This window comes from Engystomops pustulosus, chromosome 6 (genome assembly GCF_040894005.1).
Source record: "Engystomops pustulosus chromosome 6, aEngPut4.maternal, whole genome shotgun sequence".
NCBI lineage: Eukaryota > Metazoa > Chordata > Amphibia > Anura > Leptodactylidae > Engystomops > Engystomops pustulosus.
In genome coordinates, this window is record NC_092416.1 from 93,036,681 (window position 1) to 93,108,769 (window position 72,089).

Sequence of the window (72,089 nt, forward strand, 5' to 3'; positions counted from 1 at the left end):
CAAATCTGCTGATGGTTTGTCCAATATGGCCAGTGTAGATGGAAGAGAGAAGAGCAGTGGCTGGGATGCGACTGGGCCCTCTAGTGGAGAAGGGGCCGTGCTGCACTTGAACTTGAAGAAAGTGCAGGGTAGGACATACGTGGATAAGCTCTGGCAGCGCAGGCCTCTCTGCCTGACACTCGCACATTACTGCTGTGCAGGAAGCTTCTTTCCTGTACACAACAAAGAGGCCCCGCCCCCATCCCTGGGCCTTCCCCGGAGCTGCCTGACAGACGCCTGGGGGTCCATGCTGTTCCTGGCAGCAATGGAGGCCTAATGGAGGAAAAGTTTCTGCTCCCTGCTGTGTGATGTGAGACCAGGCAGCTGTCAGGTCAAAGAATCAGTGGAGGAAATCCAGCATCCAGGAGCTGGGAACTGTGGATCCACACTACTGGCATCTAAAGAAGTGAGTAACTGTATTTGTGTGTAAGTGTGTGCCATGTATCTGTAGTACAGCGCATTTCATATGTACAAATGTGTGTAAATGTGCAGTATGTTTATGTACAGTGTGTATGTACAGTATGTATGTACAGTGTGTAGGGACAGTAATGCATACCTCCCAACTTTTGGGCGAGAGAAAGAGGGAAAAAAGCCCCTCCCCTTTTTCTAAACCACACCCATTGCCCCACCCACAAGCATAGTCCATAGTATGATGCCCCTAACTTTGCCCAACCTCCCCCCCATGGACCCGTAAAATGCCTCCCTAATGCAACTCTGCAACATACAAACCCCCTCTTTATTTTTATCCTCCTTTTACATTTGGTTTTGCACTTTTATTTATTACCCCAAACTTACATATAATACTTTCTTTACTCCTACCCCTCCTCACATGTAGTGGTCCCTGTTCTCTATCCTCCTCTTTCTGTGGTCTCCTGTCCTCCAGCCTCCTCCTGTGGTCTCCTGTCCTTCAGCCTCCTCCTGTGGTCTCCTGTCCACCAGCCTCCTCCTCTAGCCTCCTGTCCTCCAGCCTCCTCCTGTAGCCTCCTGTTCTCCAGCCTCCTCCTGTGGTCTCCTGTACTCCAGCCTCCTCCTGTGGTCTCCTGTCCTCCAGCCTCCTCCTCTAGTCTCCTGTACTCCAGCCTCCTTCTATGGCCTCTATCCTCCAGCCTCCTACTCCAGCCTCCTCCTGCCCTCCAGCCCCTCTGTAGTCTATTCTCCTTCTGTTCTCCAGTCTCCTCCTGCTGTCCCCCAGCTTCCGACTTATCCTTGAGCCCACACTGTCCTCTATCCTCCTCCTCCTTCAGCAACCTCCTCCTGTCCCCCAGCCTCCACCTCCAGCATCCTCCTCCTGTTTACCCCCCCCGTCCTCTATCCTTCTCCTGTCCCACAGCCTCCTCCTTTAGCCCCCTGTCCTCCAGCCTCTTCATACTGTGGCATCCTGTCCTCCAGCCTCCTCACCCTGTGGCCTCCTGTCCCCAGCCTCCTCACCCTGTGGCCTCCTGTCCTACAGCCTCCTCCTGTCCTCCAGCCTCCTCATCCTGTGGCCTCCTGTTCTTTCAGCCTCCTGCTCCCGTCCCCCAGCCACCTCCTAAAATCCTCCTCCTGTCCCCCAGCCCCTCTGTCATCTATCCTTCTCCTGTCCCCCAGCCCGCTCCAGCAGCATCCTGTCCTCCAGCCTCCTCCTGTGGCTCCTGTCCTCCAGCCTCCTGCTCCTGTCCTCCAGCCTTCTCCTGCCTGAAGCCTCATCCTCCTGTCACACAGCCTCATCCTCCTGTCCCCCAGCATCCTCCTCCTTTCCTCCAGAATCCTCCTATCCTCCATCCCTCCTCCTCCTGTCCTCCAGCCTCGTCCTATTGTCCCCCAGCATCCTCCAGCCTCAAAACAATTGTCCCCCAGCATCCTCCTCCTTTCCTCCAGAATCCTCCATCCCTCCTCCTCCTGTCCTCCAGCCTCATCCTATTATCCCCCAGCATCCTCCAGCCTCATCCTATTGTCCGCCAGCATCCTCCAGCCTCATCCTATTGTCCCCCAGCATCCTCCAGCCAACCCTGTCCTCTATCCTCCTCTCCTTCAGCCTCATCCTATTGTCCCTCAGCATCCTCCAGCCTCATGCTATTGTCCCCCAGCATCCTCCAGCCTCGTCCTATTGTCCCCCAGCAACCTAAAGCCTCATCCTATTGTCCCCCAGCATCCTCCAGCCAACCCTGCCCTCTATCCTCCTCTCCTTCAGCCTCATCCTATTGTCCCCCAGCATCCTCCAGCCTCATGCTATTGTCCCCCAGCATCCTCCAGCCTCATCCTATTGTCCCCCAGCAACCTAAAGCCTCATCCTATTGTCCCCCAGCATCCTCCAGCCAACCCTGTCCTCTATCCTCCTTTCCTTCAGCCTCCTCCTTTACTCATTTACTCCTCCTTGGCTGCACCAATTTGGGGCATTAGCTGCAATATGTACTCCTGCTGTATGGAGAACGCTCCGTCTGTGACCCCTCTCCATACTCCCCTTGCCTCCTGCTGATGTACTGTTACTCCAGTCAGTGGTAATGGGTTAATAGCTGATCTCCAAAACCAACCCCTTCAGGTTACACACACCTACACATATAAATACACTCTAGTCACACATAGACACATGTACTCCATAATACACTGACATGTTACTCTATGTCATAAGTGGCAGTCACCTATTCAGTCACTTATTGATGTCTCCTGTGGAGCCCTCAGTCAGCAGAGGGTTAAATGTGGGGGAAGAGAGGACACAGCACGGAGCAGGAATAAGAGGAGTCAGAGCACATGGAGTACAGGGCAGATTACTTCTTATTTGTGAGGCAGCTCTCCACCTGCAGCCTTGGTGTCAGGCATCTCTCCCTCTGTCCTCTCTGTGACCCGACTACTTAACAGAGCTGCAGAGGAAACACCTCACACTCTGCCCCATATCAGCTCATCTCCTGCTGCCGTGACCCGGGAGATTGTGTCTCCACTCTCCACACTCCCGGGCAGAGACTGACACTGGGGGCGGAGCCGGCACTGAGGAGGCAGAAGACTCCGCTCTGCGAGTTATAAACAGTACAACCTGCAGCTCCTGCCGCGTGTTCTCCGCTCTGCATTGTGTACACAAGCCAGTTGGTCCGGGACAATGCAGGACTTATCGGGACATTATCTTATCTGTCGGGGGCTGCGGGGCAGGTATGAAAAAAACGGGACTGTCACGTCAAAAGCGGGACGGTTGGGAGCTATGGTAATGTATGTACAGTGTGTATGGCCAGTAATGTATGTACAGTATGTATGTACAGTATATATGTACAGTATTTATGTACAGTGTGTATGGACAGTGGGGCAGATTTATCAAGTGTCTGAAAGTCAGAATATTTCCAGTTGCCCATGGCAACCAATCACAGCTCAGCTTTCATTTTACCAGTGCTCATGAATATTTTAAAGGGAAGCTGTGATTGGTAACGCTAAAATGCGTTGTCCTGTCAATTTCATAAAATTTTCAACATAATCTATCATTCTATCCCTTCTTCATTGTGTGTGTATTACTTTTTTTCTCCAATATTGACTGGGCCATCTCCCAGCTAGGGGTCTGATGCAGCACCGCACACCACATACAAAAATCCCTCTTCAGCCAGTGGAGTACAAGTACACATTTTTAGAAGCCCAGCTCATAAGTCTCTTTATTCTGGTTCTCTTTTTTCCTTGTCTAATTCAGCAGTAAGGTTCATCCATTTTACTTTAAATGTTATCCACGTTATACACTAGGTATATTATATTGTTTATGTTGTGTAAATTATATGCAGTTTGTATGAGGTCCACTCTGTTGTTGTACAAGACGTATTTTATAAGAAGCTGTCTTTACCATGCAAAAAACTTCCATGTGCCATGTATGCCAACATTTTCGGAAATACGTTGGGACTAGAGATGAGCGAGCGTTCGAGTATTAAGGTACTCGAAACGGCTCGTTGCTCGGACGAGTATTTCCCCTGCTCGAGATCGAGCATTTAATTAAAAAAACACAGTGAAGAATAGGATAAAAACAGTGAACACAGGATTATTTAAGTGAAAAACACAGTGAAGAACACAGTGAAGAATAGATTACAGATGTTCGGCACATCTGCTTACTTGTCGGGAGATACGCGCGGAACGGTGCGAACAAAATACTATGTGAAGAACAATATATATGTGTGAAGAACACATTAAAGAACACGGGGAGCAGCACAGAGACACTGGGGAGCAGCAGCACAGAGACACCGGGGAGCAGCAGCACGGAGACACCAGGGAGCAGCAGCACGGAGACACCGGGGAACAGCAGCACAGAGACATCGGGGGAACAGCAGCACGGAGACACCGGGGAGCAGCAGCACGGAGACACCGGGGAACAGCAGCACAGAGACATCGGGGGAACAGCAGCACGGAGACACCGGGGAGCAGCACGGAGACATCGTGCAGCACGGAGACATCGGGGCAGGGGCAGATCGGAGACACTGGGGCAGCACGGAGACACTGGGGCAGCATGGAGACTCTGGGGCAGCACGGACACATCGGGCAGCATGGACACATAGGGCAGCACGGACACATCGGGGCAGGGGCAGAACGGAGACACCGGGGCAGCACGGAGACACTGGGGAGCAGCAGCACATAGACACCGGGGAGCAGCAGCACGGAGACACCGGGGAGCAGCAGCACGGAGACACCGGGGAGCAGCAGCACGGAGACACCGGGGAGCAGCAGCACGGAGACACCGGGGAGCAGCAGCACAGATCCCGGGACAGCGTATCTCCCGACAAGTAAGCAGATGTGCCGAACATCTGCAATCTATTCTTCACTGTGTTTTTCACTGAGTTTTTCACTTAAATGATCCTGTGGTAACTGTTTTTATTCTATTCTTCACTGTTCTTCACATCTGCTAACTTGTCAGGAGATAATATACGCACAGAACAGTGAAGAATAGATTGCAGATGTTTGCATACATCTGCTAACTTATGAGAAGACATTCTTTTTCAATTAAATAACACATTTTATTCCCAAACCATGGTCCCTTTGAAAAATGCTCGAGTCTCCCATTGACTTCAATGGGGCTCATTATTTGAGACGAGCACTCGAGCATCAGGAAAAGTTTGTCTCGAATAACGAGCACTCGAGCATTTTAGTGCTCGCTCATCTCTAGTTGGGACACAATATAAATAACAGGTGGCACTGAGGCAAAGCTTTCCTTATCTCGCCCTAGAAATCAGATTTGCATGTATGGCCTTTAAATCTCCATACACCAGAAAGGAAAAATCTTGTGTGTTGACTTTTTGCAAGACAAGCTGTAGTTTCTACTGGAGCCGTTTGGTGTTTTATCATGTTTTATTTTTTTTTTTAATTCACACCAAAAAGTCAATGTGGCATCAATGAAGAGATCATTATTTAAAAAATATGTGAGACTTCAGAATAGAAATTAAGAAAAAGCTGAGTTTCATGCCTCTATTAAAAAAAGATGAAAAGCAGAACTAGGGAGGTAAACAGTTTATTAAGTTCTCAAGACAGAGTTGGGAATTGCACTATGCTCAAAAAGGAAAATGTCTATAACATTATGCAGACACAATCAGCTGAGAGGGGTTCTAGTTCTGCAGAGATTCTAACTTCTCCAGAGATTACTTAGAGAACTTGTCTTTTAGCTGCTGAATACCTTCAGTGAAAATTGACCTATTGAGAGAATAAAATTATGTTGTTAATTTCTGCATCATGGTACTATGGAAATTCATATCAGTTTGAGTTTATCTCTATACTAGCTAGATTTCTAACAGGGGGTTGACCTAGACAAACAATAAAGTACATTAACTTTCCTCTCTTCTGCACCCCACAAGTGAAGACACAATTTTAAAAGATACAGTATGTGTCTGTATCTTATTTGGTGCAATAAAGTTTATTTTACTTCTTTGCTTTGAGCTAAAAGCCTTCTTATACTGCCCTTCCTATGTCTCCTCCCCCAATAAAGACAGAACTGGTAAAAAGAACGTTGACAGATTCAGGTGCCGGAAGTTGGAGAAGAGCAGCCTGGACATGGAGCTCTCCTCCAAGAACAGGATGCTCAACATGCTCACCAGTGACTTGACCAACCTGACTGTCTAAGTAGCCAAGCATAAAGAATGCAATATGGTAATTACCCTTGGGTGCTCCTATATGTGTATAAACCATGTGATGTACATAGGAGCACCTGAGGGAAATTAGTTTATTAAGACAATTTTTGCTGAAATAGGAAAGTGTGAAGCCTTATGAAGATATGATCCTGCATGATTATGAAAATGTTGACCTGTTTTTAGTTTAAAACATACAGAACCCAATGGTTGAATTCCTTTAAGTTACCTGTTTTTGACAGGACAGTTTTTCTTGTATATGCACTTGCCAAGATATGAGTGAGGTTAACATTTATGACCACAAAGATGTAGACCTTTTGTAGCCTATTGCTGTCCCATAAAGTAACAAGTCATGTTCATACCTGGCCTTTGTAGCAAATGCACTGTCATGGATCTCTTTAATCGCAGACTTAGCCTTTTCTCCCACTTTGACAGCTACATATTTTACAGATTCTCCAAATTTCTTGAACTTTTCTTTTATGCTGGGCTCATCAGAGTCTGCGGAGGCAGGTTCTGTAATGTTGGAAGAAACAAATAGTTATGAAGAGCAAAATTGCAAAAATAAAAACTTGAATTTTCCTGTCATTGTAATCCCTTTTAATAATTTCAGAAATAAATAGTGCACCTTTATAACTCTAAACCTGATATACAAATGTGTCTAGAGCAGTGATGGGCAACCTTTTGAGCTTGGTGTGTCAAAATTCGCCAAAAAAACGAGCATAACTCGGGTGCTGTGTCACCTTTAGGAAAAACCTAATTTTGTAATAACATGTCCAGCAGCGGCCTCCCCTTATTAATAACATGTCCAGCAGTGGCCTCCCCTTATTAATAACATGTCCAGCAGCGGCCTCCCCTTATTAATAACATGTCCAGCAGCGGCCTCCCCTTATTAATAACATGTCCAGCAGCGGCCTCCCCTTATTAACCCCTTCCCGACGCGCGCCGTACTAGTACGGCGCGCGCCGGGTCCCGGTGCATGGGGAGGGCTCGCGGGCCGAGCCCTCTCCATAGCCGGTAAGTCTTTGCTGCATATTGCAGCAAAGGCTTACCGGTAACAACCGCGATCGGTGCTAGCACCGATCGCGGGTGTTTTCTCCGTGATCGCCGCCGGCAATGCTGCCGGCGGCTTCAAAGAGATGGCGCTGCATGGGCGCCGCCATCTTGTTGTGGATCGCTGCTCCCCGATGACGTCACGGGGAGCTGCGATCCGTCGCCATGGTAGCCTCGGGTGTTCCGAACACCCGAGGCTACTTCCTTTTAACCCATGCATTACAATGTGCTAATTGCACATTGTAATGCATGGGGAGTAAAATCCACATATACTGCCATACTGTAGTATGGTAGTATATGATAGGATCGATCAGACTACCTAGGGTTAGAGTACCCTAGGGAGTCTGAAAAATAGTAAAAGTAAAAATAAAAAAAAGTTTAAAAAAAAAAAATTATAATAAAAAACCTAAAAATTCAAATCACCCCCCTTTCCCTAGAACTGATATAAAAATAAATAAACAGTAAAAATCATAAACACATTAGGTATCGCCGCGTCCGAAAATGCCCGATCTATCAAAATATGATAATGTTTTTTCACTATGTTTAACCCCGTAACGGAAAATAGCGTCCAAAGTCGAAAATGGCATTTTTTTGCCATTTTGAAAAATATAAAAAAATTAATAAAAAGTGATCAAAAGGTCGCACAGTCCCAAAAATTATAGTAATGAAAACGGCATCAAAATTCGCAAAAAATGACACTATCCACAGCTCCGTACACCAAAGTATGAAAAAGTTATTGGCCCCAGAAGATGGCAAAATAAAAAAAAATATTTTGTACAGGAGGTTTTAATTTTTTTAAATGTATGAAAACATTATAAAACCTATACAAATTTGGTATCCACGTGATCGTACCGACCCAAAGAATAAAGTAGACATGTCATTTGGGACGCAGAGTGAAAGCTGTAAAATCCAAGCCCACAAGAAAACGCGGCGCCGGACAGGTAAGCAGGGGGCAGAAACACGGGGGCGGGACATTAACACAGGGGCAGCACATTACACAGGGACATTAACACAGGGGGAGCACATTACACAGGGACAGAAACACAAGGACGGGGGCGGGACATTAACATAGGGGTAGCACATTACACTGGGGCAGCACATTAAACAGGGAGGGGGGCGGACAGCGGGCGCTGGGCGGCCGCGTGTCAGCAAAAATGACTACGCGTGTCAGTGCTGACACGCGTGTCATAGGTTCGCCATCACTGGTCTAGAGAGTTTCTCACAGCTGAACATAGATGGACTGATTGTTCTAATTCGCTACAGATGAAGCAATTGTGGTTTCTGCGTAAAAAACAGCCAATAATGTCTTAACCAAAAGTGAGTCATGTGACTCATTACAAGATCTCAGGTGTGAATGGGCAGGAAGTGTGTTAAATCTAAGGATTTGAGGAACCGAGAAAAAAAATTGGATGGCTTAAAAGGGTATTCTCATCTGCTGGAGTGATTTCACAAAGAAACAAAAGGTTTTTGTATATGAAATGTCTGGAAGTTACTGCCTATCCTACAGCCGTCTTGTGGTAATGATCGCTGAATCCAGGTGGTCAGGCAGGACTCAATAGTGCATGTCTGGCCATTGCTGCCGAAATGTGAGGTGGTCGTATCCAAGAAAGCTAAGGACAACATGACTGCACTTCTGAGAATTATCTTCTTTTAATAACATCCAATTGAAGAAATGTTTACATATGGCAAATTAATTAAATTAAATGTAAATGCCCAGATGGGAATACCCCTTTAAGCTATTAAAGATTGTCAACACCCTGAAACTGACCTGCAGCAAGGTATCCAAGACTATACAGCGGTTTATCACGACCAGTTTCACTCAGTAGAGGTTATACGACAATCATAACAATGTGCGATTTGCACAGTGTAATAAATGATGTGGTAAATCCCAATATGCTGCCATACTGTAGTATGGCAGTATATAGTAAGATCAATCAGACAACCTAGGGCAGTGATGGCGAACCTTTTGAAGACAAAGTGCCCAAGCTACAACCAAAATCTACTTGTATGTCACAAACTACCAACATGACAATTTAAGCAATAACTTATTGATCCCTGCTGTATCACAGCTTTTAATCATATTGGTGTCCTGAGTTCACAATACAATAGAAATATGGAGAAATTTGGATTGTAGCTTCCCTCCAGGGTCCCCTGAAGAGAAAGAATCAAGGGAACCAGAGCAGGAGCTCCAATGACAATCCATCTCTTTCCAGCCCTTCCCGCTCCTCCTGTAGTTCTGGCAGCCAAGGATGTTGCTTTAAAATAGTGCTGAGCATGGCAAGTCCTGGGCTGTATTGGATCACAGGAGAATGCCTAGCTGGCAAACTCTGTGTTGGGGTGAATGCCTGGGTGCCCACAGAAAGGGCTCCGAGTTACACCTCTGGCATCCATGTCATAGGTTCGCCACCACTGACCTAGGGTTAAAGTACCTAGGGAGTCTGAAAAATAGTAAAAAAAAATTAAAACCGCTAAAAATCACCCCCCTTCCCTAGAACCGGATATAAATATAAATAAACTGTAAAATTCATAAACATGTTAGGTAAAAAGTTGCAAAAAATTACATCACATACAGCCCCGTACACCAAAATATGAAAAACTTATTAGCACCAGAAGATGGCAAAACGAATATTTTTTTTTTCGTACAGGAGGTTTTAAGTTTTGTAAATGTATGAAAACATTGTGATCAAACCAACCCAAAGAGTAAGGGGTGCACAGTGAAAGCCGTAAAATCCAAACCCACAAGAAAATGGTGCAAATGTATTTTTTCACCAATTTCACTGCATTTGGATTTTTTTTCCATCTTCCCAGTACACTGCATGGAATACTAAATGAAGTATGTTCACTATGAATTGCAATTTGTTATGCAGAAAACAAGCCCTCATATAGCTCTTTACATGGAAAAATGAAAAAGTTATAGATTTTTGAAGGTGGGGAGTAAAAAAAATGGAAACATAAAAATTAAAAAGGGCCTCGGCATTAAGGGATTAACAGAATATTTTATTTACAGTTATCCGGAGTATGGGAGCTAAGTTCTCCCCAACCAGGGCCAATTTGGGCATGGCATGGTGGGGGGAATCTTTCTTTTATTAGATCAATAATACATTCAGGGACAGACTGTTGTGGTATGGCAGATACATTTATTGTCTGTTCTTGGACTTGAGTTTATACGGGAAAATGGCGTCTTTAAGCCCTTGCGGACATTGGATATAATTGTACAGCACGGGCGGCAGTGATGACCTGCAACAAAATGTATGCGGGATGCACTACAAGAAATTTTTCAAAAGAGATTTTTGGAACATTTAAAAGATATAGAGTACCATAAAAAGTAAGTCCAAACAAATGTGAGAAATGGGAATGTCTAATGCAGCTTGACATGCAGCTGGAAACGCTTGCTATTGAAAGAATCCATAGAGGTGATGACAGATATAGGTTAATCAGGGATCCTAAGGATTTTTGGATTTTTATTTTGCGAACCAGGGAGTTTGTCCTGCCTCAACTGTATATACATAGCGGGTATGTTCCTTTTCTCTATTTTCTTTGGTATGTGGAGTTAAAGTTATAGATATATATATTGGAGACATTCCATACAGATTGTGATCAGAAATGAGCGGCCACAAACTTAAGATTTGGCGTCCTCCTTTTGTCAGCTCCGCTTAACCCAAACGTACGGTTTGATGGGCATAGCAGCAAATAAGAAAGTCTTATGCCCCTAGAAACTAGGCATGGCCAGGGATGAATGTACACTCTGTGCTGCCTGAAGTGAGCTGTAGAACAGCAGCCCCTCTGCCATATCCAGGAGTAATATATCAGAATATTTTTGTTTTTGTAAGTGGGTTTTTCATACAGTGGGACTTATTTACTAAGGGTCCACGGTTTGTACTTTCGTCGGATTTTCAAAGTGTTCTGGATTTGCGCCGCTGTGACAGGTAATTATCTGGGGATTGTATCACATGCGATCGGATTGTTGTGCAGCTGCACCGGCTTTCATGCAAAAGAAATTGGGGGGGTGTTCCGTCAGACAATCCGACTGATTTGGACTGAGCGGGGGATTTAAGATTCAAATTGTGTCCCAAGACAATGCACTTACATACACCAGAAAAAGAGGGTGAACTCCAGCAGGGAAGCGACAGCTGCAGGATATCGGGCGCACAATCTTCATGAATCGCATTCGGGTCGGACAATGCACTTTCAGGGATCCCAACAGGACAGATAAGTAAATGTGGCCCAGTGTCTCATTACTGTATCTGCGCCCCTGATGCTTCCCGGTGCGTTCTCTGACAAGGATGAAGTCGACTCTTCAAGATCTTGTGTCCATTTTCCTGCATGTGTCGCTTCCCCGCTGAGGTCTGCCGGAGTTCACCTTCTTCTTCCTGGTTTATGTGAGTGCATGTTTATGTGAGTGCATGTCTTGCAACACAATTTGAATTGTAAATCCTGCGCTTAGTCCGAATCAGTCGGGTTGTCTGTTGTCCACACCTCTATCCGATCGCGTGCGGCAAAAACCCCACTTAAATGCGGTGCAAAAATAACACGACGAAATTGTGCGGTGCGGACCCTTAGTTAATTTTGTGCCCCTTTGGTTGTACAATGTGCAGCATAATATGTATACAATAGTGCACATCCTCCATTCTTTAGTGTGAATGGGGGCCCCTGACACTGTCGGCACCACATGGCAGCTTCTGCTGTAGTTACACCCCGGTGTACAGGAATTGTACCTATAGCAGCTGCTATGGGATCCACAGTGTCATGGGGCCCGTCATCCAACCTGACACTAAAGCATGGAGGATATAAACCATATGTACTCGAGTTTAAGCCTAGTTTTTCAGCACAAAAAATGTGCTGAAAACCCAAACTCGGCTTATACTCGAGTAAAAAAATGTAGGTTTTACCAGGTTTTTGTGGTAAAATTAGGGGCCTCGGCTTATACTCGAGTATATACGGTATATATAACTGTGGTCTAAATATTATATATATATATATATATATACTGGGAGCGGTATATATAACTGGAGGGCTGTATTTTACTGGGGGTGTATATATAACTGGGGGCTATATATTACTGGACAGCTGTATTTATAACCGGGATTGTATGTATATCTTTATATATTACTGGGGAGCTGTAAATATTAATGGGGGGTGTATATATAACTGGGGGGTGTATTTATTACTGTGGCGCTGTAAATATTACTGGAGGTTGTATATTACTGGGGTCCGTATATATTAATTACTGGTTGGGCTTAATATATTATTAATTGCTGTGGTCTGCATATATTAATTACTGGGGGGCTGTACTTATTAATTATCTGGGGGCTGCATATATCTTAACAACTGGGTGATGTACATTTATTAATTACTGGGGGCTGTATGTTTATTAATTACTGGGGGCTGCATATATTAATTAGTGGGGCTGCATATTAATCACTGGGGGTTGCATATATTAATTACTGGGGCTGCATATATTCATTACTGGGGGGATGTACACTTATTAATTACTGAGGGAAATGTGTTTATTAATTACTGGGGACTGCATATCTTAATTACTGGGGCACTGTAGACATCTATGGGGACCCTGATCCAGCCACAAATTATGCGGTCAGATCATGGTCCCCTCTACGTTTTTGTGCATGAGGCCTAAGGGGGGAACCTGCTTATTACATGGATTACTAAGGGGGGGCCCTACCTATTACATGGATGATAAATGCTTACCCTGTCTGGGCTACATTCTGTGGGGAGCCCCCACCAATCTTAATCCGCATGAAAGGGGGCCGCATTCAGAAGTTTGCTATGGGGCTCTCCTTCACCCCTGGGACCCTTGTATTTATAAAGTAGTGTGAACTTATTTGTGCGATTTAAACATGCAATGAGTGTCTTTGCTTGTACATGTACACATGGGTATACACATATTTTTAATATGTTTATATATCTTGTAATGTTTTTAAACCTTTAACGTCCTTGAAAGTAAATGAATGTCCAGATCAGGGTGCATTTCCCATGCCTGATTGTGCATTTATGTCATGCAATGCTGTCACTGGGACAACTGTCAATGATGACAGCGGTGCAGGAGCCCTGGTGCATGTGTCACCAGGGACTCCCATGTAAAAGCTGGGATCATGGTTATCGCGGTTTAACCCTTTAGGCGCCGAGGTCAAACATGACCGCGGCTCCTACAGGGCTTCTATGTCTGCCCGTCATAATGGGGGTTCTGATCGTCGCTTTGGAACCCCCAGGGTACAGAGAAGGGGTCCAGTCTGCAGCAGCACAGTTACAGATCTTGCTGGAGACAGAATCTGTCATTGTGTGTGTCAGCCCATGAATCTGCATAGGCTGATGCTGTAATACATTGGCATACATCAATATGGCAGTGTGCTACTTCGAACAAACAATCAAATGATCGCTTGTTCAAGTCCCAGAGTAGGACAGTAAAAAAAAGAAAAAAAAAAGAAAAAAAAATCAATAACAAGTAATAGGTCCCCAAAATGCCCCATAAATTGCCAATTCACTGCATATAAAAGAAGTGAAAATCACCACATTATCAATATATATAATATATTGCCACATCCATGGAAAAATAAAATCATTACAAAACCCATACAGTGAACACTGAAAAAATAATAAAAAGCAAGACAAAAATTTGGATTTTTCCATATTCACCCAAACAAAAAACTAAATTAAAAGTTATCACAAAGTCCCATTTACACCACAATGATTTAAAAAAAGCCCTAATACAGCTCAATCAACAAAAAAATCTAAATGTTACACCTGCTATACAGTGTATAAAACAAAAAATAAGTTAACTCCTTGCCAACCATGGATGAAAATGCTCGTCCGAGTAAGTGGGTAGTTCCCGCATCTGGACATATGATAGTCAAAATCCCTGCTGCAGGCGGCACAGTTTAATAAGGCCTCAATAGGGCTTCCTCACCTGCCCCACCACAATCACCACCCCCTTTGGGAGCGGTGATAGTCTCCATGGCAGTCCCAGGGTCTGATGAAGGACCTCCGGACTGTCTTCAGATTGAATAATCCTGTTGCATCTGCATAGGTTGACTACTCTAATTCACAGCCATATGTCAGTATTGCAGTGTATTAGTTTGAACAAGCAATTGGATGATCGCTTTTGTAGAATGGGACAGCAAAACAATGTACAAAAAGTAATATCACTTTTTACAAATAAAAGAATAAAATTTAAAAAATAATAAAAAGTCCCCATATGTTATAAAAATTTCACATATAATAAAAAAAGGGAAAATCACCATACAATCCGCACATATATGGTATTGCTCCATCCGTAACAACCATTTCAATAAAATAAAATCATTGCTGAACCCGTGCGGTGAATACGGTATCAAAAATAATAAAGAAAAATTAGGATTTTTGCGCATCTAACCAAAAAGAAAATGCAATAAAAAGTGATCAAACTGTCACATTTACACCATAATGATTTCAATATAAAATGAAACTCATTCCGCAAAAAAATTGCCCTAATACAGGCAGTCCCCGGGTTACATACAAGATAGGTTTGTTCTTAAGTTGAGTTTGTATGCAAGTTGGAACTGTATTATTGTAACTCCAGTCAAAATTTTTTTGGTCTCTGTGACAATTGGATTTAAAAAATGTTGGGGTGTCATAGGAACCAGGATTAACAATAAATCTTAATTGCACACACCTTTGATAACTGTTCAGGGCCGCATCTGCCATGAGGCGAGATGAAAATCTCGCCTCAGGCGGCAGATTGCGGGTCCCTGTACAGGGCGGCGAAATTTAAGACACAGGCGCGATTTATATGCGGAGCGACGCAGCGCCTTTCCGGCAGCTGCGTCCCTCCGTTCTGATCAGTGACACAGGCGTCATGACGTCGCGACGCCTGTGTCACTGTGCGGAGCCGCAGCTCACAGGAGAGCCGCGTGAAGAACGGAGCCGCGCGCCGAGGGAGCAGCTGCCTGCAGGTGAGTAGGATTTTATTATTTTTCATGCACTTTCATTCATTCTAATCTGGCTGATAAGGGGGAGTGGGGGCCATAATTGTCATATACTGTGTGTGGGGGTGTATACGTTATACGTGGCCATACTTGTTTTATACTGGGGGGGGGCTGTATACATTATATGGGGCCATAATTGTCATATACTGGGGGGTGCTGTATGCATTATATGTGGCCATACTTGTTTTATACTGTGTGGGGGGTATATATTGTGGGGGGGGGGCTGTATACATTATATGGGGCCATAATTGTCATATACTGGGGGTGATGTATGCATTATATGTGGCCATACTTGTTTTATACTGTGTGGGGGTACATATTATATGGGGGCATAATTGTCATATACTGGGGGGTGCTGTTTACATTATATGTGGCCATAATTGTTTTATACTGTGTGTGGGGGGGTTGATATATTATATTGGGCCATAATTATTTTATACTGTGTGTGTGTGTGGGGGGGGGGGGTGTTTGATATATTATATGGGGCCATAATTGTTTTATACTGTGGGGCGGGGGGGGGGGGTTATATGGGATACAGTATATTACTAAGCTGGGGGGATGTATATGGGATACAGTATATTACTAAGCTGGGGGGGGGCTGTATATGGGGTACAGTATATTACTAAGCTGGGAGGCTGTATATGGGATACAGTATATTACTAAGCTGGGGGGGCTGTATATGGGGTACAGTATATTACTAAGCTGGGGGGCTGTATATGGGGTACAGTATATTACTAAGCTGGAGGCTGTATATGGGATACAGTATATTACTAAGCTGGGGAGCTGTATATGGGGTACAGTATATTACTAAGCTGGGGGGCTGTATATGGGGTACAGTATATTACTAAGCTGGGGGGATGTATATGGGATACAGTATATTACTAAGCTGGGGGGCTGTATATGGGGTACAGTATATTACTAAGCTGGGGGATCTATATGGGATACAGTATATTACTAAGCTGGAGGGCTGTATATGGGATACAGTATATTACTAAGCTGGGGGGCTGTATATCGGGTACAGTATATTACTAAGCTGGGGGGCTGTATATGGGATACAGTATATTACTAAGCTGGGGGGCTGTATATGGGATACAGTATATTACTAAGCTGGGGGGCTGTATATGGGGTACAGTATATTACTAAGCTGGGAGGCTGTATATGGGGTACAGTATATTACTAAGCTGGGGGGCTGTATATGGGGTACAGTATATTACTAAGCTGGGGGATGTATATGGGATACAGTATATTAGTAAGCTGGGGGGATGTATATGGGGTACAGTATATTACTAAGCTGGGGGATGTATATGGGATACAGTATATTACTAAGCTGGGGGGATGTATATGGGATACAGTATATTACTAAGAAGGGAGGGCTGTATATGGGATACAGTATATTACTAAGCTGGGGGGCTGTATATGGGATACAGTATATTACTAAGCTGGGGGGATGTATATGGGATACAGTATATTACTAAGCTGGGGGGGCTGTATATGGGATACAGTATATTACTAAGCTGGGAGGGCTGTATATGGGATACAGTATATTACTAAGCTGGGAGGGCTGTATATGGGATACAGTATATTACTAAGCTGGGGAGATGTATATGGGATACAGTATATTACTAAGCTGGGGGGATGTATATGGGATACAGTATATTACTAAGCTGGGGGCTGTATATGGGATACAGTATATTACTAAGCTGGGGGACTGTATATGGGATACAGTATATCACTAAGCTGGGGGGCTGTATATGGGATACAGTATATTACTAAGCTGGGGGGCTGTATATGGGATACAGTATATTACTAAGCTGGGGGGGCTGTATATGGGATACAGTATATTACTAAGCTGGGGGATGTATATGGAATACAGTATATTACTAAGCTGGAGGGGCTGTATATGGGATACAGTATATTACTAAGCTGGAGGATGTATATGGGATACAGTATATTACTAAGCTGGGGGGATGTATATGGGATACAGTATATTACTAAGCTGGGGGGCTGTATATGGGATACAGTATATTACTAAGCTGGGGGCTGTATATGGGATACAGTATATTACTAAGCTGGGGAGCTGTATATGGGATACAGTATATCACTAAGCTGGGGGTCTGTATATGGGATACAGTATATTACTAAGCTGGGAGGGGGCTGTATATGGGAGACAGTATATTACTAAGCTGGAGGGCTGTATATGGGGTACAGTATATTACTAAGCTGGGGGGGGTGTATATGGGATACAGTATATTACTAAGTTGGGAGGCTGTATATGGGGTACAGTATATTACTAAGCTGGGGGGATGTATATGGGATACAGTATATTACTAAGCTGGGGGGCTGTATATGGGATACAGTATATTACTAAGCTGGGGGGCTGTATATGGAGTACAGTATATTACTAAGCTGGGGGGCTGTATATGGAGTACAGTATATTACTAAGCTGGAGGGCTGTATATGGGGTACAGTATATTACTAAGCTGGGGGGGGCTGTATATGGGATACAGTATATTACTAAGCTGGGAGGCTGTATATGGGGTACAGTATATTACTAAGCTGGGGGGATGTATATGGGATACAGTATATTACTAAGCTGGGGGCTGTATATAGGATACAGTATATTACTAAGCTGGGGGGCTGTATATGGGGTACAGTATATTACTAAGCTGGGAGGCTGTATATGGGATACAGTATATTACTAAGCTGGGGGGGGGCTGTATATGGGATACAGTATATTACTAAGCTGGGAGGCTGTATATGGGGTACAGTATATTACTAAGCTGGGGGGCTGTATATGGGATACAGTATATTACTAAGCTGGAGGCTGTATATGGGATACAGTATATTACTAAGCTGGGGGGATGTATATGGGATACAATATATTACTAAGCTGGGGGGTTGTATATGGGATACAGTATATTACTAAGCTGGGGGGATGTATATGGGATACAGTATATTACTAAGCTGGGGGGCTTTATATGGGATACAGTATATTACTTAGCTGGGGGGCTGTATATGGGATACAGTATATTACTAAGCTGGGGGATGTATATGGAGTACAGTATATCACTAAGCTGGGGGCCTGTATATGGGATACAGTATATTACTAAGCTGGGGGGCTGTATATGGGATACAGTATATTACTAAGCTGGGGGGCTGTATGTGGAGTACAGTATATTACTAAGCTGGGGGGCTGTATATGGAGTACAGTATATTACTAAGCTGGAGGGCTGTATATGGGGTACAGTATATTACTAAGCTGGGGGGGGGGGCTGTATATGGGATACAGTATATTACTAAGCTGGGAGGCTGTATATGGGGTACAGTATATTACTAAGCTGGTGGGATGTATATGGGATACAGTATATTACTAAGCTGGGGGCTGTATATAGGATACAGTATATTACTAAGCTGGGGGGCTGTATATGGGGTACAGTATATTACTAAGCTGGGAGGCTGTATATGGGATACAGTATATTACTAAGCTGGGGGGGGCTGTATATGGGATACAGTATATTACTAAGCTGGGAGGCTGTATATGGGGTACAGTATATTACTAAGCTGGGGGGCTGTATATGGGATACAGTATATTACTAAGCTGGAGGCTGTATATGGGATACAGTATATTACTAAGCTGGGGGGATGTATATGGGATACAATATATTACTAAGCTGGGGGGTTGTATATGGGATACAGTATATTACTAAGCTGGGGGGATGTATATGGGATACAGTATATTACTAAGCTGGGGGGCTGTATATGGGATACAGTATATTACTTAGCTGGGGGGCTGTATATGGGATACAGTATATTACTAAGCTGGGGGATGTATATGGAGTACAGTATATCACTAAGCTGGGGGCCTGTATATGGGGTACAGTATATTACTAAGCTGGGGGGCTGTATATGGGATACAGTATATTACTAAGCTGGGAGGGCTGTATATGGGATACAGTATATTACTAAGCTGGGAGGGCTGTATATGGGATACAGTATATTACTAAGCTGGGAGGGCTGTATATGGGATACAGTATATTACTAAGCTGGAAGGCTGTATATGGGGTACAGTATATTACTAAGAAGGGAGGGCTGTATATGGGATACAGTATATTACTAAGCTGGGGGGGCTGTATATGGGATACAGTATATTACTAAGCTGGGGGCAGTATATGGGGTACAGTATATTACTGAGCGGGGGAACTGTATATGCGATACTGTATATTACTAAGCTGGGGGCTGAATATGGGATACTGTATATTACTGAGCGGGGAACTGTATATGCGATACTGTATATTACTAAGCTGGGGGTCTGTATATTAGGGGATGCTATATATTTACATTAATCAGGGTAGCACTGAATATAAAATCACATGTAACATAATAACAGGGTGGGATATATTAGTTATAGGATACCATAGATTACTTTGCATCATGTAGACTAAATGTGGGGGGGGGGGTCTGTATTAATAAATTGGGGGTGTTGTATATTGATTGGTGCTGGACCTGCTATAATTCCAGTAGAATATATATAATGAAGGGATGTTTTATATATGGGGAGAGTGCGGTCAGTTGTGTTGTGAGAGGTATATACTTCATACTGTAAGTGACTGTGGTATTTTTAGGGACGCCGGGGGGAGATGCTGCACGGAGCTGAAGATATCTGGCTGTGAATTCAGCCGTGATACGTCATGGATTGGAGAACCCGGAATAAAGTCCTCCTGATGGAAGAGATTGTCATCTATAAGGTACTAGATGCCACTAATGCCTCCCAGATCCTGTAGCCAGTCACACAGTGTCAGGGAGCTGCCTGTGGGGATGTTAATTGTTAGTAAAGTTTTCAGCATTTACTTAACAGGGAGCGGGGGGGGGGGGGGGGGGGCAGCATTTTAATATTCGCCTCAGGCAGCAAATATGCTAGAATCGGCCCTGACTGTTATAGTAGTTTATTGTAGCCTAGGACTAAAGTACAGCAAATTACTAAAATCCAGAGGTCCGTTTGTAACTAGGGGTCATATGTAAGTCAGGTGTTCTTAAGTAGGGGACCGCCTGTACAGTTCAATCAACAAAAACTTAGAAGATAGTGATGCAAAAGCAAGTGATTTATTCCTCTAAATATGTTTTTATTTAGCAAAATTATTTATACATAAAAAAGATATATAAATGGGATGTGGCCATAATTGTACTGACCCATAGAACATAAATAACATGAAATTATGCTATACGGTGTATAAAACAAAAAATAAAAGTAAAAAATTTGAATTTTTTGCATTCCCGCCAAAAAAATTGATAAAATGTAATCAATGGGGTATGGCCACCCCAAAATAGTGTTACAATATTCCTTGAGGTATGTAATTTTCAAATGGGGTCACTTTTTAGGGGTTTCTCTTGTTCTTCTATGTTATAGGCTCAGCAACTGCCACTTAGCACCTAAAATTTGTTTCAGCAAAATTTATCCTCCAAAAGTGTGATAACGCTCTTCTGCGCTCGATTATGGGCCCATGGGCAAGTGATTTACATCCACACATGGGGTATTACCATACCCGAGAGAAACTTCACATGAATGAACTCCTGCATAAATATGTAAATTTTAGTGCTAAATATTGTCCAAATTTGAAAAAAATTCTGTATAGAACCTCCATTTTGTTTTATTTCATGTTTGATGCGTGTTTTTTTTAACAAGGGTAACAATAGCTGTTTTGAATATTTTGAGGGGTGCAATTAAAAAATTTGGTATTTTTGGGGGGAGTTTTTAATAAATACAATTTTTAAAACATTTAATAAATATGAATAGGCCTCTACAATAATTGAATCTCAAATTTTCGTGAAAATCTGAAAACATTCTGATTTGTTCGCCTCCTTATATCCTAATAAAATAAAATAACATTAAAAACATTATGTCAATATAAAGCAGGCATATGGTTAATGTTAGTTAGTTCAACCTCCCAAATTGGTTGCTAACTGTATGATGAGCGCATCATTTAGAAATCAATACATCGCACATTTTTTTCAAAATTTTCACCAAATTTGACATTTTTCATAAATAAGTGCATAACATTTCAACCAAAATGTACCACTATGGTGAAGTGAAAAAATAATCTCAAAATGTAAATTTATAATCTCATAGTGGCGGATTTTAAAAATCAGATCCTTAAGATGAAAAAGAGCTTGGTCCTGAAGGGGTTAACCGTAGAGCTTTCCACACTAAAAGACAAACAGGGATTTGCACACAATTTAGAAGGTAATTCAGTAGGGCTATTATTTCCAACTCAGGATATCAGGTGAAGTAAATAAGACAGTGCTGGTATTAGTAAGAGGGGGAGACCATTTAGTGACTCACCATCATAAAGAATGAAGGTTAGCATTTGAAAAGTGTTATTTTTTGCTGATGTATGTATCATATGAGTAGCTTTTACTGGATTTTTATTTGTGAAAATTTACTGAATTGCGCCAAAACGTTGGCATTAGCAAGATTCTTTTATTGAAGGAGGAAAAAGATGCAAAAAAGGTGCAAATTGAAAGCTAGGAATGGAAAAGTGAATTGAGAGATTTAAAGGAGACCTACTGTGAGGAATCTACTATCAGTAGAAGATCTGAGGATAGATTACTCCTGCCTTCCTCTACCCTAATCTGTAATTTAATAATCCTGGAACCTAACCTAAATTGTTAACCCCTTAACGACCTGGCCCTTTTTTTTTTCATTTCCATTTTTCACTCCCCACCTTCAAAAATCTATAACTTTTTTATTTTTACACGTAAGGAGCTCTGTGACAGCTTTCCTGCGTAACAAATTAAACTTCATAGTGATGGTATTGAATATTCCATGCCGTGTACTGGGAAGCAGCAAAAAAAAATCCAAATGCAGTGAAAATGGTAAAATACACATTTGAGTCCTCATCTTGTGGGCTTGGATTTTACGGCTTTTACTGTGCGACCCAAATGACATGTCTACTTCATTCTTTAGGTTGGTGCAATCATGGGGATACCAAATTTGTATAGGTTTTATAATGCTTTTATACATTTACAAAAATTAAAACATCCTGTACAAAAAAAAACAAATTTTTTTGATTTTGCCATTTTTGGCACTAATAATTTTTGATGAGGTTTTCAATGCTATAATTGATAGGATATCAATCTATATTTTGATAGATCGTTCATTTTAGGACGTGGGGACACCTAATGTGTTTATGATTTTTTACTCTTTATTTATATTTATATCAGCTCTAGGGAAAGGGGAAGAAGTGCCGTCAATTGTCACCCATGTGCCGCCATCTTTTTAAATCCGCCAGCAGCTTAGCCAGGGGCTATCATGGGGATAACACCCATGAGCCCTCTCCATGTACCTGCACCCAAAGGCGCACATCATTAAGGTGTTAAAAAACTTTATTTTAGTAGTATGGAAGTTAACTGCAGAGGTTACTTCGACATGTACTAGCCTTAGCTCCCAGTGGCTAACCAGGCTAGGTAAACTCTGAAGTTAATTGAGATATTACTAAAATAAAGTTGTACACACGCTATAAAGTGTCAGTGTCGCTCCTGCATGAAGTCATAACATTTGCACAGGTAGAGCACAGAAGCGCCTCTGCCTGCACTGCCAGAAAGATGCTGTGAGCAATGAGCGATACACAAACAAAAGAAGATTTGGGGTGAGCATCGGTGGTAAGTATTAAGTTTATAATTTTTAAGGGGTCTGCTGCAGGGCATTTTTTTGTAGGGGGCCTGCATTGGGCAAATCATTACTGTGCGAGGCCTGTATGGGGCACATCATACCTGGGGGAGGGCTGCATGTGGCATATCATTACTGGGGGAGGGTTGCATGTGGCATATCATTACTGTAGAGAGTTGCATGGAGCATATCATTACTGGGGAGGGCTGCATGGAGCATATCATTCCTGGGGAAGGGCTGTATGGGGCTTATCCTCCCTGGGGGAGGGCTGCATGGGGCAAATAATTCTTGCAGATGGCTGCATGGGGCATATTATTACTTGGGGAGGCTGCATGGGGCATATCATTAATCAGGGATGGCTGTATGGGGCATATCATTACTGGGGGAGGGATGCATGTGGCATAATATTACTGGGTGAGGGCTGCATGGGGCATATCATTACTCAGGGGAGGCTGCATGGGGCATATCATTGCTGGGGGAGGGTTGTTTGGGCATAAAATTGCTGGAAGAGGCTGCATGGGGCATATCATTACTGAGCTGGTAGAGGTTGCATGGGGCATTTCATTACTGGGCATGGGGTATTTCATGAGTAATGTAAGACTGCTAGGCATTTTTTTAGTGAGGAAAGGCTGTTGGTAGAGATGAGCGAACATACTCGTCCGAGCTTGATGCTCGTTCGAGCATTAGCGTACTCGAAACTGCTCGTTGCTCAGACGAATACTTCGCCCGCTCAAGAAAATGGCATCTCCCGCCGTTTTGCTTTTTGGCAGCCAGAAACAGAGCCAATCACAAGCCAGGAGACTCTGCACTCCACCCAGCATGACGTGGTACCCTTACACGTCGATAGCAGTGGTTGGCTGGCCAGATCAGGTGACCCTGGAATAGACTAGCCCCTGCCCGCTCTGCTCGGATCATTCTGTGTCTGGATGCCGCTAGGGAGAGAGCTGCTGCTGGTCAGGGAAAGCGTTAGGGTGTTCTATTAGAATAGTGTTAGGCAGGAGTGATTCTACAAGAACCCAACAGCCCTTCTTAGGGCTACAATAACGTTATACATTTTTTTTTATTTGCTTGTGGCTGGGCTTGCTGGCACTAGTAGTGCAGCTAGTACCATATTGTGAGGAATTTGCAGGGGGACTTGCTACCGTTGTGTTTAGCTCTTAGTGACACGCATATCTACCTCAAACACCGAAGTGGGACAATTTATTAGGGGTTTGATTAGAATTAGGCAGAGTCTGCTGATTTATTTTTTTTTACCTTTATTTCATTTTATAGCTCAAACTCATCTTGCAAAGCAGTGTGCTTTCATTGTAGGCTACAAAATAGCCATAGGAGAACCCCAACGGCTTACTTAGGCCTACAATAGCGTTATATTTTCCTTTTTTTTGTTTGCTTGTGGCTGGGCTTGCTGGCATTAGTAGTGCAGCTAGTACCATATTGTGAGGAATTTGCTGGGAGACCTGCGACCGTTGTGTTTAGCTCTTAGTGACACACATATCCACCTCAAACACCAAAGTGGGACAATTTATTAGGGGTTTGATTAGAATTAGGCAGAGTCTGCTGATTTTTTTTTTTTTACCTTTATTTCATTTTATAGCTCAAACTCATCTTGCAAAGCAGTGTGCTTTCATTGTAGGCTACAAAATAGCCATAGGAAAACCCCAACGGCTTACTTAGGCCTACAATAGCGTTATATTTTCCTTTTTTTTGTTTGCTTGTGGCTGGGCTTGCTGCCACTAGTAGTGAAGCTAGTACCATATTGTGAGGAATTTGCTGGGAGACCTGCGACCGTTGTGTTTAGCTCTTAGTGACACGCATATCCACCTCAAACACCAAAGTGGGACAATTTATTAGGGGTTTGATTAGAATTAGGCAGAGTCTGCTGATTTATTTTTTTTTTACCTTTATTTCATTTTATAGCTCAAACTCATCTTGCAAAGCAGAGTGCTTTCAGTGTAGGCTACAAAATAGCCAGAGGAGAACCCCAACGGCTTACTTAGGCCTACAATAGCGTTATATTTTCCTTTTTTTTGTTTGCTTGTGGCTGGGCTTGCTGGCATTAGTAGTGCAGCTAGTACCATATTGTGAGGAATTTGCTGGGAGACCTGCGACCGTTGTGTTTAGCTCTTAGTGACACGCATATCCACCTCAAACACCAAAGTGGGACAATTTATTAGGGGTTTGATTAGAATTAGGCAGAGTCTGCTGATTTATTTTTTTTTTACCTTTATTTCATTTTATAGCTCAAAGTCATCAGACACAGCACAAAATCCAGTTGTGTGCTGTCAGTGTAGGTTAGAAACTAGCCATAGCAATAGGATAGCATCGTTTTGTTAAAAAAAATAAAAATAAAAAAAAATACCGTATTTTCCGGACTATAAGGCGCACTTAAAAGCCTTGGATTTCCGTGGAAATCCAAAGTGCGCCTTATAGTCCGGTGCGCCCTATGTATGGCGCTGGGCAGCGGACCATACTTACATAGGTCCCCGCTACCGGAGACCGGAGACAGCAGATCTCCTGCGGGAACTGCAGACCACGCGGCACGAACAACTTCTGCCGCGTGGTCTGCAGTTCCCGCTGGAGATCTGCTGGCTCCGGTAGCGGGGACCTATGTAAGTATGGTCCGCTGCCCTCCTCCACCTCCCCCTCACCTTCCCCGCTCACCTTTCCCGCGTTCCCCGTCGCGTCTCGGCCTCGCGTCCCATCGCGTCCCGGCGTCGCGTCCCGTCGCGTTCTGTCGGATCTCCGCTCCGCCCCCGGACCCCGCGCCTTATAGTCCGATGCGCCTTATATATGGAATTATTACATATATAAGGCGCATCGGACTAATGCGCCTTATAGTCCGGTGCGCCTTATAGGGCGAAAAATACGGTAAACACACAAAAAAAAAAATAATCAAAAGTTTACACTTTAATTTGGAAAATGTTTAACCCGAGGGCTAGGGGTAGAGGACGAGGGCGTGGACGTGGGCGTCCAACTACTGCAGGGGTCAGAGGCCGTGGTCCTGGGCAGGGTGAGACACCACCTGCTGATGAGGGAGCAGGGGAACGCCGCAGAGCTACACTCCCTAGGTTCATCATGTCTCAAGTTACTGGGACTCGTGGTAGAGCACTGTTGAGGCCGGAACAGTGCGAAGAGGTGATGTCGTGGATTGCGGACAATGCTTCTAGCCATTTGTCCACCAGTCAGTCTTCCACGCAGTCCACCCATGTCACCGAAATCAGCACTCCTCCAGCTCCTCCACCTCAGCCTCCTTCCCCCCAGTCTGCCCCCTCCCAGCAAAATTTGGCATTTGAACCGGCATACTCTGAGGAACTGTTTTCTGGACCCTTCCCACAGTCACAAACCACTTGTCCGGTTGCTGCTGAGCAATTTTCCGATGCCCAGGTTTTCCACCAGTCGCAGTCTGTGGGTGATGATGACATTATTGACGTAGTGGAAGAAGTGTGTAAATAGGTGTCAGACGATGAGGAGACACGGTTGTCAGACAGTGGTGAAGTTGTTGTCAGGGCAGGAAGTCCGAGGGGGGAGCAGACTGAGGGATCGGAGGATGATGAGGTGACAGACCCAAGCTGGGTTGATAGGCCGGGTGAACACAGTGCTTCTGAGACAGAGGCGAGTCCTATAGCAGAACAGGTTAGAAGAGGTAGTGGTGGGGCCAGACGGAGAGGCAGGGCCAGAGCTGGTGCATCAGCGCCAAATGTTGCCCGTAGTCAAGCTCCCGTGGCGAGGGCTAGATTTTCAGAAGTCTGGAGGTTCTTTAAAGAAACACCGGATGACCGGTGTGCAACCTTTGCCAAACCAGGATCAGCAGGGGTTCCACCACTACTAGCTTAACTACCACCAGTATGCACAGGCATATGAATGCTAAACACCCCACTCAATGGCACCAAGCCCGTTCACCTCCGGCCGGGCACACCACTGCTCCTTCCCCTGTGTCATCTGCTAGTCAGCCCCCTGCCCAGGACCACGGCCCAAACACCTCCCGTGCGAAAAAACCCCATCTTCGCCTCCACGATCCTCCACAGCATCCACCAGCGTTCAGCTCTCCATACCCCAGACGCTGGAGTGCAAAATGAAGTATAGCGCAACCCACCCACACGCCCAAGCCCTCAACGTCCACATCTCCAAGTTGCTTAGCCTGGAGATGCTGCCCTATAGGCTGGTAGAGACCGAGGCTTTTCGAAACCTCATGGCGGCGGCCGCCCCTCGGTATTCGGTCCCCAGCCGCCACTACTTTTCCCGATGTGCCGTCCCAGCCCTGCACAAGCACGTGTTAGAGAACATCATCCGTGCCCGTGACCAACGCCGTTTCTGACAAGGTCCACCTGACCACGGACACGTGGACGAGTGCTGCCGGGCAGGGCCACTATATATCGCTGACGGCACATTGGGTTAACTTGGTGGAGGCTGGGACCGAGTCTGACCCAGGGGCTGCTCATATACTGCTGACGCTGAGGATTGCGGGGCCTACCTCGGTCCAGGTCCCAAAGGCCTACTATGCCTCCTCATCCTCCCACCCCTCCTCCACCTCCTCCTCCTCCGAATTACCATCCGTGGGCATGGCGCCATCAGTCGGTAGCTCAATGCACAGCAGCAGTGCCATCGCTAAGCGACAGCAGGCGGTGCTCAAACTGCTGAGCCTAGGCGATAAAAGGCACACTGCCCAAGAGCTATTACAGGGCATCACGGCGCAGACTGATCTGTGGCTGGCACCGCTGAACCTGAAGCCAGGCATGGTTGTGTGTGACAACGGCCGTAACCTGGTGGCGGCTCTGCAACTCGGCAGACTGACACATGTGCCATGCCTGGCCCATGTGTTAAATCTCATAGTTCAGCGTTTCCTCAAGACATACCCCAATCTGTCTGATTTGCTCACGAAGGTGCGCATTTCAGGAAGTCCAGCACAGATGCTGCCACTCTCAGGGCAGCGCAGCGCCGCCTCCAACTGCCCGCTCACCGACTGTTGTGCGACGTGCCCACGAGGTGGAATTCAACATTAACCATGATATCCAGAGTTTACCAGCAGTGCAGAGCGATTGTAGACTGCCAGATGTCAACTTCCACCAGAACTGGTAGTCAGGTCAGTCAGCTTCCTCAAGTCTACAATGAGGAGTGGACGTGGATGTCTGATATCTGTCAGGTGCTGAGTAACTTTGAGGAGTCAACACAGATGGTCAGTGGCGATGCCGCCATCATCAGCTGCACCATCCCGCTGCTTGGCCTGTTGAAAAACTCTCTGGTCAGCATGAAGTCGGAAGCTTTGCTCTCGTCACAAGAGACGGGGGAAGAAGATTCCTTGGTTGATAGCCAAAGCACCCTTAGGTCTGTTTCTCAGCGCATATCGGAGGAGGTGGAGGAGGATGAGGAGGAAGAGGAGGAGAATGTTGGCGAGACAGAAGAGGGGACCATTGTTCAGTCCTTCACTGTTCAGCGTGTATGGGCAGAAGAAGAGGAGTTGGAGGAGGAAATGGGCAGTCAGGCCAGTGAGGGGAGTGAATTCTTGCGCGTTGGGACTCTGGCACATATGGCAGATTTCATGCTAGGCTGCCTATCCCGTGACCCTCGCGTTCAAAGAATTTATTCCAGCACCGATTACTGGGTATTCACTCTCCTGGAGGAAAGGAGTGTGAGAATGCATGAATACCAGCAGGCCCTGGTGCACAAGCTGAAACAGTATTTCCCTTCTGACAGCGCTAGCGGCAGAGGGTGTACTTCTGCGTGACAAGTAGCGAGGGAGAGTAGGCGAGCAGGCAGCTTTTCCAGCACTGGCAGGGGTACGCTTTACAAGGCCTTTGCCAGTTTTATGTCACCCCAGCAAGACACTGTCACCTCTCCCCAGTCTCGGCAGAGTAGGGCTGATCTTTACAGAAAGATGGTGAGGGAGTATGTAGCTGACCATACCATCGTCCTAAATGATCACACAGCTCCCTACAACTACTGGGTTTCAAAGCTGGACATGTGGCACAAACTGGCGCTGTACACCTTGGAGGTTCTTGCCTGCCCTGCCGCTAGCGTGTTGTCCGAGCGGGTTTTCAGTGCAGCTGGTGGCATCATCACCGATAAGCGTACACGCCTGTCGACTGACAGCGCTGACAGGCTGATGCTTATCAAGATGAATAAAGCCTGGATTTCTCCGGATTTTCATTCTCCACCAGGTGAAAGAAGCTCAACCTGAATAATGTATGCACTCCTCCTCCTCATTGTCATCCTTCTCCTCCTCTTTGTACACTAAAGCATAGGAAACTGGCTATTTTTTGCCAGGGCCAACTGGCTCTAGCTATAGTACTCTATGTATTTAATTTTTCTGGAGGGCCACCTACCCGGTCCTCTGTTTTAAGCAATTTTTGGGAGTGCCACATACAGGCACTCAATCTATTTAATTTTTCTGGAAGACCACCTACCTGCTCCTCTGGTTTGAAAACTTTTTTGGACTGCCACATACAGGCACTATCCAAATTAAATTGTCTCCATAGCAGCCTCCACATGTCGTCTTTTTAGCTGGCTCCACACGTTGTCTCCATTGCTACCTCCACACGTCATCGCCATAGCTGCCTCCAAAAGTCGTCCATATAGCTGCCTCCATACATGGTCTCCTTATCAAACGAACTGTGTCAGGCAGAATTTTGGGTTGTTTTCATGGATTCCACATCAAACTTGTTAACTTTGTCGCCACCCTGCTGTGTAATCCACAAAATATACTGGCAAACTTTTATCATTTACCAATATTATTTCAGCGCTTCTTGCGCATCTGTTTACATTCCCCTCACCCGCCATATCCCAAACTTATAAGAACGCTACTACACTTGATCTTATACAAAAGGTTCTTAGAAGTGCTGTTTGGGGAGTAGCCTAGAGACATGGGCTTGGATTGGCGAAAGCTCGCCTGGCAGCGGAGCGCCAGCTCCATCTCAAGATCCAACTAACATAGTTTTAACTGCAGCACCTTTAATCTACTACTAGTTCACTGCCTCCATACATCGTCCCCTTATCAAACGAGCTGTGTCGGGCAGAATTTTGGGTTGTTTTCATGGCTTCCACATCAAACTTGTTAACTTTGTCGCCACCCTGCTGTGTAATCCACAAAATATACTGGCAAACTTTTATCATTTACCAATATTATTTCAGCGCTTCTTGCGCATCTGTTTACATTCCCCTCACCCGCCATATCCTAAACTTATAAGAACGCTACTACACTTGATCTTATACAAAAGGTTCTTAGAAGTGCTGTTTGGGTAGTAGCCTAGAGACAGGGGCTTGGATTGGCGAAAGCTCGCCTGGCAGCGGAGCGCCAGATCCATCTCAAGATCCAACTAACATAGTTTTAACTGCAGCACCTTTAATCTACTACTAGTTCACTGCCTCCATACATCGTCCCCTTATCAAACGAGCTGTGTCAGGCAGAATTTTCAGGTGTTTCACCAGATACATAGTGGAACTCGGCCCATCTGTCGCCGCCATGCTGGAGACCTGAAGTTGCAATCTTAGCAGCGCAATATGGATGCCCCATACTGTCGCTCTTAATCATGGAACCATTTCCGTAAAAACAATTAAAAATAGAACCACTATGCTATTCCATTATTCCTAGGTGAAATATTCAAACGACCCGGCCTGATTTGAAAATTATAATTTTTTCAAAGTAAACGCTTCTGGCCCCCAGGCCCATTTTGGGTGGGGAGGAGCCGAGAGACAGGGGCTTGGACAGGTGAAAGCTCGCCTGGCAGTGGACCGCCAGCTCCATCCCAAGATTAGGCAGCCTCAGAGGCATCCATGCATGCTGCCCCTGCTGTTTCCTGTCCATTTTGCCTCCACGATCCTCCACAGCGTCCACCAATGTCTCATTTCAACTCTCTATACCCCAGACGCTGGAGCATGAGAGGATATGCAGCACATCATCCCCTTATCAAACGAGCTGTGTCAGGCAGAATTTTCAGGTGTTTCACCAGATACATAGTGGAACTCGGCCCATCTGTCGCCGCCATGCTGGAGACCTGAAGTTGCAATCATAGCAGCGCAATATGAATGCCCCATACTGTCGCTCTTAATCATGGAAGTCGTCTCCATGGCTGTCTCCACATGTCGCCCGCTTATCAAAAGAGCTGTGTCAGGCTCATTTTTCGGGTGTTTCACCAGATACGTTATGGAACTTGGTCACTATGTTGCCACCATGCTGTGTTATCGACTAAATATACCGTCAACCTTTTGTTCACATAGGAAATCATTTCACCTCCTTTGGTGAAACCTGAGTCCATTTAGGGTATGTCGCCATGAGACTCTCTAGCCTGCCACTGCTGCCGCTGATTCTGCATGCCGTCCCCTATAGTGTCAGGGTCAATTATTGGATGTTTTAGATGCTATCTAGCCTCATTCGGTCACTCTGTCATGGCCATGCTGTTGCCCATAATTTTGGCATAATGGTGCGATTAAGCAGCCTCAGAGGCATCCATGCATGCTGCCCCTGCTGTTTCCTGTCCATTTCCGTGGTGTTTTCATCCTTTTCTGAGGTTCCCAGGTATTTGGCCAAGCTTCCCTGTGCATAGCCTTGGTCCCCTTGAAAAATGCTCGAGTCTCCCATTGACTTCAATGGGGCTCGTTATTCGAGACGAGCACTCGAGCATCGGGAAAAGTTTCTCGAATAACGAGTACCCAAGCATTTTAGTGCTCGCTCATCTCTAGCTGCTGGGCATTTCATTACTCTAGGAGGCCGTGACTATTGCATTTCCCAACTTAAGCTTATACTTGAGCCAATAAGTTTGTTTTATGGTAAAATTAGGTGCCTCGACTTATACTTGGGTCAGGTTATACTTGAGTATACACAGTAACTTGATAAATGACCCCCAGTATGTCCTAAGCTCATATGCCCCCTCTAGTGGCAGCTACATGCACTGATGTTTTCTGGGGCTCTGTATCAGGTAAACAGAGCTAATATTGTTTCTGAACTAGGATAGGAAAATGCCACATAAAATACCTGCATACAGCCTAAAAGTTAAAAATGCAAATCCATTGTAAAGGTATTGACTACTGTGACAAACAGGGCCGGATTAAAGGAGGGGCTCCTGGGGCTCGAGCCCCGGGGCCCCCACCACTTTCACTTTTTAAGGGGCCCCCACCAGTTTCCGACAGTCAGTCGATCACTACATGCTGCTGCTAAAACAGTGCATCAGCAATCTCCCCCAGCGATGGCAGCTGTGCCTTCAGTGGCCCGTGGCTGCCTGAAGAGCGAGGAAGAGCATCATGGGATCACTGGAAGGGAAGGTGAGGGTAAGTATGAAGTTTATTATTTTGTGGCCATTTTCTACAGGGGACTGGCAGCTAAATTCTACAGGGGGCTTTTGGGTGTATACTACAGGGAGCTGGTGGCTGTATTCTTTAGGGGACTGGTGGCTGTATTCTACAGGGGGCTGCAGGCTATAAACTACAGATTCTGGCAGGCTATATACTAAAGAGTCTAGCAGGCTTTATACTTCCAAAAACATTGTTGGAAGGGCCCCCACCAGTTTGTGCCCAGGGGCCCCCACCACCCTTAATCCGGCCCTGGTGACAAAATATATTCAAATGTAATACTTATTGATCTAATAGTGCTTTTTGCACAAAAATAAGTTATTGTAACATACCTGTCAACACAGACAGAACAATAAGGACAACAGACAATGCAAGTAGCAGCTTCATCTTCACCACAGACGGAGACAACACCTGATAAAGAAACAGGGAGTTATATGGTTTAATGTGGTTAAACCTGAAAGTGATATTAGTTATGGCAGAATGTATTCCTAGTGATAGGGTTTTGTCACCAGTGTCTCTGTCTCATTCTTTTTAGAGTTATAATTTTAACACCACTGGCAGCATTCTACATATAATATAATATGTATCTGTTAATGCATGCTATATGTTAAATTCATCGTAAAATGTTTCCAGATATATGGGTATATCATTACTGAATATTCATTCTACAGATAATGGGTAATGTTACTGATCGCAGCATACTGGGGCGCCATGGTAAACTCATTTCAAAGATTTGATATTGGCTGTTTATCTTGTCTATTCCTTGAACTATGACCACCTTTCACTATGATATCAAATTCTGCTTGGAGTAGCATATGGCCAGAGTTGAGGACATGAGGACCAACATGAGGACCATGTATTAACACCCCCACCCAATGTACTGTAGGTGACGTTTACATTTAATACCAGCTGTTCACAGTTTGACAACACCTGAAGAGCCTTAGGAGCTTTAAAGAGGTCAAGCCCTTATATTTACTGGTCTTCATGATACTGCATGTTCGTGTTTTCCATCTGGTTTTTGAAACTACAAAATTCCAGGTAATGTTTGTGTGTTCTGTAGAAGTTGTGACATGTATGTTGGCCATCAGTCTATTTACAGAAAAAAACAACTCATCAAAGTAGTGTTTATTTGCAAGCATTATCTGTAAACTTCTCTTATCTGCGAACCAAACTACAAAGAGTGACCTTTTAGATTTCTCAACTTGTAAACAAAGCAGCTCCCTGAAAGATAAAGAATGCCTTACAAATCGGGAGTTGTGCAGATGTTTAAGGAGGTTTTCCAGAGAAAAAATAGTCACAGGAGGTATAGTCTGCTAAAACTCTTTAACTGGAAGTACCATTATGGTATTTGAAAGGCCCTATGCATATTAGACAATCAAAATCAAATTTTACTAAAATCTTGAAACTTTTGCCAAGTTTATAAACGAGTAAATATTGTTAAGGGCCTTTCTAGGTTGTTCCCGCTATCATTTCAGTGTTGAAGGAGATGGCTTTCAAATCTCTTGTTCTGAGACCCAGCATTCTGAGACCTTTAACATTTTTTTGTGCATCTTCGTCATTGTAGAAGGATGGATGACTTGTGGAGCGGCGCCTTATAGGTAAAGGTGTACAGTAGAACCACTGTAGGAGGGTAAATGAATGCAGGTATCTGACAAGTGATAAAGTACATCACTCCACAAGTCATATATCCTACTACAATGACGAAGATGTCCAAGAAAATGGTAAAGGTGCTATTTGGCCCCAAACGTCACTTTAATAAAATGACTTTGAAATTACAACAATCCTAAAAGTAATCTATTTTTACTGTGAGTGGAGAAGAGGGTTGGAACCCAAAACCCGGGCATCAATATTTACTGAGGTGCACCTCCACACATTGCGGACAACCACATAATCTCTATGGTGGTCAGTGGACTCCCTGCATATGTTAAGAAGAGAAGCATCAGATCTATTAGGTGTGGTGTCAATTTATTCTTTGTAGTTTATAGAATGACAACAAACAAAGCAATAATCACTTAGGTATGAAATCAGCCCCAGTTTAAGTATGTGATCTAAGGAAATTAGATTGTGGGTCTCATTGTGAACAGGTACGGATATCAACCCCAAGTGATGAAAACCCTTATACAGTGCTATGGAACATATAATATGACAGTGATTAATCTCTAATATAATAAATTTGGCCACGCTCAGCAGATTGTGTTATTCCACATGAGATTTTCATTCACATTAATGCATACATTTTATGAAATTAAGAATGTTTAACATTTTTGAGCAGTGTAAGTCATTTTCATTAAATTGGAGAAAAAGCTGATGTGTAAGACCCCATTAGTTATCACAATTCAACTAACAAGAGACTAAACAAATGTTATACAATGTAATAAAGACAGATACTGTTATCAGTTGTATTGTTATCTATATTCAGTAATAAATCAGTTGCATACTACATAACATCAACATATTTAGACATTGCCCATCCATTAATGACCCTATCTGCTGGAGGCACACTTACCTAGAGGCAGATAAAAAAGCTTCTGATCCTGTGATTATAGGCAGACATCCTCTTATGTGCCCAGGCCCCTCCTTACAGGAGTTCCCACCTCCTGTTCACATGAAGTGTGAGGAGAACAAATTGTCTCTTAACAGAGTGACAAGTCATTGGGGACATAAAGTCTCCCATGTCAATTCAGAAATGATTGTGTTTGATGCTAATGCGGTTAAGAACCATTAGTTAGTTTACTGACTGTTAAAACTTTGGCTTACTTAGCTAGTACAGATCCAGATTTGGAGTTATAAGCTAGTAGCCAACTGTTGGAAACTAGTATTCTAGGGAAAGTATATAATAATAAGTTAGCATAAGATCCTGATTAAGATTTGCCCAATCTCTTTGCTACACATTCTCCAGAAATCTGCATTTCACATATCAAAATGCCAGGTATGGCAAGCCTAAAGAGATATTAGGATCACACAATGTGGATTTTACCTAATTATGTCACATATTAATTGATCTTTTTACATGGATTGATACATATTATTCCTGAATAAAAACAAAGGTGTATAACTGCAATGTGTTATAAGAACATGGCTGTATTAATATGTAAAGAAAATGAAAAACTTCAATAAAAATTGAGTTAAAAAATGTCTATTTTATTGAGGTTATCAGCAGTGCTCCAATCTTTTGGATAATATCTATCTCGCTCTAGTTATTCTAGGGCAATGACTTTTTTATGTTTTTTTCAGAGGGTAACCCTGGGGCAAAGAGGGATTTCATAACTTGTTGTTTTCACACTTATTTTTGCTGAGTATTAGGTGAATTATATGAGCTATAAATAATTATTCCTCATTTTCTTCTCATTCTGGTTTCTATCTTGGTGAGATTTACCCAAGTTTTCCTTCGAGTTGGAAATTATGCTCCTATTGCACACATTGATATCAATCCAGTTGTATATTTTGTTAACGCCTGTCGAGACATAGGATAACTGTAGATTCATATTCTCTCTTTTCCACCCAAATATATTTCCTCAGGGTATCTTCCCTTTTCTGCATAACAGAAATATATATCTGTTAGTTGGACTTGAAGGTGATATTTATTACGGATTAATGTATATCTACCACCAAGATGAAGCATTGTAAACAAAGCACATTTACATGCTAGTGTGTGCTTCCTCTGGCAGAATCCACTTTTCTTTTCGCTTTTATATTACCTTGTTTTCATGAAAAAAAACCCACTTTTTTAAATTATGCAATTAGCTTTAGGGGCTCCAGGCTCCATAAATATCAATTTGCATATTTTTTGCATATTTTTTATACCATTTCTCATAAAAACAAGGGCTTTAGAAGCTAAAAGAAGTGCAAATATTGCCATAGGGTGCACACGCCAGCATGTAAATGTGCTCAGTTTACAATGCTTCATCGCGGTAGAAGATTTTCTTTAAATTACATCTACCACCAGGATGAAGGATTATAATCAAGCACACTGACATACCGGTGTGTTACCCCTCTGGCAGGACCAACTCTTCTTCTGGCTTCTTATGTCCTGGTTTAAAAAAAAAACTTTTAAAATTATGCTAATGAGTCATAGGTGTTAACTCACAGACTCATTTGCTTAATTTTTAAAGCCTTTTTTTCTTAAAGAATTATCAGTGGGGGCCTAATTTCATATATCATAAAGTACCATAGAAAAGGCCAAAAAATTACACCATCCCTATCAAAGTCAAAATACAAATTGGTGAGGGCTATAAAATATAACTTTTAATATAAAATTTAAAAGATGCTGACAAACCTATCACACATAATAAGACAAAACATGCTGACCACGGTCTAGTTATTGGTACGTCTAGGGGGTACAATGACCATCACAATATGATGCAAACACAAACAGCATAAGGTATATAGACTCAGATTGTTGTAGGATGAGTATAGACAACCTGTAGAGAGAAAATATCCAAATGCAAACACATACAGCATCAAATATATAGACTCAAGATGGGGAAATACAATGAGAGAGAAAAAATTGAAAAGATCTCACCCATCCCGTGGTAGGACAAGACGAGGGGGGTGGATGAAGGGTCACAGGCACATCATGGTCAGGAAAGGATGAATGAACTGCCCCTAGTTAGCCCTCTACTCCACTCGCCCTATACACCCAAATATAGCTCCTGTCCTGACAAGGACAGTCCCAGGTTATCCCTAGTTTATAGAATAGCCCTGGTAGGCCCTATGGGTACTAGAATCCAACAGCGTTCCCGACGCGTTTCCAGTGCCACAAACAGTGGAACTTTCTTCAGGGGAAAGAAATTTTAGTTCATAGTCCTGCTGCAAGGAAACTGACAATGGTCAGCAATCATGGATAAGCAATGGCCCAGTCCATTCCTGTAGGCTACAGGAATGGACTGGGCCATTGCTTATCCATGATTGCTGACCATTGTCAGTTTCCTTGCAGCAGGACTATGAACTAAAATTTCTTTCCCCTGAAGAAAGTTCCACTGTTTGTGGCACTGGAAACGCGTCGGGAACGCTGTTGGATTCTAGTACACATAGGGCCTACCAGGGCTATTCTATAAACTAGGGATAACCTGGGACTGTCCTTGTCAGGACAGGAGCTATATTTGGGTGTATAGGGCGAGTGGAGTAGAGGGCTAACTAGGGGCAGTTCATTCATCCTTTCCTGACCATGATGTGCCTGTGACCCTTCATCCACCCCCCTCGTCTTGTCCTACCACGGGATGGGTGAGATCTTTTCAATTTTTTCTCTCTCATTGTATTTCCCCATCTTGAGTCTATAGATTTGATGCTGTATGTGTTTGCATTTGGATATTTTCTCTCTACAGGTTGTCTATACTCATCCTACAACAATCTGAGTCTATATACCTTATGCTGTTTGTGTTTGCATCATATTGTGATGGTCATTGTACCCCCTAGACGTACCAATAACTAGACCGTGGTCAGCATGTTTTGTCTTATTATGTGTGATAGGTTTGTCAGCATCTTTTAAATTTTATATTAAAAGTTATATTTTATAGCCCTCACCAATTTGTATTTTGACTTTTTTTCTTAAAAACAAGAGCATAATAAGCTTAAAGAAGAACAGATCCTGCCAGATGGGGCACACACCAGTATGTCAGTGTGCTTAGCTTACAGTCCTTCATCCTGGTGGTAGATGTCCTTTAATGCTAGATAGCTACTTATGAAGTTATGTTTCTGAATAAACTTTATCCTGTCTCTGAACTCCTATAGGTACATGTTGACTATAAATTATCTCTCCTGATACATGCATTGTAGGAGTATCTGGAAGCCCTGAAATAAATTTGTCATTTGTTCATGAAGAGATCCGGTGATGTGTATCTAGTGTAGACTTCACTAACCCTCACATCCTTTACAGCCACTAAATAGTGCCAGAAAATTTAAGGTGGTGAATGGGTAAAAATATTGTTTACATGAGACCAAAACAAATGGTTAAGTCTAATGTGTTAATTGTATTAGTCTTATACCCTGTTGTTTTTGGTGCTCCTGATCAATTGGCATAAATAGTGAAAGTCACAGCTGTATCTACTGAAAAATGCCCCAACTGACCCCCACCAGGTAAACCCCTAGTAAACCCCAATCATCCCAATCCAGAAAAGGACTTCTATCACATAAACCCTATTTAAGATCAAACAATTGATCTTCTGTAGAGGTGTCAGCATAAATTGTACACATCAATGGCTAGAATGTGTGAAGTGTAAGGTGTGAGCATCACTACTACCAGTCTGTGTGGCTTTAGTAAAGCTGCCTATAGATGCAATCTTCTTTTTATGCCAGAATGGGGGGATAAAGATGGGAATACTGAGCATCAGACTTTTATCTCCCATGGCATATATCAACACAAGCCTGTGCAGTCTTTCATCTGCCATGCAAATCGGCAAATTTTGTAATTTAAAGGGGGTTTAGAGTTTTGGCGATGAACCTTAGAGGCCAAAATATTTCTCTTCACTACAGAAAGAGAGCAGTACTATAGGCACCACATTCTAGCTGAATGTCAGCAGCAAATTTAGCATTGGGGCTAAGCAACTTTAAATCACACCTCTGCATGTTGCTATATAAGGACATATCTCAAACAATGTAATCCAAGACCATTGATGTAGAGAGGGGAAGCTATTTTGTAAGGTGAAAATAATACAGCTGGACAATCCCTCTAAAGAAAACCTGTGCTATAAATTATGACTTTAAAAGAATATTTTTTTATGTTGAGAACTCTCTGCTTTTCTATCTTCTTGTTGCTGTCTTTAGAAGTCTGCTAAGAATTATAGAACCTGGGACTAGTATTTTGTTTCCTCTCCTGCTCAATATGGTGACTCATATTTATCCATATTATGAATGACTTCATAATATAATATTATACAAATAGATGGGAACCTGGAAGTATATGCAATTTTATTTCCAACTCTCTGGGTTCTGCCTTCATAACCCTAGGTATATGGCTCAGCTAGTTTAATACTCACATCTTTGTGCAGTCTTGTTGAAGGATAAATTATTGTGCTGCCCTACTGGGGACAGCTGCAATTATATGTAAGAGGATTAAAAGATTAGTCATTTGAGATATTCTCATGAAAGGCGTTCAGATATTTAAAAAAGTTTGGTAAGCATTAATGGGGAAAGGTTACCAACAATGTACTGATACAAGGAGTTGTGGGAAATAACACAGATACGTTAGAAAAATAAGATAAAGTGAATCAGACGATTAAAGCAAAGGTTGTAAGGAATACTGCAGTACAGTGCAAAGTGAAATGGACATCATAGGGTGTGGTAGGATATAGTCCCCCGAAACTACACAGGGCTCATATAACACATAAGAGCAGGCTATTAGATATAGCAATTGGTTTGACATCGGCTTTTACCTTCCATGTGTATTATGCAGAAACTGCACTGCTGGTTTTTTATAGTTCTTATTTCTACAAATAACTCCTTGGTGGTGACTTTTAATGACCATATATCTAATAAATATGTAATAAATTGTTTATTAAATAACAGTCCCCAGGTTTTTAACACTATAGGTTTGTCCTTAAGTTGAATTTGTATTTAAGTTGGAAGAGGTATATTTTGTAAGTTTAACTCCAGATAAAATTACTTTATAGCCCCTGTTTTATGGCAACTATATTTTCACCATTTTGGGTTGACAAGGATTAGCAATAAAGCTTCATTGGGACACCTTTAATAACTCTTAGTTGATTTTTGCAACCTGGGACTAAAGTTCACTAAATTACCAGCATTCAGGAGACCCGAATTTAGCACTCAAAAATGACTGCAAAATGGAGGTAGTAATGGGTAGGGGGCTGAAAAATGGTTGTAATAACAAGGAAGTTGACAAAAAGGGACTAAAAAAAGTACTTAAAATAATAAAATAATATAAAAAAATAAGCAAAGTATAAAACGATTAAAAATGTATTTAAATAAAATAGAATGATGCTAATGTAATTGAGGTTAAAGTTGCTCAGAATCACTTTTTACCATAGCTTTCAAAGAAGCAGTTGGAAAACCACACACCCATCCTCTCACCGTGGTTAGAATCCAATTAATGAAATATTTCATTGAACTCTGCATCCATTCTCAAGTTGGATGCATGCCTGGTTCATCTTAATAAGGACTCATGCACACGAACGTATGCCTGCCGTGCCATAGCCCGGCAGGCACACGTCAGTGCGCGGAAAAGGAGGAGGGGGTGAACACTGCTCGCCCCGCCCCTCTCCATAGAAAATACTAGCCACATGGCCATAGTTACGGCCAAAGATAGTCAGGCTCAAGCAAGCCAGTGCGCAATAGCTGTCTATGGGGGACGTATTTATGGCCCCTGACGGTCATGGCATGAGCCCTAAATGTGGGATGTCCGCATTGACTGTTGACAGGCGGATCCTCTTGTCCCAGAAATGCTAAACATGCATTATGACTGCCTACATGGCAGAGGGCAGGATAGCAACACCAAGGCATAGGGGGCATACTCTGACTATGTGTCCTATTTCCCCACCCGGAAATTAAACAGGGTGGACCCGTACTTCAGTACTTTAGAAAATTGAACAGGAATTAAACATTGAAGCCATGCTAACTCTCCCAAGGTGTTGCTGGTTCAGTTGTGAGGGGTACTTTGGGAATAATGGCATTGCGCACTGCACATGTAATTTCATCCACAACCTGTTGGCACAGGGTGTGATGGCCAGCCGAGAAAAGTAGTGGCAACTGGGAATGACAGATCTTGCTATAGGATTTTTATAACTGTCTCCACCAGCTGGATTGGTAGCATTTAAAGGACCAACAATTTGGAAATGCCTTATTCAGAACATGGCCCATGTGTGATATGGCCCAAACTTCCTCTTTCTCTCCATTATTTGGGGTATTGAAAGTTGAATGCATGTTTTGGACAGGCTTGGTCATGGTGATAGTGGTGCATCACATCCACACTTTGCAGGGAGCCAGGTGGTCTTGTCACTCGAATGCGGTGGTACAGGCTAGTAAATCCAAAACAGCAGAGGGAGCCTCAGGTATTTTCATACTTATATATGTATACAGAATTTAAATATGCTATATACACTTTAACATATTAATCTGCAGCTCCTAGTTTTAGTAGTGAGCTGATGCATATTTATCTGAAAGCATCAATGTTTAGAAAATAAACATTGAGTATTTTTTAATTATGAATTATGAATAACATTAATTATTTTTAACCTCATAATGTCAAAAGGTGTTATTGTACGTCCTGTTGCGTAGGGGGGAGTATGAAGCGGGCTGACGGGCTTTGACCCTCTTCATACTCACCGGGTGTCAACCCTTTGATCGCTGCCGGCATCTTGGCTCGTATCATTGCCCCCCGTGATGTCATCGGGGAGCAGCAATGCATTGCCATGACAGCCTCGGGTCACAAAAAGATCAGAGGCTATCAAGTTTTAGGCTATTACAATGTGCGATATGCACATTGTAATAGATGGCGTGCAAAATACCCATATACTGCCAAACTATAGTATGGCAGTATATGGTAGGAGCAATCAGACAACCTAGGGTTAAAGTACCCTAGGGGGTCTAAAAATAGTAAAAATAAAAATAAAGTAAAAAAAAAGGTATTATTAATTATTATAAAATAAAACTAAAAATTCACCTCCCTTTACTTAGAAGTCATATAAATAAACAGGAAAAATCATAAACACTTTAGGTATCAAAATATAATAACGTTTTTTCACAGTGTTTAACTCTGTAATGGAAAATAGCACTCAAAGTGGCAAATGGCACTTTTTTGCCATTTTGAAAAATATAACAAATTCAATAAAAAGTGATCAAAAGGTCGCACAGTCCTAAAAATGGTAGCATTTAAAACTTCATCAAAAGTCAAAGTAAAAAAAAAATGACATCACCCACAGCTATGCAAACCAAAGTATTAAAAAGTTATTAGCGCCAAAAAATGGCAAAATTATGAAATTTTTTTTGTGCAGGAGGTTTTCATTGTAAATGTATGAAAACATTATAAAACCTATACAAATTTGTTATGTCTGTGAATGTACTGATCCAAAGAATGAAGTAGACATGTCATTTGGGGCGCACAGTGAAAGACGTAAAATCCAAGCCCACAAGAAATGAGTTTTTTCATCATTTTCACTATATTCAGAATTTCTTTCCTGCTTCCCAGTACACGGCATGGAATAATAAATACTGTCAATATAAAAACAAGCCCATACACAGCTCTTTACATGGAAAAAAAAAGTTATAGAAGGTGGGGAGTGATAAATGAAAAGGTGAAAACGAAAAAGGGCTTGGTCTTTAAGGGGTTAAAGATCTGTGAACAATCATTGTTTGAGGGGTTTTTGATTTGAGTGGGTTCTACTGATGATGGAATATTGACATGGAAATGGGTAAGAAATAGAGATGAGCGAACACTAAAATGCTCGGGTACTCGTTATTCGAGACAAACTTTTCCCGATGCTCGAGTGCTCGTCTCGAATAACGAACCCCATTGAAGTCAATGGGAGACTCGAGCATTTTTCAAGGGGACCAAGGCTCTGCACAGGGAAGCTTGGCCAAACACCTGGGAACCTCAGAAAAGGATGGAAACACCACGGAAATGGACAGGAAACAGCAGGGGCAGCATGCATGGATGCCTCTGAGGCTGCTTAATCGCACCATTATGCCAAAATTATGGGCAACAGCATGGCCATGACAGAGTGACAGAATGAAGCTAGATAGCATGTAAAACATCCAATAATTGACCCTGACACTATAGGGGACGGCATGCAGAGGCAGAGGCAGCGGCAGCAGGCTAGAGAGTGGCATGGCGACATACCCTAATTGGACTCAGGCTTCAAACCAATGGGTGTCAGAGAGGAACCAAAGGAGGTGAGCAAGAAGCGCTCAAATAATATCGGTACATGATAAAAGTTTGCCAGTATATTTTGTGGATTACACAGCAGGGTGGCGACAAAGTTAACATGGAAGCCATGAAAACAACCCAAAATTCTGCCTGACACAGCTCGTTTGATAAGGGGACCATGTATGCTTACAGTTCATGCCAGTCGCTGCACTGGCTGCCAGTCTCCTTTCGAATACAGTTTAAAATAATAATAACCCTCATCCATAAAGCTCTGTATAATGCTGCACCCCCCTACCTCTCCTCTCTTATCTCAGTCTATCGCCCAACCCGTGCTCTTAGATCCGCCAGTGATCTTAGATTAACCTCTACCCTAGTGCGGACCTCCCACTCGCGTCTCCAAGACTTCTCTAGAGCTGCACCAATTCTATGGAATGCTCTGCCCCGGACTATCAGACTAATACCTAACCTCCAAAGTTTCAAACGTGCTCTTAAAACCCATTTCTTTAGGCAAGCCTATAACACTCATTAACTGCATGAAGTTTTAACTCTTCTACTAACCCGTCCTGTGTCGTCCTCCCATCTGTTATCCAGCAACCAACAGGCACCAGACTTCTCTGCAGTCCCATTCACCCTGGACCTGGTATATAAGATGACGGCTGAGTGGTTCAAGCGACAGCAATTCCATTTATTATATTTTTTTCTATTCCCTAAGAAGAATGGCTTGACCATTAAATATTCTTTTACCTCGTGTTACCCCATCATCTTCATAAACCGTAAGCTCTGGCGAGCAGGGACCTCACTCCTGTTGTTCCATACAAATGTTGTGCTCTGTTACATTACATTTGTATTTGTTTCCTATAATTTGTAAAGCGCTACAGAATATGATGACGCTATATAAATAAAGATTATTATTATTATTATTATGGAGGCAGTGAACTAGTAGTAGATTAAAGGTGCTGCAACTATGTTAGTTGGATCTTGGGATGGAGCTGGCGCTCTGCAGCCAGGCGAGCTTTTGCCAATCCAAGCCCCTGTCTCTAGGCTACTCCCCAAACAGCACTTCTAAGAACCTTTTGTATAAGATCAAGTGTAGTAGCGTTCTTATAAGTTTAGGATATGGCGGGTGAGGGGAATGTAAACAGATGCGCAAGAAGCGCTGAAATAATATCCCTAAATGGTAAAAGTTTGCAAGTATATTTTGTGGATTACACAGCAGGGTGGCGACAAAGTTAACAACTTTGATGTGGAATGCCCTGTAATAGCTCTTGGGCGGTGTGCCTTTTATCGCCTAGGCTCAGCAGTTTCAGCACCGCCTGCTGTCGCTTAGCGACGGCACTGCTGCTGTGCCTAGAGCTACCGACTGATGGCGCCATGCCCACGGATGGTAATTCGGAGGAGGAGGAGGTGGAGGAGGGGTGGGAGGAGGTATAGTAGGCCTTTGAGACCTGGACCGAGGTAGGCCCCGCAATTCTCTGCGTCGGCAGTATATGACCAGCCCCAGGGTCAGACTCGGTCCCAGCCTGCACCAAGTTAAGTGTAGTAGCGTTCTTATAAGTTTGGGATATGGCGGGTGAGGGGAATGTAAACAGATGCGCAAGAAGCGCATGATGCGCATGGAGCTGGCGCTCCGCTGCCAGGCGAGCTTTCGCCAATTCAAGCCCCTGTCTCTAGGCTACTCCCCAAACAGCACTTCTAAGAACCTTTTGTATAAGATCAAGTGTAGTAGCGTTCTTATAAGTTTAGGATATGCCGGGTGAGGGGAATGTAAACAGATGCGCAAGAAGCGCTGAAATAATATCCCTAAATGGTAAAAGTTTGCCAGTATATTTTGTGGATAACACAGCAGGGTGGCGACAAAGTTAACAACTTTGATGTGGAATCCATGAAAACAACCCAAATTTCTGCCTGACACACCTCGTTTGATAAAGGGACGATGTATGGAGGCAGCTATATGGACGACTTTTGGAGGTAGCAATGGAGACAACGTGTGGAGGCTGCTATGGAGACAATTTAATTTGGATAGTGCCTGTATGTGGCAGTCCCAAACATTTTTCAAACCAGAGGAGCAGGTAGGTGGCCCTGCAGTAAAATGGAATAGATTGAGTGCCTGTATGTGGCAGTCCCAAAAATGTTTCAAACCAGAGGAGCAGGTAGGTGGCCCTGCAGTAAAATGGAATAGATTGAGTGCCTGTATGTGGCAGTCCCAAAAATTTTTCAAACCAGAGGAGCAGGTAGGTGGCCCTCCAGTAAAATGGAATAGATTGAGTGCCTGTATGTGGCAGTCCCAAAAATGTTTCAAACCAGAGGAGCAGGTAGGTGGCCCTGCAGTAAAATGGAATAGATTGAGTGCCTGTATGTGGCAGTCCCAAAAATTTTTCAAACCAGAGGAGCAGGTAGGTGGCCCTCCAGTAAAATGGAATAGATTGAGTGCCTGTATGTGGCAGTCCCAAAAATGTTTCAAACCAGAGGAGCAGGTAGGTGGCCCTGCAGTAAAATGGAATAGATTGAGTGCCTGTATGTGGCAGTCCCAAAAATGTTTCAAACCAGAGGAGCAGGTAGGTGGCCCTCCAGTAAAATGGAATAGATTGAGTACCTGTATGTGGCAGTCCCAAAAATGTTTCAAACCAGAGGAGCAGGTAGGTGGCCCTGCAGTAAAATGGAATAGATTGAGTGCCTGTCTGTGGCAGTCCCAAAAATTTTTCAAACCAGAGGAGCAGGTAGGTGGCCCTCCAGTAAAATGGAATAGATTGAGTGCCTGTATGTGGCAGTCCCAAAAATGTTTCAAACCAGAGGAGCAGGTAGGTGGCCCTGCAGTAAAATGGAATAGATTGAGTGCCTGTATGTGGCAGTCCCAAACATTTTTCAAACCAGAGGAGCAGGTAGGTGGCCCTCCAGTAAAATGGAATAGATTGAGTGCCTGTATGTGGCAGTCCCAAAAATGTTTCAAACCAGAGGAGCAGGTAGGTGGCCCTGCAGTAAAATGGAATAGATTGAGTGCCTGTATGTGGCACTCACAAAAATTGTTTCAAACAGAGGACCGGGTAGGTGGCCCTCCAGAAAAATTAAATGCATGAAGTACTATAGCAAGAGCCAGTGGGCCCTGTCAAAAAATAGCCATTTTCCTCTGCTTTACTGTACAAAGAGGAGGAGAAGGAGGAAAATGAGGAGGAGGAGGAGTGGATCAATTATTCAGGTTGAGCTTCCTTCACCTGGTGGAGATTGGAAATTCTGAGAAATCCAGCCTTTATTCATTTTAATAAGCGTCAGCCTGTCAGCGCTGTCAGTCGACAGGCGTGTACGCTTATCGGTGATGATGCCACCAGCTGCACTGAAAACCCGCTCGGACAAGACGCTAGCGGCAGGGCAGGCAAGAACCTCCAAGGCGTACAGCGCCAGTTCGTGCCACATGTCCAGCTTTGAAACCCAGTAGTTGTAGGGAGCTGTGTGATCATTTAGGACGATGGTATGGTCAGCTACGTACTTCCTCACCATCTTTCTGTAAAGATCAGCCCTACTCTGCCGAGACTGGGGACAGGTGACAGTGTCTTGCTGGGGTGACATAAAGCTGGCAAAAGCCTTGTAAAGCGTACCCTTGCCAGTGCTGGACAAGCTGCCTGCTCGCCTACTCTCCCTCGCTACTTGTCCCGCAGAACTACGCACTCTGCCGCTAGCGCTGTCAGAAGGGAAATACTGTTTCAGCTTGTGCACCAGGGCCTGCTGGTATTCATGCATTCTCACACTCCTTTCCTCTGCAGGGATGAGAGTGGAAAGATTTTGCTTGTACCGTGGGTCCAGGAGAGTGAACACCCAGTAATCGGTGCTGGAATAAATTCTTTGAACGCGAGGGTCACGGGATAGGCAGCCTAGCATGAAATCTGCCATATGCGCCAGAGTACCAACGCGTAAGAATTCACTCCCCTCACTGGCCTGACTGTCCATTTCCTCCTCCTCCAACTCCTCCAACTCCTCTTCTTCTGCCCATACACGCTGAACAGTAAAGGACTCAACAATGGTCCCCTCTTGTGTCTCGCCAACATTCTCCTCCTCTTCCTCCTCATCCTCCTCCACCTCCACCTCCTCCGATATGCGCTGAGAAACAGACCTGAGGGTGCTTTGGCTATCAACAAGGGAATATTCTTCCCCTGTCTCTTGTGACGAGCGCAAAGCTTCCGACTTCATGCTGACCAGAGAGTTTTTCAACAGGCCAAGCAGCGGGATGGTGAGGCTGATGATGGCGGCATCGCCACTGACCATCTGTGTTGACTCCTCAAAGTTACTCAGCACCTGACAGATATCAGACATCCACGTCCACTCCTCATTGTAGACTTGAGGAAGCTGACTGACCTGACTACCAGTTCTGGTGGAAGTTGACATCTGGCAGTCTACAATCGCTCTGCGCTGCTGGTAAACTCTGGATAACATGGTCAGTGTTGAATTCCACCTCGTGGGCACGTCGCACAACAGTCGGTGAGCGGGCAGTTGGAGGCGGCGCTGCGCTGCCCTGAGAGTGGCAGCATCTGGGCTGGACTTCCTGAAATGCGCACAGATGCGGCGCACCTTCGTGAGCAAATCAGACAGATTGGGGTATGTCTTGAGGAAACGCTGAACTATCAGATTTAACACATGGGCCAGGCATGGCACATGTGTCAGTTTGCCGAGTTGCAGAGCCGCCACCAGGTTACGGCCGTTGTCACACACAACCATTCCCGGCTTGAGGTTCAGCGGTGCCAGCCACAGATCAGTCTGCGCCGTGATGCCCTGTAATAGCTCTTGGGCGGTGTGCCTTTTGTCGCCTAGGCTCAGCAGTTTGAGCACCGCCTGCTGTCGCTTAGCGACGGCACTGCTGCTGTGCCTAGAGCTACCGACTGATGGCGCCGTGCCCACGGATGGTAGTTCGGAGGAGGAGGTGGAGGAGGGGTGGGAGGAGGAGGAGGCATAGTAGGCCTGAAACACCTGGACCGAGGTAGGCCCCGCAATCCTCGGCGTCGGCAGTATATGAGCAGCCCCAGGGTCAGACTCGGTCCCAGCCTCCACCAAGTTAACCCAATGTGCCGTCAGAGATATATAGTGGCCCTGCCCGGCAGCACTCGTCCACGTGTCCGTGGTCAGGTGGACCTTGTCAGAAACGGCGTTGGTCAGGGCACGGATTATGTTGTCTGACACGTGCTGGTGCAGGGCTGGGACGGCACATCGGGAAAAGTAGTGGCGGCTGGGGACCGAATACCGAGGGGCGGCCGCCGCCATGAGGCTGCGAAAGGCCTCGGTCTCTACTAGCCTATAGGGCAGCATCTCCAGGCTTAGCAATCTGGAAATGTGCACATTAAGGGCTTGGGCGTGCGGGTGGGTTGCACTATATTTGCGTTTCCGCTCCAGCGTCTGGGGTATGGAGAGCTGAACGCTGGTGGATGCTGTGGAGGATCGTGGAGGCGACGATGGGGTTTTTGTGGCAGGGTCCTGGGCAGGGGGCTGACTAGCAGCTGACACAGGGGAAGGAGCAGTGGTGTGCACGGCCGGAGGTGAACGGGCTTGTTGCCACTGAGTGGGGTGTTTAGCATTCATATGCCTGCGCATACTGGTGGTAGTTAAGCTAGTAGTGGTGGAACCCCTGCTGAGCCTGGTTTGGCAAATGTTGCACACCACAGTCCGTCGGTCATCCGGTGTTTCCTTAAAGAACCTCCAGACTTCTGAAGATCTAGCCCTCGCCGCAAGAGCCCTCGCCACGGGAGCTTCACTAGTTGACACATTTGGCGCTGATGCACCAGCTCTGGCCCTGCCTCTCCGTCTGGCCCCACCACTGCCTCTTCCAACCTGTTCTGGTCGAGGACTCTCCTCCGTCTCAGAAGCACTGTGTTCACCCGGCCTCTCAACCCAGCTTGGGTCTGTCACCTCATCATCCTCCGATCCCTCAGTCTGCTCCCCCCTCGGACTTCCTGCCCTGACAACAACTTCCCCACTGTCTGACAACCGTGTCTCCTCATCGTCGGACACCTCTTTACACACTTCCACTACGTCAAGAAGGTCATCATCACCCACAGACTGTGACTGGTGGAAAACCTGGGCATCGGAAAATTGCTCAGCAGCAACCGGACAAGTGGTTTGTGACTGTGGGAAGGGTCCAGAAAACAGTTCCTCAGAGTATGCCGGTTCAAATGCCAAATTTTCCTGGGAGGGGGCAGACTGGGGGGGAGGAGGCTGAGGTGCAGGAGCTGGAGGAGTGGCGATTTCGGTGACATGGGTGGACTGCGTGGAAGACTGACTGGCGGTGGACAAATTGCTCGAAGCATTGTCAGCAATCCACGACATCACCTGTTCGCACTGTTCTGGCCTCAACAGTGCTCTACCACGAGTCCCAGTAACTTCAGACATGAACCTAGGGAGTGTAGCTCTGCGGCGTTCCCCTGCTCCCTCATCAGCGGGTGGTGTCTCACTCCGCCCAGGACCACGGCCTCTGACCCCTGCAGTAGTTGGACGCCCACGTCCCCGCCCTCGTCCTCTACCCCTAGCCCTCGGGTTAAACATTTTTAAAATGAGAGTTATAACTTTATTTTTTTTTTAACTTTTTTTTGTTTTTTTTTGTGTTTTTTGTTTTTTTTTGTGTTTTTTGTTTTTTTTTGAGTTTTTAAAACCAAACAATGCTATCCTATTGCTATGGCTATTTTCTAGCCAAGTATCAAAGCACACTACTATGCCAGATGAGATGACACTGAGTTAGTGCCTAATTGAAATCCAACCCCTACTAAATTTTCCCACTTCGGTCTATGCTATGGATATGTGCGTCACTAAGCGCAGAACACAGCGGTCGCAAGTCTCACTACAAATTGCTCAGAATTGGCTAGTACATGCACTGCAGAAAGTACAGCCACCAGCAGATCAACCAGAAATCAAATATATAGAACGCTACTGTAGGCGTAAGTAAGCTCTTTGTATTCTCCTATGGCTATTTTCTAGCCAAGTATCAAAGCACACTACTATGCCAGATGAGATGACACTGAGTTAGTGCCTAATTGAAATCCAACCCCTACTAAATTTTCCCACTTCGGTCTTTGCTATGGATATGTGCGTCACTAAGCGCAGAACACAGCGGTCGCAAGTCTCACTACAAATTGCTCAGAATTGGCTAGTACATGCACTGCAGAAAGTACAGCCACCAGCAGATCAACCAGAAATCAAATATATAGAACGCTACTGTATGCGTAAGTAAGCTCTTTGTATTCTCCTATGGCTATTTTCTAGCCAAGTATCAAAGCACACTACTATGCCAGATGAGATGACACTGAGTTAGTGCCTAATTGAAATCCAACCCCTACTAAATTTTCCCACTTCGGTCTTTGCTATGGATATGTGCGTCACTAAGCGCAGAACACAGCGGTCGCAAGTCTCACTACAAATTGCTCAGAATTGGCTAGTACATGCACTGCAGAAAGTACAGCCACCAGCAGATCAACCAGAAATCAAATATATAGAACGCTACTGTATGCGTAAGTAAGCTCTTTGTATTCTCCTATGGCTATTTTCTAGCCAAGTATCAAAGCACACTACTATGCCAGATGAGATGACACTGAGTTAGTGCCTAATTGAAATCCAACCCCTACTAAATTTTCCCACTTCGGTCTTTGCTATGGATATGTGCGTCACTAAGCGCAGAACACAGCGGTCGCAAGTCTCACTACAAATTGCTCAGAATTGGCTAGTACATGCACTGCAGAAAGTACAGCCACCAGCAGATCAACCAGAAATCAAATATATAGAACGCTACTGTATGCGTAAGTAAGCTCTTTGTATTCTCCTATGGCTATTTTCTAGCCAAGTATCAAAGCACACTACTATGCCAGATGAGATGACACTGAGTTAGTGCCTAATTGAAATCCAACCCCTACTAAATTTTCCCACTTCGGTCTTTGCTATGGATATGTGCGTCACTAAGCGCAGAACACAGCGGTCGCAAGTCTCACTACAAATTGCTCAGAATTGGCTAGTACATGCACTGCAGAAAGTACAGCCACCAGCAGATCAACCAGAAATCAAATATATAGAACGCTACTGTATGCGTAAGTAAGCTCTTTGTATTCTCCTATGGCTATTTTCTAGCCAAGTATCAAAGCACACTACTATGCCAGATGAGATGACACTGAGTTAGTGCCTAATTGAAATCCAACCCCTACTAAATTTTCCCACTTCGGTCTTTGCTATGGATATGTGCGTCACTAAGCGCAGAACACAGCGGTCGCAAGTCTCACTACAAATTGCTCAGAATTGGCTAGTACATGCACTGCAGAAAGTACAGCCACCAGCAGATCAACCAGAAATCAAATATATAGAACGCTACTGTATGCGTAAGTAAGCTCTTTGTATTCTCCTATGGCTATTTTCTAGCCAAGTATCAAAGCACACTACTATGCCAGATGAGATGACACTGAGTTAGTGCCTAATTGAAATCCAACCCCTACTAAATTTTCCCACTTCGGTCTTTGCTATGGATATGTGCGTCACTAAGCGCAGAACACAGCGGTCGCAAGTCTCACTACAAATTGCTCAGAATTGGCTAGTACATGCACTGCAGAAAGTACAGCCACCAGCAGATCAACCAGAAATCAAATATATAGAACGCTACTGTATGCGTAAGTAAGCTCTTTGTATTCTCCTATGGCTATTTTCTAGCCAAGTATCAAAGCACACTACTATGCCAGATGAGATGACACTGAGTTAGTGCCTAATTGAAATCCAACCCCTACTAAATTTTCCCACTTCGGTCTTTGCTATGGATATGTGCGTCACTAAGCGCAGAACACAGCGGTCGCAAGTCTCACTACAAATTGCTCAGAATTGGCTAGTACATGCACTGCAGAAAGTACAGCCACCAGCAGATCAACCAGAAATCAAATATATAGAACGCTACTGTATGCGTAAGTAAGCTCTTTGTATTCTCCTATGGCTATTTTCTAGCCAAGTATCAAAGCACACTACTATGCCAGATGAGATGACACTGAGTTAGTGCCTAATTGAAATCCAACCCCTACTAAATTTTCCCACTTCGGTCTTTGCTATGGATATGTGCGTCACTAAGCGCAGAACACAGCGGTCGCAAGTCTCACTACAAATTGCTCAGAATTGGCTAGTACATGCACTGCAGAAAGTACAGCCACCAGCAGATCAACCAGAAATCAAATATATAGAACGCTACTGTATGCGTAAGTAAGCTCTTTGTATTCTCCTATGGCTATTTTCTAGCCAAGTATCAAAGCACACTACTATGCCAGATGAGATGACACTGAGTTAGTGCCTAATTGAAATCCAACCCCTACTAAATTTTCCCACTTCGGTCTTTGCTATGGATATGTGCGTCACTAAGCGCAGAACACAGCGGTCGCAAGTCTCACTACAAATTGCTCAAAATTGGCTAGTACATGCACTGCAGAAAGTACAGCCACCACAGATCAACCAGAAATCAAATATATAGAACGCTACTGTATGCGTAAGTAAGCTCTTTGTATTCTCCTATGGCTATTTTCTAGCCAAGTATCAAAGCACACTACTATGCCAGATGAGATGACACTGAGTTAGTGCCTAATTGAAATCCAACCCCTACTAAATTTTCCCACTTCGGTCTTTGCTATGGATATGTGCGTCACTAAGCGCAGAACACAGCGGTCGCAAGTCTCACTACAAATTGCTCAGAATTGGCTAGTACATGCACTGCAGAAAGTACAGCCACCAGCAGATCAACCAGAAATCAAATATATAGAACGCTACTGTATGCGTAAGTAAGCTCTTTGTATTCTCCTATGGCTATTTTCTAGCCAAGTATCAAAGCACACTACTATGCCAGATGAGATGACACTGAGTTAGTGCCTAATTGAAATCCAACCCCTACTAAATTTTCCCACTTCGGTCTTTGCTATGGATATGTGTGCCACTAAGAGCTAAACACAACGGTAGCAAGTCCCCCTGCTAATTCCTCACAAAATGGTACTAGATGCAAATTAAAATAAAAAAAGTAGAACGTTATTGTAGCCCTAAGAAGGGCTGTTGGGTTCTTTGAGAATCACTCCTGCCTAACAGTAAGCTAATAGAACACCCTAACGCTTTCCCTGACCAGCAGCAGCTCTCTCCCTAGCGGCATCCAGACACAGAATGATCCGAGCAGCGCGGGCAGCGGCTAGTCTATCCCAGGGTCACCTGATCTGGCCAGCCAACCACTGCTATCGACGTGTAAGGGTACCACGTCATGCTGGGTGGAGTGCAGAGTCTCCTGGCTTGTGATTGGCTCTGTTTCTGGCCGCCAAAAAGCAAAACGGCGGGAGCTGCCATTTTCTCGAGCGGGCGAAGTATTCGTCCGAGCAACGAGCAGTTTCGAGTACCCTAATGCTCGACCGAGCATCAAGCTCGGACGAGCATGTTCGCTCATCTCTAGTAAGAAAGCTTTTCTGAGCATGTGATTTGGGTTGTGATTATAATCTACATTGTGGTTTAATATTTAAAGCATAAATACTATGCAGGAAAACTGTACATATGGAATGTAAATATGTTAAATGAACCAGAATATGTTTTATATTTTAAATTCCTCTAGGGAGCCTTCTATTGATTTGACAGCTGTGCACACCCTTGATGTATTTTCTCACCCTCTTGAGGTAGTTTAACTATAGATATAATAATTGGAATAGCCCTGTCTTGCAGAATTGGTCATCATTTACGTCGTAAGCTTTCTAAAAGTCTATAGGAGCATAACATAATGGGGGGATTTAGCAAGGCTTACACTGGTGTACGAACCTTAAATAAATCATAAGTTTGCAGGGAGAGGCAAGGAGTGGGCCATCCAAGGCACAGGTTGTCGTGCAATTCTACGCCAGGCAGAATCCCAGCTCGTGCCTTCTTAACATTGAAGCATTTTTTATTATGTAACCATATACAAATTATCCTAAGAGACAAAAGTCAGGGGCGTAACTTGAGGGGGTGCAGAGGTTGCAAGAGGCTTAAAGTTAAAGTCTGATCTTATGTACCGTACATACTCAAGTATAAGCCAAGTTTTTCAACACAAAAAATGTGCTGAAAAAAAACAAAATTGGCTTATTGACTTGAGTCTATAAAAAAACAAAGTCAATACTCACCTTTATGATGCCCCCCGCAGGTCTTCTTCCTTCTTCCAGCGGCAGTTCCGTGAGCGCAGGTGGTGCACAGACTATGACGTCAGCAGGCGGCTGTATCATTACTAAGGATATAAAAGTCGCGAACAATTTTTTTTTCTTTTTCACCTTTTGCCACATTATTTTGTTTTTAAAAGACAGACATAAAGTATATTGATTTGATTTTTCCCTTGGTGGAAGCTGGAAACTAATTTTTTCTCGTGTACGTTTATCCTTTCATGATTCCCGGATTAGTGTTTCTTACAGAAACTGTGAATGAAACTGTGCTGCAGCTCCCTGTGCAGCCAGTGGCTAGGAGAAGGACTTTGAACAGCGTTCTTTTATTCTTAGGATCAATGAGAATCCATATCCTCCCTTATCAGAAAGCAATGGGTTATTGTAAAAATACAGTTACTTAATATATATTATTCACCACAATTTTACCATGTGTACTGTTAAAAATAGCAGTAAATTATAATAATACAAGAATATAGTGTATATATAATGGTACCAACATTAGTGTTCTAAATTGAACCCAATCTTGAATAATACAAAGGGTGTGAAAAACTATAGTGTGGGAAAACACCTCCAAAAGTGTCCTGTTGCAATCAGGTCTAAGTCCACGGCAATAAAAGCAGATTTAATGCACCCTTGAAACCTGACCCAAAAGTTAGGAGACTGTTAGATAAGTATAATCTGTTTAGATAGCACTTAAAGGAGACTGACTATTGCACCAGTTGCATTGTAAAGTGTCATCATGGGGAGCTCCACTGTCTATCACAAACCAGGATGTCCTGCAGAAATGGGTTGTTACTGTAAATGGGAGGAAAAACTTTGTTTGAAAAACCATGACAATGAGAGCAGTGTCAGTGTGTGAGGGAGATGAAGTTGCACAATAGTTGAAATATATATCCTCAAGGCTGCTCTAGTTACAGACATGTAACCCTTTGTTTACTAAAATTAAATTGCTTTTTGTGCACCCGCTTTTCCAGCTCTATTTTTCTAGCATGAAAAGTACATGGAAACAATACACTGAAATATGCAATGGAATGAACAGGAAAGCTAAAGATGCATAAAAAAAATAGAAGAGGCATGATGACTGTAAGTAAGTCACAGTTTATTAAGCATTAGGCATTTATTATGTCTTGTTTGGCAGTTTTCCCCACTTGCCACCCTCATGCCACTTTTTTGTAAAGTGGGTGTGATGGGGTGGGCACAGAGTGGTACATTTCATACTCATGACACCTGGAAAGTGGCACAGGCTATAACACACGATCAAACAAAATCATAATTCAGCACTCTGAAATCTCTGTCAGCCTCATACAGATGAATGGAGCAGCACGGGCATGTGTGGCCATCTTCTCTGCTCATCTCGGGGGGTACCTCTGACCCCATCGGACCCCCCAATCTCATGATCTGTGGGTGTCTCATCACTGAGACCACCATCAATACGCAAGTTAGGCCCGATTAAGATCTTTAAATTTGAAAGTTTTAATAAATAAAATTAAGAAGAATTAAATTTAAGGCATAATTACTTAGCTTGTATGTAAAAGAAATTCTACCATTTGATTTGATGCATTATGAACCACACATACTAATAATTCTTTATTTATATAGCGCCTATAGATTATGCAGCGCTGCGCTGCATGCCAAATTGGTCCCTGTCCCCATGGGGCTCACAATCTCAACAACCTACCAGTATGTTTTTGGAGTGTGGGAGGAAACCAGAGTACACGGAGGAAATCAATGCAAACACGTAGAGAACATACAAACTTTTTGTAGATGTTGACCTGGGTGGGACTTGTACAAGGCAAGGTAGAAGTGCTACTCACTCAACCACCGTGCTGCCCTACAGCAGATAAATCAAAAGTATCAATACAACTTCTGTACAACAAACTTCTGTATACATAAATGAACGGTAAGGGAAGTAAAAAATGAAGCGGCACTGTGAAACCTGATTTAAATCCAATCAGTCACATTCAGAGCCAGAGTTGCCCCTAGAAGTCTCAAAGTGTGGATCGCAGAGACAAAGCGCAGCCACAGCTCTGACGAGGTGTTGTACAGCAGTGGTGGACGCGCACGTGTGTGCAGGCCTGGCCTTAGCTGGCACTAAGCCGCTCCACTAGTTGCCGTCCTTCATCGTTCACTCTGCCCTGGAACTTTGTGCACAGTAACCATCACTGCTAATAGCGAGCTTTGCATAATTAAATAAATAACCTGGTGCAAAGTTCCGCTATGTCTTACCGCTTCGTGCTCTCATTGACATCCACGATGCATGGCCTTCCTTCCCTGAAGGCAGAAGTAATCAACAGCTGCAACATCCCCTAGCTGCTGTGTATGAGTGACCCCGCTCAAGTTCTGTCTGGACTGTTCAGAAAGCTGTGTGTGTAATGTGTTTATCATCCAGGTTTTTTTTCAGCAAAACCACTCAGCTCAGGGGTTAAATAAGATATGCTTCTGCACCAATGTAGCTACAGCATTCTCTACATGTGTTTGCTTCACAATGCATGAAGTCAAATAGTAGATTTCCTTTAAGGTTCACCCCTTTTTCTTTTAAATCTGACCAATTTCTCTTCCTGTGGTAATAACTTTTCAACAATTTAACATATCACAGTTATTTTGAGATTTTTTTTTCTCATGAGACGTAGTTTATGTTAGTAGTATAATTTCACTGAGCAGTTAGTTTTTGGGGGTTAAAAATTCGGTAATTTTTAAATTTAAAAAAATTTAAAAAAAAGTTTCAAATGTTCTACATTTTAGACAAAAAGTCATAGCACATTTTTTTTTGTAGAAACCTTTTGCCATTTGTCTTTGTGTTTTCATAATTTGTTTTACATTTCCTTTTTTCTATTGATGTTAGAATATTTATAATTTTAGTAGCAAGTTCTCAGGTTTTCAAGAGATTTGAAACTATCTAAACTTATGGTGACCAATTTAGTTTGGATGTGCCCTACAAAGGCTTATGTACTATAAACCCCCACTGTCACGGGTGCTCCCGCGATCACTGTCTCGGATCGCGGGCGCACCCGTGTTCCTGCTGCTGCCCCCGGTCCCTGCTCACCTTCCCTGCCTCCCGCGATGTCCTCTCTGGCTCCCGCGGCTCAGCGCGTGCGCCGTCACTCTAAGATTTAAAGGGCCAGCGCGCCAAAATAAGTTTCTGCCCCTTCCTGTGACCCTTGCCGGATCTTTGAGCCTCACAGCCTAAGAGAAAGCTTCCTTGCGAGTATCCTGCGTTCCTGTGTCCTCCAGCGTTCCTCCCTGCCTTCCTGTGTGTTCCTGCTCCTGAGTCCAGTGTTGCCTGTGTTCCTCCGTGTTGCTGTGTTCCTGTGCCTGTGTTTCCGTCCCCTTCTGTCTGGATCTCCCGTTGCTGACCCCGGATTGGACTTGACCTTGCATCTCTGCCGCCTGCCTTGACCCTGTGCCTGGACCCGACCACGAGACTGTTTCCTGTTAAGGTACCTAGACCTCGGCTGCCACCGCGGGCTAGTCGCACCTGTGGAACGACCTGGTGGTATCCTGCCGCAGCAAGTCCAACCCGCTTTGCGGCGGGCTCTGGTGAAGACCAGGTGCCACTTGGACTCCGGTCCCAGGTGTCAGCTGGTACCACCTATCGCAGTGGTCCAGGGGATTCACACACTCCGAATCCTGACAGTAAGATCCGCACATGGATCCCGCTGAGGTTCCGCTTCTTACTCGTCCTAACTTTGCCGCCATTATGGTCCAGCAATCCCGGGAAATTGCCGCTCAGCGTGAACAGCTGGATCAAGTCACCACCATGCTGCAAGAGCTGCTAGCCACCCAGCAACAGGCTCCTGTGTCCGCTCCCGCAACCCCTGCCGGTCCAGTCTGTCCTCTTGCCGCTGAACCCCGACTTCGGCTGTCTATGCCCCACAAGTTTGACGGAGACCCCAAGGATTGCGGGGCTTTATAACTCAGTGCTCTTTGCAAATTGTAAATGTATGAAAACATTTAAAACCTATACAAATTTGTTATCCCCATGATCATAATGACCCAAAGAATAAAGGAGATATGTCATTTGGGGTGCACAGTTAAAGCCATAAAATCCAAACCCACAAGAAAATGTTGCAAATGCTTTTTATCACCATTTTCAAGGCATTTGGAATTATTTTCCAGCTTCCCAGTATGGAACGGCATGGAATATTGAATACAGTCACTATGACATGCAATTTGTTACGCAGAAAACAAGCCATCACAGAGCTCTTTACGTGTAGAAATACAAAAGTTATACATTTTCGAAGGTGGGGAGTTAAAAATGGAAATTTAAAAAAAGGCCAGGTCTTTAAGGGGTTAAAAACACATGTGTATATCCACTCCCCCCCCCCCCAATGGAAATACTCTTTTAGCTTTTAGAGCCAGAATCTTTTCCACGAGGACCCATGATTCCCAAGACTAAAAGGAACCATGGGTCATTCTTGCTCAGATAATTGACATTCAACCTGTGTTACTTAACCCCATAATAGTACAGGTGCAGGTACATGGAGAGGTCATGCTAGCCAATCCAGTTCCAGTACTAAGGATACTAGAGATGGGCGAATCGATTCGAACGAAGTGGTCGAATTTGTCAAGGAAAATTCGATTTGTCACGAATCTGAAGTTTAGGCTGATTTGAGGGAACAAAGTTTTGTTTCCCTCTTTTTTTAGCTAAATGGGCCCGAGCATAACGTGTTACATGGGGCAGAGAACTCTGAGAAGGAGAAAGGAACACCTTCAATGACATCTGCAGACCTATAAGCCAATCAGCGACCGGCAGGCTTATGGGATGCCACACAGTCCTATAAAAACTGTCAGCCATTTGCAATCTCAGCATTTCACACTGCATGTGCTGTCTGTAGCGTCCAGCTGCTTTTACTGTACTATGCTGTAACAATTTCTGCTCCAATCCCAAGGTGTGAGTTTAGGGGGATCTGTATACCCCAAATAGCAGTTCTTTTTTGTTACTGAAGCGACTAGGAAGAAATCTGTTTCATATCCACACAACTGCTGTAGTGATGTCTGCTCCTCTCCCAGGGTGTGTGTTTAGGGGATCTGTATACCTCAAATAGCAGTTCTTTTTTGTTACTGAAGGGAATAAGAAGAAATCTGTGTCATATCCATACAGCTGCTGTAGTGATTTCTGCTCCTCTTCCAGGGTGTCCATTGTGGGTTATTTAATGATTTTTTGATTATGCAAGAGGACAGGAGTACTCCCCTGTGTAACTTTGATATCAGCCACTGGCAGCTCATGCGTGACACTTCTCGTTTGCACAGGTCCTTTGAAGAGGCCACGTTATTTGTCAGTTACCGGGACTGCGGGATGAATAACATCATTCCACTGCTTCATGTCCTGGAACAGATGCTGCAAAATCTGTCTGGTCAGAGCACTGGAGAAGTGGCGACTACATCTTAAATCTGGAGTCCTTAATGAGCAGCTTCCTTCACCTGTCTAGTGAGGAGGGCAGCCTCCAGCAGCAGCAGCAGGACATGGAGCAGACCCTGAGAATCCAATGGGAGTTTGCTTTAGAGAAGCTGTCCTGTCCGGCCAGTAGTGTGGCATCATAGCGGGTGTTCAGTACGGCGGGGGCCATCGTTACCCCAAGGAGAACCCACTTGTCCACTCGTAATGTTTAGAGACTGACCTTTGTCAAGATGAATGAGGCGTGGATTGGCCAGGATTTCAACACACCAATGCCTTATGCATCAGATTAGATCAGCCATGACGCCTTCCCCAAACGTTGAGAAATTTGTCTGGATTTCTAATTTGTCTGCCTCAGCCACTATTCTAATGCTGCCACCCGCCTGATGCCACACATCTGCTGCCAGTTTCTCCATCTGCCTCCCACCATCTTTACCAGGGACTGGATTTGTCACCACCTCATTGTACCACTTTCTTACCTCCTGCTGCTGCTGCTGGCACCTCCACGCTCTATCATTGTGCCACACTGTAGCCTACCATGTTGCTGCATCCTTCCGAATTTTTCATTGTGCCACTCTCTGACCTCATGATGCTGCTGCCACTGCCGCCTCCATGCTCTAACATTGTGCCACAATGTGGCCTATCATGTTGCTGCCACATCCCAAACTTTTCAATGTACCCCTCTCTGACCTCATGCTGCTGCTGCCACTGCCGCATCCATGCTCTAACATTGTGCCCCATGTCGCCTATCATGTTGCTGCCACATCCAAAATTTTTCAATGTGCCCCTCTCTGACCTCATACTGCTGCTGCTGCCACTGCCGCCTCCATGCTCTCACATTGTGCCATAATTTGGCCTACCATGTTGCTGCCACCTAAAGAATTTGTCATAGTGCCACTCTCTGACCTCATGCCGCTGCTGCTGATGCTTCCACTGCCACCTTTGAAGTTCTTTTTTGGCAAAGATATAATATTTTCAGGGAAATTGTAATGTGGCGCCTCTAATCTTCAAATTTAAATTAAAAATTTCAACTTCGAATTCATTTAAAACTTAAAATTTATTTCAAACTTTGAATTCATTTCAAACTTCAAATTCAATGTGCCACTCTGCGGCCTACTCATGCTGCTGCCAACTGACCGCTGTCTCCCAGGAACACCCTGTGATTTCCATGATGCTGTTTTCACCCTCCACCACTCTATGACGTTGCCACTATGTTTGGTTTTCCCCTTCATTTCATCTGTCAGAAGGAATGAAAAGCTTCATGATTGAAAGCCAAAAGCAGTGGATACAGAACACAGAGGACACGCAAATATCACATTTACTGGTCATCTCTGTTCTTGATCCACTCGTGTTTGTTTTTGGCTTTACCAATACTGATGGATTAATGACCGACCGGACACTGACGGATGAAAAGAAGGGCAAATGATCAGTGTCGTCGGTGCAAAATTACTGTCGACACCCTCTCCACTCTGCGTTTAAAGGGAACCTGTCACCAGGAGACCCATTTTTAGCACTCCCCCTGTCCCCACAGAGCATAGTACATACACTGTGTGGGGATTTGGCCCAGTAGAGACCGTGGGAGCGGGGTGCTAGGATGCAGTTCAAGACAGGGACACCAGGGTACAGTCCAAACAGGTCTCGCCTGCGTTTATTGCAGCAAAATAAAACCAGCCTTTACATACAGGTATTTGAATAAACAAAAGAAAACCTACCCGTCAGGGTGCTAACTATACAATTAGTCCACTAGCTCACACTAAACAAAAAGATCACGTGGCTGCTCCAGACACACAGGTCAGAGCTGTGTCCTCTCAGCCTCCTTCCACAGAGAGACAACCCACTCAACTCTGCTGAGTCATTTTATCCAGGCTAATTAGGCTGTTCCCATCACCTGTGTCCAAGGTGCTGGACAAACCCACCTCAGCACTAAGGCCTTGCATAGAAGCAAAACCTAGGGGAAACATACCGCCCATCCACAGTTAACCCCTTCAGTGTCTCACATACCCTCCCCCTCTGTTTGACCCTGTGGGGACGAACACTTTTGGCCATCAGACAGTGGGTATGGGATAGGGCATCGGCATTCCCATGCAATTTTCCTGCTCGATGTTCCACCGTGAATTTAAAATTCTGGAGCATTAGGAACCACCTTGTGACCCTGGCGTTCCTCTCCTTGGCCTGACTCATCCAGGTTAGGGGAGAGTGATCGGTCACCAGTGTAAACTGCCGCCCTACCAAATAATACCTCAGGGATTCCAGAGCCCATTTGATCGCCAAGCACTCCCTCTCAACTATACTATAGTTCTTTTCAGGAGGTGTGAGCTTGCGGCTCAGGAATGTTACAGGATGTTCCTCACCCTCCACTACTTGGGACAGGACAGCCCCCAAGCCCACGTCAGAAGCGTCAGTCTGCACAATAAAGGTCTTGGTGAAGTCAGGGGTGATCAGTATCGGTCCCTCACACAAAACCGTCTTAAGTCGCTGAAACGCCCCCTCAGCCTCTTCACTCCACTTTACCATCACCGCCCTGCTACCCTTAGTCAGGTCAGTCAGAGGTGCCGCTATTGTCGCAAAATCGGGGATAAATCGGCGATAATAGCCCACTATGCCCAAAAAAGCCCTCACTTGCTTCTTGCTCAAAGGTCGTGGCCACTGCTGGATCGCCTCTACTTTGTTTACTTGGGGTTTGATGACCCCTCGCCCAATACGGTACCCCAGGTAACGGGCCTCTTCCAGACCCAGTGCACACTTTTGGGGGTTGGCTGTCAGCCCTGCTGCCCTCAGGGAGTCTACCACTGCTTGTACTTTGGCTAGATGACTCTCCCAGTTGTTACTATAGACTATAATATCATCTAAGTAGGCCGAGGCATAACTCCGGTGAGGTTTTAGCACGAGATCCATTAACCTCTGGAATGTGGCGGGAGCCCCATGTAGCCCAAAGGGGAGTACCACGTACTGAAAAAGCCCATCAGGGGTAACAAAAGCGGTCTTCTCTTTAGCCCTGTCAGTCAGGGGTACCTGCCAATACCCTTTCGTCAGGTCAAGGGTGGAGAAGAACCTAGCCTGTCCAAGTCGTTCTATCAACTCGTCAACCCTGGGCATGGGATAGGAATCAAATTTGGACACCTCGTTCAACTTCCTAAAATCATTGCAGAACCGTAGGGAACCATCCGGTTTGGGAATCAACACAATAGGACTCGACCAGTCACTTTTAGACTCCTCGATAACCCCCAGGTCTAACATCTGCCTGACTTCTTCGGATATGGCAAGCCGGCGCGCTTCAGGGACCCGGTAAGGTTTTTGGTGTACCCGGATGTGGGGTTCGGTTATGATGTCATGCTTGATGACTGAAGTACGTCCCGGTAACTTAGAGAACACATCCATATTTCGGAGCACAAACTCCTTCGCTTCCTGAATCTGGGCCCTGGAGAGGGACTCCGAGATCCGTACTTCAGGCACCTTGGCAACGGGTACACCTACCTCCGGTGTCCCCTTCTTGGAGACAGACGCCTTCTCTACTCCCATGGCCATCAGGGACTCTCTTTCCCTCCATGGCTTTAGGAGGTTCACGTGGTATATCTGTTCGGGTTTCCTCCTCCCCGGCTGAGATACCCTGTAGGTTACCTTCCCCACTCTCTCCATGACCTCATATGGCCCTTGCCATTTGGCCAAGAACTTGCTCTCCACGGTGGGCACTAGAACTAGCACTCTGTCGCCTGGGTTAAAGGTCCTGAGTCTGGCTGACCTATTGTAGACCCTAGACTGGGCCTCTTGTGCCCTTGTCATGTGCTCCTTTACCAGGGGCATTACCGCCGCTATGCGGTCCTGCATAAGGGAGACGTGTTCTATCACACTACGGTGGGGGGTCCTCTCCTGCTCCCAGGTCTCCTTGGCTACATCCAAAAGCCCACGTGGAGAACGGCCATATAACAGCTCAAAGGGTGAGAAACCCGTGGAGGACTGGGGAACTTCACGTATGGCAAACATCAAATAGGGCAACAAACAATCCCAGTCCTTCCCATCTTTGCTGACCACCCTCTTAAGCATCCCCTTCAAGGTCTTATTAAACCTCTCGACCAGGCCATCTGTCTGAGGATGATACACAGAGGTGCGGAGCTGTTTTACCTGTAGTAACTTGCACATCTCCTTCATTACCCTAGACATGAATGGGGTACCCTGGTCAGTCAAGATTTCCTTGGGGAGGCCTGTGCGTGAGAACACCTGGAACAGCTCCCTAGCAATATTTTTGGAGGAGGTGTTCCTTAGTGGAACCGCCTCGGGGTACCGCGTAGCGTAGTCCAGGATAACTAGGATGTATTGGTGCCCCCTGGAGGATTTGACTATGGGGCCAACCAGATCCATTGCAATCCGTTCAAAGGGCACTTCTATGATCGGTAGCGGGACCAAAGGACTCCTGAAGTGGGAGAGCGGGGCAGTAAGTTGACACTCAGGGCAGGAGCTACAATACCGGTTTACCTCCTCCCATACCCCGGGCCAGAAAAATCGCTGCAGGATCCTCTCTCGGGTCTTCTCAGCCCCTAAGTGCCCTCCCAGCACATGTTTGTGTGCCAACTCTAGCACCAGCCTACGGTGAGATTGGGGTACTACAAGTTGCTCAACCTCCTCACCCCGTATCTGGTCGACCCTGTACAACAGTTCCCCAATAATCGCCATTCGGGGGTATATTTTATCAGCCCCTGGTATTTGGAGTACCCCATTTATCACCTTGACATTCTCCCGTGCTTTAACCAAGGTAGGGTCCTGTAGCTGTGCAGCCCCAAAATTGTCACGGGAAATCTCAAGGTCCAGCATGTCGGCCACCTCCTCGTGGCCCTCGACCTCACCAGCTAGGACCTCTAGGGGAGAGAATTCATCACATGGGGTCACCCCTACGGCTGGTGTGGGTACATCGGCCTCAAAGGGTTCAGGGGCCAAGGCCGGACATACCTGTTGTCCATTATCTGCAACAGCACCTGAGGTGGGTCTTCGTCTCCAGAGGTCCCAAAACACCGGTAAGTCTCTGCCGATAATAGCCTCATGAAAAAGGGTCCCCACCACCCCCACTTCATGGGTAACAGAACCACAAGGGGTATGTAGGTTGATGACAGCAGTGGGATATTCGCGAGTGTCCCCATGTATACACAACACTCCCACTTTCCGCCCGCTGTACAGTCCAGGATCAACCAAAGTTCCCCGCACCAGGGTGACCAGACTCCCTGAGTCTAGCAAGGCTTCCACTGTGTGACCACCGATTGTGACCATGCATACTTGGGGTTCTGCATCCGTGACTGACTCTGCCGACAGAACTGGCCGGGCAAACAGTGACACTCGCCGGGTCTGGTTGCAGTCCATTGGCTCCACTGACAGTGGACAGTTGGCAGCAATATGGCCCATTTCATGGCACCGCCAGCACTGGATACGGCCATGACCTCTGTCACGAGCCTCACTGGGTTTCTGGGTATCCACGCCCCCCAATGAACCCCCTCCCAACCTGACATGTCTCCCCTTTTCCGCAGTAGCAGTCTTACCAGCTGGTTTGGTGACCCTGTCACTGGCACTGCTTCGTGTCGGAGAGGTAAGTAGAAGGTCCTCCGTAGCCCGATACCTCTCTACAAGGGACACAAGATCCTCAGCTTTTGTGGGACCGGCCTGTCCAACCCACCGCTGGAGCCGAGAGGGCAGAGAACGGGTGAATTTGTCGAGGACCACTCTCTCTACCATCTGTGCGGGGGTGCAGTCCTCTGGTTGCAACCACTTCCGGACAAGATGGATCAGGTCATGCATTTGGGAGCGTGGGGGTAATTTTTCTGAGTAAGCCCACTGGTGGATCCGGCTGGAGCGAACCTGAACGGTGACCCCAAGACGAGCCAGAATCTCCGCCTTTAGCTGGGGGTACTCACGGGCCTCCGTTTCACTCAGGTCGTAGTAAGCCTTCTGCGACTCGCCGGTCAGGAACGGTGCCAGGACATCTGCCCACTGCTCAGCCGGTAACTCCTCTCGCTCAGCTACTCGTTCGAACACAGTGAGATACGCCTCCACGTCGTCGGTCGTCGCCATTTTTTGTAAAGCCTTTTGTACTGCAGCCCGTGCGGAATGCTGGACAACCGGGTACCCTTGCAGACCAGTACGGAACCCCTCAGTAGTCGTCGCTTGCGGTGCTGCCATCATGCCAGAAAACTTCTCCATCATCAGCTGGAACATGGCTCGGGATTCTTCCTGCTGCTGGCGGGACCTCTCCTCCTGCAGCTGAAACATGGCTTGCTGCTGGCGGGACCTCTCCTCCTGCTGCTGGAGCATGGCTTGCTGCAGCTGCCGATTAGCCAGGGACTCTTCCTGCTGCTGCTGCCGATAAGCTCTGGCCTCCTCCTGCTGCTGGCGGGATCTCTCCTCCTGCTGCTGGAGCATGGCTTTAATAAAGTCCTCCATCTTGGCTGTATCCTGCAATTTGCCTGCTGCTTTCACCCAGGCCATGCAATGTTGCAGGATGTAGCGAGCCTTTCGGGTGTATGTCTTTTTGAACTGCCCGCAATCCGAAGCACCATATGTGGGGATTTGGCCCAGTAGAGACCGTGGGAGCGGGGTGCTAGGATGCAGTTCAAGACAGGGACACCAGGGTACAGTCCAAACAGGTCTCGCCTGCGTTTATTGCAGCAAAATAAAACCAGCCTTTACATACAGGTATTTGAATAAACAAAAGAAAACCTACCCGTCAGGGTGCTAACTATACAATTAGTCCACTAGCTCACACTAAACAAAAAGATCACGTGGCTGCTCCAGACACACAGGTCAGAGCTGTGTCCTCTCAGCCTCCTTCCACAGAGAGACAACCCACTCAACTCTGCTGAGTCATTTTATCCAGGCTAATTAGGCTGTTCCCATCACCTGTGTCCAAGGTGCTGGACAAACCCACCTCAGCACTAAGGCCTTGCATAGAAGCAAAACCTAGGGGAAACATACCGCCCATCCACAGTTAACCCCTTCAGTGTCTCACAACTGCCAAAGTGTTTTTGTATAAAAAATAGGTTTTACAGAAAAAAAGATATGTTATATTGTACCTTTCATTAGCATCTGCTGTGTGACTAGGCAGTTGCCTTTTGGGAGTGGCTGGAAAGGACCAGTCCCCCCCCCCCCCACCCTTGGGATTCAGCTACTCCATGTGAACTTTTCAAAGGAGTTATTCATATATTTGAAAAGGTCACATGTTTCCCAAGGGTGGGGGGAACTGCTCCTTTCCAGTCCCACCCAATTGGCAACTGCCTAGTTGAAAGTGGGGAGGGAAGACAAACAATACAGAGACATCACAAATAGAACCATAACATTAGTAACCAACTATTTCCAACCAACATTATCAGCTGTTTTAGAGTCTGGGTATTAAAAGAGGAAATAAACCCCTGCAACTTGCAGATTAGCAAGAGGCTTCCTCCAGAGAGCAGGGTACACCCTGACGGACAAAAGAATCAGAATTCCAGTAGGGGAGAAGAACAGAGGGACAGGAGAGGATAGAAGAGGAAGATGAGGTGAAGGGGAGTCTGGTATACACTCCTAAACCTCTGGTCCCCATAGCACTTGTTAAGACTTCTGAGGTAGCAGGAAAACTAGCTGATGCTGGATAGAAGGCAGGAAAAGTCACTCCGACCACATGGCCCTTCGGTGCGTGCCGAGCGGTCCCTCGGGACTTCTTCCGCTACACTTGAGACCACTCCGGAGGAGGGGCAATCTCCCAATCAGGGATATCAAGGACCTCCAAATCCAACACCGTGCAGAAGCAATGCAAGTCTTCATAAGAACCATGTAGAGATGAGTGGCCATAGTTGTTAGCCATTAGGTCAAAGGGGAAACCCCAGCGATATGGAATGCCTTTGTCCCTGAGCCGGAACTAATAGAGGGCAAAGTTGGCGCCTTTTATGCAGTGTCTTCCAGGATATATCGGAGAATATTTGCACGGTGGCCCCCACAAAGTTTAGGGCTTCAGTCTTTCTATCTTTATTCATTATTAGCTCTTTAAGTTCAAAGTCTGTTACACAGCAAACTACATCTCTTGGTCTAGTGGCGGTACCACGGGGTCCCATTGCCCGATGAGCTCTATCAAATTTGATCCTGTGAGTGGCCGTTTGGTCTAGAATTTGATTAAACAGGCAGATGGAATAGGGCCACCACAAAATACATAAGCCTCCCCCAGTAAACCCAAGGCCAAAAATATCCAGTATATATAAATAAATATCATGTAAGAAAAAGTAGTGCTAATACTACGGAGCGTATAATAATTGTGGTTCAGTGAATATATAGAGAAAACCGGAGGTACCTTCCGGCTTCAAAATATCCAAATATCAGCAATACACTTACCCGAAAGCATGGTGATGGGTGCATGATGCACTTTTTAATATAGGTGATGATTTATATTGATCTTTTGCTCTTATAATGGTGGCCTGAGCTGCTCCTGGAGTTGAGCAATGTACAATCTTGTATCATCATGAGCAGACTCCAGACCTTCCACTCTTTCTACCAGGGAGGGCAAGTCCTCTTTGACTGAGTGCAGTTCAGTAAGAAATGTGTCTTTGTCCTCTTCTATAAGGCCCCTTAAATCTTCTTTGGTAGGTAGACGCTGAAGCAGCAATTGCATCTCCGGATACAAAGTAGGGATGCATTTTGTAAGAGGACCTTCTGAAAAGATAGACAGTATGTCCTGTCCATTGTCCATTTCACTGTCCTGCAGGTAAATTTACACTTAACATTTACTGCACATTCCAGTTCTGCCAGTAGCTGACTGTGCTTCACTGAACCTCACCTCTGACAGTGGCTCTATGATTGTGCCACCCCCTCCTCCTTGCAGCATGACTCCTAGGCAGATATCCTGGCTGATTTTATTACTTGCCTGCAAGATGCTGCCCATGACTGGAGTAGGGAGCGCTGCCTGAGGTGATTGTCTCAAATCGCCTCTTGGTAGCTGTTCCCCTGCATTTCAGTAATACTCAGCAATTAAAAGAAAGGTGTAACCAGACTAACATATATATTAATATACATACAGTACTATATCCTGAAATTTTCCCTCTGGATACTAGACCTAACCAAAGAAAACACAATCAAAACAGCTACTACTAACAATACATCATCTCACAGCTTATCTACACCATATATACCTGCACAGAACATGCCAAGAATACTCTCCATAGACTTTACTCAGACAGCTCCAGACTATTGCTGCCAATGGCCATGCAACTTTAATAAAGTACATTTCTAAATACACTAAGATCAGGCAATATGGCCTCAAATTATTTAAAAAATAAACAATCAGAAAACAAAAACATTTTAAAAAATACATTGTGTTATCTGGTTTTAATAAGAGTCAAAATTGGTGATACATTCCGTTGATAATGTTTCAGGTGCTGTGAGGCAGTCATTTGAATAGCTGCCACAGTGTAAGTGAAGTTGGTAAAACCTATAGGGGCAGATTTACTTACCCGGTCCATTCGCGATCCAGTGGCGCGTTCTCTGCGCTGGATTCGGGTTCAGCCGGGATTTAATAAGGTAGTTCCTCCGCCGTCCACCAGGTGGCGTTGCTGCACTGAAAAACATCTGAACGCACCGGAATTCACCGAGGCCGGCTGAGTGAAGGTAAGTGCGCCCCGAGCGACGCATTTATCGTTTTTAAACGCGTGCAACAAAATCCCGGGGCAATTCAGGTACAATCGGCGCAAATCGGAAATATTCGGGTAACACGTCAGGAAAACGCGAATCTGGCCCTTAGTAAATGACCCCCATAATGTGTATAATGGAAACAATTGCATTTGGAAATATTACATTACAAGACATGTCATATTTGTTTCTATATTACTACTTATCAATGATGAGTGATCTGTGCTAATTGCACAAGATTTCATCAGTCTTTTAAGAGAAGGGGGATGTGGTATAACCTTTGTACTTGTTCTCTAGATCTCTGGACAAAGCCATGGTTTTATGTCTAATAATCTACTTATTTGTTGCAATCTCTCCCCCACAGTAAGATAGCTATAACCTTAAGTAAACATCCTGCATACACAGAGAGTTAGGAGACATTTATTTCTACCTAACATGCAGTGAAAAACTAGGAAAAACTAGGAAAAACAGGGCCCCATAGCAGGCTACTGCATGGGGCCCCCCTCCCACTTAAAAAAATATACATATTAGTATACTCACACATGCGAGTTACAATCACATATAAATACACTCATGTGCATATACACATACATACAGTGCCATATGCAACATACTCATACAGACATCATATACACATCACACTACTATACTGCATATATACATCACAGTATAATGTATATACATATTATGCTGGACATGTGCAGTACAATATAGTTATAATGGTGCACATTCTCCATTCTTTATTGTGTCAGGTCAGATGACGGGGCTCCCTGACACTGTGGGCCCCATAGCGGCTTCTATGGCTGCTACCGCCCTAGTTACGGCCCTGCTAACATGTCAGAATCAGTTCATGGAGGCAGCTTGTCTGTTCACTGTCTATACAAACCATACATCTCTGAAATACACTGTCAGAGTTGTAAAGTTTAAATGAGTATTTGCTCTGAAGTGAAAGTTACACCTTCATCAATTTAGCAAACCATCATGTAGTACATTACAGAGTCTATGGTATTCTCCTAGCAAGGTGTAGACAGATCATGAATGGTACCCAGCAGAATTTTAAACACAGCTTAAATCCCTCCTGATAGCAGGCAGTTTTATCCCTCATTACCTAATTACTGTTAATGCAGTGAGTTTTACTGCAGAAATTATAGGTTTGAGGAAAATATTGGCCCAAAAAGATCATGCTCGAAAATGTCTGCTGATATGTGGCTTTTAATTATAAAGCATACAAGATGTAAAAGATGTAGAACAACCATTACACCTTTATTTTAGAAAACAGAGGTAGCCAGAAACTTGTATGCCTCCAGCTGTTAAGAAAACAAAGTGTCCCTCATCTCGCAACACATCCTTACAGGTGCCATGCCCCACATATAGAGAATTTGTTAGGACAAAAAGATTAGGTACATCTGACAGCAGTTATAAGGAATGTTATACTATTACTCAGAGAATGAGATCAAGAGGCTAAACAAAAAATCATGTAGAAGAGCAATCAACATTGTTAATAGTAAGCCTCGTACTGTATATCTGCAACCTAAAACTACCATTAAGCAAGAAAGATCTAACATTCAGTACCCAATATAGTACTCAATTTTATGCCATCATTGAAATGATAAAGAAACTCCTGCCCATTGTATACCATGAACCTACTTTAACCACTTAACGCTCTACGGCGCAGAGGTACAGGGAATGTACTCTTCATACAGAGGTGGGGGTTGTTGCATATTGCAGCAAACCCCCACCGCTAATAACTGCGGTCAGTTCTTGCACCGATCACGGCTATTAACCCTTTCATTGCTGCCGGCAAAGTCGCCGGCGGCATTTAAAAGACGGCGGCATTTAAAAGACGGCGGCACGTGGGCGCCGCCATCTTTGTTACGGTCGTCGCTCCCCGAATGTCATCGGGGGGCGGCGATCGGTTGCCATGGTAGCCTCGGGTCTTTGTTTGACCCGAGGCTTAATGGCTTCTGCAGATTCGTTACAATGAGCCAATGGCTCATTGTAATGAATGAGCTGCAAAAATGCCATATACTACAATACAGTTATACAGTATTGCAGTATATGGTAGGAGCGATCTGACCATCTAGGGATAATGTACCCTAGATGGTCTAAGAAATAGTGAAAAAAAAAGAAAAAAAAAGTTTTTTCTTTCCCTAGAACTGATATAAAACATAATAAACAGAAAAAATCACAGACACCCAAAATGCCCGATCTATCAAAATATAAAAACGGTTACGACCGGCAGTGACCTCCGAGATGGGAAATGGCGCCCAGATGTCCGAAATGCGACTTTCACATCTTTTTACATCACATAAAAAATGGAATAAAAAATGATCAAAATGTCGCACAGACCTCAAAATGGTAGCAATGAAAATTTTGGCTCATTTCACAAAACATGACACCTCACACAGCTCCGTGCGCCAAAGTATGAAAAAGTTATTAGCGTATTTGTACACATTCGTTTAACTTTTGAAAATGTATTAAAACACAATAAAACCTGTATAAATTTGGTATCACCACAATCGTACCGAACCAAAGAATAAAGTAGGCATGTTATTTGGAGCGCATAGTCAAAGTTGTAAAAACTGAGCCCACAAGAATTCCACATTTGGAATGTTTTTTCAGCTTCGCAGTACACGGCATGTTAAAATAAATAACATTACGGGAAAGTAAAATTTGTTACGCACAAAATAAGCCCTCACACAGGTCTGTACACGTAAAAATGAAAAAGTTATGGATTTTTGAATGTGGAGAGCGAGAAATAAGCGAAAAAAACCTGCGTCCTTAAGGGGTTAAAAACATTCTATCTAATGGTGTTTTGTTTGTATCTACAAAAGCTAGAACACTGGGGGATATTTTATCTCCTAATATGTTTACGGACATTAAACCAAAAAGCTTATGGTTACAAACTAAGGGGAGTTACTGTTGCAGTGGCACCTGTTGCAATATATGCAAGTGCATGTGTAAAAAAACTTCCTTTTCTTCACTCAGTACCAATATGGTTTATAATATTAAAACTTACATTAATTGTGAGTAGTCACATGTAGTTTATC

The 72,089-nt window shown here is 44.6% G+C and overlaps 1 protein-coding gene across 1 annotated transcript; it reads right to left on the reverse strand.

Annotated features, from left to right (window-relative positions):
• Window positions 1–5,463: 5,463 nt before the first annotated feature.
• LOC140064011 (apolipoprotein C-I-like) lies at window positions 5,464–39,075 on the reverse strand. The gene is made up of 4 exons (XM_072110391.1): window positions 39,035–39,075; window positions 32,393–32,471; window positions 6,452–6,602; window positions 5,464–5,658 (listed from the first exon to the last, which is right to left on the reverse strand). Exons 2-4 carry the CDS (start codon window positions 32,445–32,447, stop codon window positions 5,607–5,609), a joined length of 258 nt encoding a protein of 85 aa, XP_071966492.1. The 5' UTR covers window positions 32,448–32,471; window positions 39,035–39,075; the 3' UTR covers window positions 5,464–5,606.
• Window positions 39,076–72,089: the final 33,014 nt, after the last annotated feature.

Bases quoted from the DNA above. Each gene is read 5' to 3' on its own strand.
- LOC140064011 (XM_072110391.1), bottom strand. From the start codon at position 32,447: ATGAAGCTGCTACTTGCATTGTCTGTTGTCCTTATTGTTCTGTCTGTG. The intron at 6,603-32,392 runs GTATGTTACAAT...CCAACATTACAG, and splicing joins TGTTCTGTCTGTGTTGACAG to AACCTGCCTCCGCAGACTCT. The intron at 5,659-6,451 runs GTATGAACATGA...TTCTCTCAATAG, and splicing joins GCATTTGCTACAAAGGCCAG to GTCAATTTTCACTGAAGGTA.